General features: G+C 42.2%; 2 protein-coding genes across 2 annotated transcripts; one reads left to right on the plus strand and one right to left on the minus strand.

Annotated features, from left to right (window-relative positions):
• Positions 1–46827: 46827 nt before the first annotated feature.
• SLC25A53 (solute carrier family 25 member 53) lies at positions 46828–57530 on the minus strand. The gene is made up of 2 exons (XM_049644133.1): positions 57445–57530; positions 46828–49350 (listed from the first exon to the last, which is right to left on the minus strand). The coding sequence occupies exon 2, from the start codon at positions 49316–49318 to the stop codon at positions 48398–48400; it is 921 nt and encodes a 306-aa protein (XP_049500090.1). The 5' UTR covers positions 49319–49350; positions 57445–57530; the 3' UTR covers positions 46828–48397.
• Positions 57531–58773: 1243 nt separating this feature from the next.
• ZCCHC18 (zinc finger CCHC-type containing 18) lies at positions 58774–60966 on the plus strand. Its single transcript, XM_049644129.1, is given in 2 exon segments — positions 58774–59754; positions 59757–60966. Coding segments are annotated over 2 exon segments (1215 nt in total). The 5' UTR covers positions 58774–59324; the 3' UTR covers positions 60542–60966.
• The last annotated feature ends 11123 nt before the right edge of the window (positions 60967–72089 follow it).

Here is a 72089-nt window from a genome sequence, read left to right on the forward strand (position 1 = left end):
AGGCTCTGAGCTGTCAGCACAGAGCCCAATGCGGGACTTGAACTCATGAGCTGTGAGATCATGACCTGAGCTGAAGTCAGATGCTTAACTGACTGAGCTGCCAAGTGGCCCCGAGGATTTTTTTTAAAGAAGGATAGGCTGCCTTAGGAAACCCAGAAAATCTATGAAATCAACTGCAAGAAAATCACTTTAGGTGGTGCCTTGAGATAATCTTCCAGGTCTGAAAAAATTTTTTGGAAACTGAAGGCTCTTTTCAGACCTATGCACCTTTTCAGACTAAGAACTGTGGAGCAGTTGGAACAAAATGCATTTCTCTTAATCTTTTAATTTCTATCATGCTAATGAATGCTGTTTCAAAATGCCAGTGTTTTTCTATATGGCATGCACTTTTTTCCTACTGCAGCTATTCTTGCACACTAGTCTCCTGAGTATTGTAATATGTGAGAAGTCATTTTAGGAAATCTAAGCCACTAGGATACTTTTATTGTGTTTTGCATTTATAAAATCAGAAAGCAAATAGGATTGTTGGTGAAAAAGGTAAAAAATGGATCCTAATTAGGCCATGGGATGAAGACATGAGGTGTAAGTGTGACTGACACACCTGAAATCTAGGAGAGGAAGAAGAAAAATGAAGTTGGATGTTGAAGCCCAGAAGGAGGAATGCATACATTTGATTATAGGCTCAGTGGTGAATGGGAATCAAAGGGTCTGAATGAGCAATCATAATCTAATGATGCATTTTACTGAAAAGACAAACTAAAGAAACTAACTTTACTGTTGTAATAAATTATAAGCACAAAAATGGGGAAAATGGTATTAACGGTATTAATAGAACAAACATACCCAAACACATTTTTCAACATGTCACCTGTTAAGGAATTCATCTAAGTACATGACTGAGGATACAAACACAGTACAGAAGTAGCTAAATCAAAATGATAAAAAAAAGAATAATACCTATTTCAGTCTCCCTAGAAACTGAAGTTACTCTTATAACTAGTTCATATTTATCTGATTCTTTTCTTTTCCAGGCTATTATCCTTTGTTTTTGAAAGGTAGGCCTTCATGACCTGCAGTTATGCATCATTAGAATGATGGAAGCTTCCAATGAGAGTAGCCAAGGCTCACTCTCCTCTGAGCTAACGAACAACTTGCAGCCCCTTACCTGCATCCATTGACCTAAAATTTGAGGAGGTGGACTGAGATGAGCCCATAATAGACTTCCTGGTGTTCATCCTTGGAAATTGGAGAGTAAATTGGTGTGTTTCTTTGTCTGTTACTAGCTTTTTAAATTGTTACCTTTTGTTTGCTTTTAATTACAGTGATTTAAGGCTGTTTGCAGGACTAAGGCACACGTGTCTCCTATCTTCTCCATCAGATTAAGAGCACAATGGTATTGAATTAAAAGACATAAGGTGATTGGCACCTCCCCATCATTTTCCTGAAGCTGTCTGAATTTGAATTAATTGTTTTTTGTGTGTGTTTTCATTTGTTTCCATTTTTGTTTTTTGGTTTTGTTATGTTTTGTTTGTTTGTTTTTACCTCCAGTGCATGAGCCTGGGTACAAAACCCACCACATAAACCAGCAGGATGAAAACTCAGTTACCTAGACCTGGACAGATAAAATGGGGTTACTCCTAATTCTGGGCCCATCATAGCCCTCCTCCTCTTTGACCTTGACCTGTCACTCCTGGATAAGAGCAGAATGAGTGTTGGGAGGGGAGGAGAAAGCTTGAAAAAGTGGCCATTTACACTTTGTTATTATTATGAGGTACTTTCAAAACCAATCCAGGATCACAGGTGGATTTGAGTTGATCCATGAGGAGGACATTAGTAGAACAAAAGAGCACAAGGGCTCATCTCCACATGGTCATCAATGTAGTCTCTGCCACACTGTCTAGCAATCATCTGAGGGTTGTGACATGACCAGTCTTGTCCCTCACAGCCTCTGATGTAACCCATGATTCTTCTCCAACATAACATCCTGAAACCTGTCCATAATTTAACTACCTCTGTTTCCAAGATCTTACTACAAGAGGTACTGGTGGGCAGCCCTTGAGGGTCATAGCGAGGCAGGGACCAGAGGACTATGGGTGGACTTGATGCTTGACTAGGTATTTTTGTCATATAGATCTGGGAATTTTGTTTTAGCAATGAATAGTATGCCTAGTTATTGTGCTTGTTAGAATAATTGGACTGGCTTAGTGAATTCTATCTCTTCTAGGAACTCAGAGTTATTTCCCCAGTGGGATCTTCCCAGAAAAGTGAATGGCCTTACACAAGATCACATAGCAACTGGGCTATATGTGACACCAGGACCCTGGTTGATCTCTTGAATCTCACTCTTGTGTCTGGTCCATCAGATGTGTAAAAGGCCTTTGAATGTTTGAGCCCATCAGAGGTGCACAGGAACCATTCTTCTCTGGGTGAACCTGCTTGACAGGAAATACATAAATATAACATGAAATGCAGCATTGATTACTCCAACCTACCTCAATCTCCATTGTGTAATTAATTCAAATAGAAATTTGTAAGCAAGTGCTTGTCTTGAACAAACTCCAAAAGGTTGGGATGGCTTATGTATGGGGCTGCTTGTGCTTCCCCCTCCTCTCCCTAAAGTCTTTCTGTGGCCTCAAATCTGCCTTATTTATGACTCTTTGGATATGAACTTTTGTAGGCATATGGAGAGGGATCGATTACAATTAAGTGTCAGGTTTTAGGGGGTTCCTAAATGGCACTATGGCATTGCTTTGGATTGGAGGGATCCACTACATGGGCCAGGTCATTCTACTAGGGCAAAAAAAGTGGAAAACAATTCTAGAGTTTACCACTCTGGACCAGAGAACCAAAGACTTTGTTGTATGGACATACCCCATGTGCGACACCCAGCAGCATCTCAGGAAATGTGTGTTTTATGGCACTATATGTCAAGTTCAAGAAGGCTCCTCAGTCCACGACACCCTTGCCATTGAGAAGTCCTGTCTTTTTCCCCACGCTCTTGACTCTGGGCAGGTGTGTGATTGCTTTGGCTAATGAAACATGGTGGAAGTGATGCTATGCCAATTGTGGATCTAATCTTTAAGAGGAAAAGTGTCTTCTGCCTTGTTTGTTGAAAGCTGTGACCTGCCATATAGAAAGTTTGCTTATCCTGCTGGAAATACTGTATGGAGACACTCTGAGACTCTATAGAGTGGGACAGAGGCTCAGCTGAGCCATCCCTCTAACCAGTCCCTCCAGGGCTATAGGCATAAGAGCACAAGTTGACTCAAACCTTGCAGAGTAGCTGAGACATCATCTATCACTGAGTGACCCTAGTCTGGCTTACTGATTTATACCTTTAAAGGTCACTAACACTTTTTTTTTGGACACTATTTGGAAGAGATTAGTGAAAACGCTCCCATTCCAAAGAGACACAAATATTTGAAAAAAATATCATAAACATTATTTTAACTGCTTGGATGAGCTGGAAAAGAGCCAGAGATGAATAGACAACTGAGACCTTTGTATCAATCCCTGACACTTGATAAACAAGGGTCTCAGCAGAAAGTTGCCCTTTTTTACTACAGGGACAGGGAGATGACAAGGAAATTTGTATCTCTTGGCTCTGGGTCTGGATGAGGGGCAGGAAGTCTCCTTTGAGAATTTGAAATTACAATTCTGCCTTCATGTGGTTTTGGAGTTCCAACGAACACTATCAGTATGGCTCAGTGAATTCTAGCAGAATCCCAGACATGGGGTAAAAATGCAAGTCAGATCCTTTCTGGAGGAGCTCACCCTTAAGTGAGGCTTTAAGAATGTTGCCGCAGGGGCATCTGAGTGGCTCAGTTGGTTAAGTGTCCGACATCAGCTTAGGTCATGATCTCACGGTTCGTGAGTTTGAGCCCCACGTCAGACTCTGTGCTGACAGCTCGGAGCCTGGAGCCTGCTTCAGATTCTGTGTATCCCTCTCTCTCTGCCCCTCCCTGCTCTCACTCTATCTCTTTCTCTCTCTCAATAATAAATAAACATTACAAACAATTTAAAAAGAAGGTTCCCACAGACAAAGCCCTCTCTAACATGCTCATAATTTAAAACAAACAAACAAACAAACAAACAAACAAACTAAACGTGTACACTTCCAAAGACTTACTGCCAGGTGCATATTATTTACAAAGTGTTCAACATGTTTGAGTAAAGGAGTGGATATAAACAATCCTAAGGAAGCAGTAACCAAATCTCACAAATAGTCAAGTAAAATATCTGAAAGTGAAAAACAGAACCACTAGAAGAAAAGGTTCATGTCATTTTGAAAGAACTGATTAGACCCACCAGAATAGAGAATTAGTGAATGGGAAGAGACAGAAAAGGAATTATGGAGAATGCCTCCGAGAGAGACAAAGAGAAAGGAAAGATAAGAGAAAGGTAAAGAGACATAAGGCATGGACCAAAAATACATGAAAAGTACATCTCATGGGGGTTTCTGAAGGAGATACTGGGCAAATTGCAGAAGAATAATATCCAAAGAGGAAATAGCTGGTAATTTTCCAGAAGGGAGGAGAGCCATGGTTCCCTAGATTCAGTACACACACCTGGACACATCAGAGTAAAACTGAAGGGCAATGAAAACATCGGTCCATAAAACATGGGTATGTAAAAACAACAGTGACTCTGTGAAACAGTTCCAATAGCGGTGAAGGGTAAGGACCACTTAGAGGGGATCATATGGCCTCAAGTGCTTATTAACATTAGGAAGGCTTGACCATGTGTTTTATAAAAGAGTAGGCATACATGTACAAAAACAATTACACAGGAAGGGCATTATCTTACAAGGAGGCTGAGAATTGTCTATACTAAAACCACAATGAGATATATTTCCCAGCATCAGAGACACAAGGAATAAAAAGACTGATCACCCCAAATGTTGGTGAGGAGATACAGCAATGGGGACATCGTATGCATCGCTAATAGGAGTGCAAGGTGGTCTGATTTCTTTGGAGAACAATCTGGCAATGTTGATTAATGCGCAGAAGATGCATACACTTCCACTCCTAGACACCCAAACTAGAGGCCTGAGCACAGGGAGATGTGTATGAGAGTGTTCTTAGCAGCACTGCATTTATTGTATTTTTAATGTTTATTTAGTTTTAAGAGAGAGAGAGAGAGAGAGCATGCACACGAGTGGGGGAGGGGCAGGGAGAGAGGGAGACAGAATCTGAAGCAGGCTCCAGGCTCTGAGCTGTCAGCACAGAGCCTGACATAGGGCTCAAAGTCCGGAACCCTGAGATCATGACCTGAGCCAAAGTCGGACGCCCAACCAACTGAGCCACCCAGGTACCCCAGCCGCGTTGTATTTGTTAACCAAAAATTTAGAAACCATCTAATGGCCATCAACATTAAGATGGATGAGAAAGGTGTGATATATTCATACAGTGGAGTGTTATTCAGCAACACAAATAATCACTTATTTGATAAGAGCTATTGATATCTTTGTGGCTACATCTCACACACAGCAGTGAGAGAAAACAGCATGTTACAGAAGAGTACTTACATCATCGATATAACTTATATAGATTGGAAACATGCAGGACAATGCTATCAGTGTATGTTGTTCAGGAATTAATATCTCTGTAGTAGAAATTCATGGAAATGAGAAACATCAATTTAATGATAGGGGCTACTTCTGGGGGTCAAAGAGGGGTATGCGGGAGGGGTACATGCAGGTTCACTGGTATCTGTCATGTTTTATTCCTTAAGCTCGGTGGTAGGTAGGTGGATGCTCAGTTCTATTTTCCTTTCTATATTTTCATTTATCCAAAATATGTGTAAAGTTTTTCTAAATTGGAGTGATCATTGTCAACTCTGCTGTTTTTATTTCCCCACGTCCAGTTAGTCACACTTCCAGTTTTACTCCTCAAATGGTCCCGGAATCTCTCCTCTTCACTCCATCCCTGCTGCTTCTTACCAGGCCTTCATCACCATCACCTTGGTAGGTGGGAGGGGGGGTGTGGGGGGCGCAGATTAAGGCAACCACTTCCTGCTTCCAGTCCTGGCCCTTTCAAATCCAGCCTCTGTACTACTACCAGATGATGTAACTAAAACACAAACCCGACAGCCTGTCACTTCCCTGCTTAAAACCCTGTAAGTCTCCCCATTGTCTAGAGGACAAGGTACTAGTTCCTTAATATGACACACCAAGCCCTTCATGATCTGGTCCCTGTTTTTCCCCCCAATCTCATCTGACACCACTTCCAGCCTTGCATTTGAAGTTCCAGAGATGCCAAACTACTTGCAGTTCTTTCACAGGATGACCAATTCCTCCTGGTTTGCCTAGGGCCTTTCTGATCTCAGCACGGACAGTCCCACCTCATGGGAGCCCCTCAGTCATAGGCAACATGGGACTGACCTGGTATTAAACCTGAGAGTCCTGCATCCTAGGAAGCACCACAGTACCTGGCAGGCTGAGACAGTTGGTCGCCCTAGTTCCCCAGCCTCCAAGCTGCTTCGCAGGGGAATCAGCTCCTGCTGTTTCTGCAACTTGAGATGTCTCCTTTTCCTTTTGCCTCCTCACTCTGAAAACAGGACTCACAACAAACAACAAACAAAATATGATGTGAAACATGAAATACACTACAAAACCCACATACCTTACACCTTCCCTCTTCCAGAATGAGTTTCCTGACTAGCCCCTGGTCTGGGTCCGATGCCTCTCCCCTGGGCTCCCAAAAAAACCTGGGCACATCTCTGTCACAGCATTTAATATATTATAAATATTTGACCAAAGTATCTGCCCCCCTCTAGATTCTTACCAGTTTATGGGCTCTCAGCTTATTCATCTGGAATTCTCAGCACCTAGCGGTGCCTGACGTAGTATGTACACAGCAAATGTTTGTTGAATAGATAAATGCAGGCTGTGCTGTAAACCCTAACATGAGATTTTCTGACCCTTTTTGAGGATAGCATGGATAAAATATTGTGGAGAACTGAAAATTACTCGAAAGTGGCGATTCCATGTTTTCCTTTTCCCCCCACCTTAACAGTTTCCCCTTTTTACTATGTCACAGAGAACAACAGCAAACAGTAGTCCAAATTAAGCTGGACAATCGCTAGATGATTTCCCACAGATTTGACAGTTTTATTGCACTTCTGAGAGTGGATTTTCCCCCCTCCTGGGAATTTGGGGGGCACACAATACCCCCTTCATCTCTGAAACCCTATGAAGTACATACTGCTTATACCCCTGATAGACAAAGAATCAACCTGTGACTACAAAATTGAGTCAATTGCCATGCTTACACAGTTCAGGAAGCAGGTAAACCAGGATTAGACATCTGTTCCACCTAACACCCAGACTACCTTCTTGCTCCTTCCCTGAATAGGGTTGGGGGAAGTGGCAGGCGGAAGGGTCCTATGGATAGAAGCAGGTAGCGTAGTTGGATGCTGCTGTGGCAGGCCAGTTGAGGCAGGGGCAGAGCCTGGATATCCCGCGCTCCCTTGCTGAGGCTTCCCGAATCCTAATCCCTGGGACCCAGGGCAGGGGTAGAGCTGGAAGCCCTGGGGCTCAACCAGGGAAGGGTTTTTCCCTTTGACCTGAGTGAGGGCTCTGCAAAATCTGAAGGGACCAAAAGAGACAGCTCGTGGAGCCCTGAAGCGTTCACGTGTAGGAGGCCTAGCTCTACTGGATCCAGGTGAAGCCTCACTGAGCACAGTCCCATGACCCTGAAGTTCTCAGGCCTGGGGCTGGCGGTTTAGGCACTGTGTTTTGGCCTCCGATTACCAGCCTTCTAGTCTACTGTGTGAGGTCATAGCCATGGGTTCCCAGGTCAGTCTGAAGTCCTACCACATTTGAGGTCTGCTGAATTAAATAGCCAATCTCTTCCACTTTTTTCTGATGCCAGAGCAGAGCAGAGCTTACCTCCATACCTGATCATAGATCCCATGCTTCGTATTCTCCTGGAGTGAAATGCTCAACCTTGACTCCAAGGGAATGCAAAAGTTTCTAGGTTAATAAGCCTCTTCAAAAGAGACTCATTTGACATGTGTTTATTCACCTCCTCGCTGCTAGATTTTGGGATCTTGGAGCCAGCATGGAATTCTGTATGGTTTATCTTGACCCATCACTTCTCCCCACTTCTTTTTTTCTATCCAAGAGGTACCTTACCTAGGCTTGGGGACCCTCTGAATACTATATCTTTATTACCTATAGGTTTTTCTCAAGCAGGCCTCCCTCTACTAAGTAAAAGTAAAGGTGTACTCACTCCTATTCTGGTCTCTACTTCTGTCCATCCTCCCATCCACCCATTTACAGGCATTCATTGGAAACTTAATGTAGCATAGGAGCCAAAACTGGATTTGATTCCTGGCTAGGTTACTCGCTAGATATGTGAGCTTGGGTAGTAGATAACTCAATCACTCTAAGCCTCACTCTCTTCAACAGAAAGAATTATGCCTACCTGTCCTGGAAGGAAAATATGGGGGCAAAGGAAAAATACCACACATGTGTGTATAATATATACAGAAGTGTGCCTGCCACATAGAATCTTATAGAGTTCAATTTTTTTTATTTAAAGAATGTTTATTATGGCAATTTGTGTAGTGCTGAATACTAGAAGGTGAGAAAAGATAAGATGTGGCCCCTAACTTTTGTGACATTACAATTGAATAGAGAGCTAGCACAGGCACACTCCCAAATGACTACCAATAGAAGGCTGCATTTAGTCAAGACCAGGACGCATGTATTGTGGGGGGTTCAGCGAGTAAGAAGAGAAAGAGGCAGGGAACTCACCATAGGCCTATACCAGACACTGCACCTGGCATACTACATCTATTCTCTCATTTCAATCCTAATCATGGCTCTTATGTAGGGACACTATAAAGAATATACCCATTTTACAGGTGGAGGTCCTGAGGCTCAGGGAGGGAGAAGTGCCTGTAGGCTGGGATGGTCAGGCCATCTTCACAGAGGAGGTAGGATCTGAGCTAAGACTTGTAAGGTGAGTGGGATTTGGATAGAGAGAGGGTGAGAGGGTGAGGGTGAGTGCGAGAAAGGAAGAACAGCTTGCCATCAAAACCCTGATTCGGCAATGCCCAAAGTCAACAAGTTAACAAGGCATTTTCCAATTGCTCCCTAGCAACTTCCCATCACAACTCAGAGCAGCATTATCTCTGTAACTTTACTAAGTGAGGCTCAGGAAGGAAAAGCCATCCTCCCTTATCTCACCGTCAGCGTTAAGCAAACAGATGGGGCCAAGGTAGCCAGGAAAGCAAGTCCATACAGCTGTCTGGCACCAAATCTCACCCCCATCTTTCCAACTGCCTGAGGGCATAAATCTCTGAACTGAGACTAAGTATAGGCACCATTCATTGACCACTCTCTCTGCACTATCTCACTGAATCCTCACAACAATCTTGTAGACCCTATCGTCCAGAGGAAGAAACTGAAGTTCAAAGATGTAAAGTCACTTACCCATGACACCACAGAGTCACAGCTGCGGTTTGAACCCAGGTCTAATCTGACTCCAAAACGTGTGCCCTTAATCACTCTTGCTGTAGAGCCTAGTCCCACTAGCTCACAGCAGTTATAGGATCCAAATAGATGCTCTGACCGTGTTGTCTCTTTCCCTGTCAATGCAGCCTAGCGACACTATTTGTCCTCAGAAAACAAAGGCACCAGAACTTCGAAGAGAACAAATTATGGAAAAGGTGATGCACTCTCATTTTCCCACTAACCTTTGTGCTCTGCAAATCCCTAAGCCCCAAGAGATGTCCTCATTCTATCCCCAGACCTTTACCCTAGAAGGTTGTCCACATGTACTGATTTTGCCTGTTGTCCCAGCATAATTATGCTTTTACCCTCAAAACCATCTGCATTAGTTGGACAAGAAATTACATGGTCACGTCACCTATGAAGAAACAAAGAAGCCTCACACATCAGGTCCTTTTGCAGCCCTGACACACATGCTGGACAATGATCTGCTGGGTGAGGGTGGAGTCAGACCTTCTGGGAGGAGTAGCCAGCCTGTCCTTGAGGAGAAAACAAGGAATAAACAAGCTAGCAATGTGATTTTCAGGGGATTCCAAGTACAATCCAGCTTGTTGGGGCAGGAGTGGTCAAGGAAGACATGGAGGAATGCCCAGAATGTAGAACTTGTCTTACTTGGGGGCAGACAAGGTTGAGCACAACTGGCTCTCTCCAGCACAGCTGTGCCTCACACATGAGGGGCATGGAGAGTTGGACACCCAGACATAAACAGTTGGAGGAAAGCCTAATTTAGGGGTCAAGCCCACTCCACTGGCCCCTGGTTTGCCTTATATCACAGTACAGGTTCTTTCTGCAGATGGAGCCCAACTAAGCCTTGGGTCCAAACTGCTTCTGGGAAATTGAAGCCCCCAGGACACAGTCAGACTTTGGCGACAGTTGAAAAAAAGCAAGTGGCCAAAGGTGCAGAAGTCATGAGAAATCTGAGCTCTAGTCTGTTGCTGACTCTGCACAGGAATAAGCACAGCAAATGACCCAAATAGTGTCTAGGAAAAGACATCCAGGAGGAGGGGATTTACTTCCAGGAATGCTAGCAGGATTTACTATTGGAGAATCTATAAATATGACTCATGTGAATAAGCCAAAAGATAAAAAATAACATGTTAATCTCAATAGTTGCTAAAATGGCATGTGTGAGGGTTTTAGGTCTATTATGTTACCTAAAGCACTTAGAAAACCAAAGATGTTATTGTGAACACACAGACCTCAAGTGATAGTCCAATACCATGCTTGCTGATGAAATAAATGCCACTGCCATTTCTATTGAGTCAGGAAGGTGACAAGAAAGCTTTCTGTCAGCATTATGATTTGAAATCCTTTTTTTTTTTTTTTTTGGCTGTACCTATGAGTTGCAATTCAATATAAGTCTCCAGATAAACTAAAATTATTCACTAATTTCCTCAATTTTGCATTAGTCCAAGGAACTAAAGTCAACTGAGGATTCTATAAAGTACATTTAAGTTAGCAATAGGATTTGAAAGTCTTCATGAATGTTAGGTATTGAATTTTTTTGAAAAGCTTGACCACTGAAAAGAAGGCTATTTTCAGCTGATCTGATTGTTCCAGAGTGAGTAAATATTTAGAACGACTTCTGGTCTCAGCAAAAATTTAACACCTCTAAAAAGTAATAGGAAACTGACATTACAAATGCGTGTGAAAAGTATGTTTTCTAAATAAGTAGAGAGGAAATTGACATTGTTTCAGATGTCTGAAAATCTCCTTACTATCTGATCTAAAGAACTCAGATATATTCTTACATCTGCTTCTGCATTTTATCTGTTGCCCTATCATACATAATGAACTTCTGGACAATTCCACCATACACTAGTGAGAGGATGAAAGTGAAAAAGGTAAATATCATTACGAAAATATCCCCATAAGGTTGACTTAGAGAAATAGCTAACAGAAATGACCATTTAGGAAAGCCATGAAAATCAATATAGTTGAGGACAATTCCGAATTTCTTTGGAACAAATTGCACTACACACATATATTAAAGTCAAGTTGTGACGTCTGATAATGTTTCATTCATGGTGCAAATGAGCTAAAGATCAGCAGAATGGCACAGGTCCAGTAACTGACAGAAATGGCACTTTAGGCATGCAAATGAATTCAATATGGTTAACGTAAGCCAATGATTTTTCCTTGGAACACTTTGTACTAAAGACATGCAATAAAGTAGAGTTGATACATTTGGTAATGTTTCATGAATAGTAAAAGTGTTTCAGGGATCAGCAGAATGGCACAGGTCAAGCACTAGAGTAGATGGCACTTCATGGAGAGCTACAGGTCTTTTCTGGCCAAGCCAGGTGGCTCTGAAAAGTCTTTGGTTTGCGATGTGGTCACTTGGTCCTGCAGCAGCTCATTTGTGTCTGGTGTACCTGATGAAGGCCTTGGTGGCCTCAGAAACCGCGTGCTTGCCAATCTCCTGGGGCTGGAGCAGGCGCTTGGCTGTTTGGATCTCTCTGGAGGTGACGGTGTATAGAGCCAGAGGAGCAGCCTCTTGAGCAATGCACTCAAAGATGTCCTTATCGAACAAATCCATGATGCCCACTATCTCCTGTGAGAGGCTCAGGCCCTCATGAACCTGCTTCAGAACTCTGGGGAAGTAGGTGGCAAAACTGTCGGGGCGGTGGTGGCTGCAGCATGGCCGCGGCAACAGTGGCACCGTAGCTGCTCCTGCTTCTGCTTGGGGCTCTTCGGGTCGGCTGCCTCGGGCTCCTTCATGCACAGGTTTTCCCCAGAAGAAGTCTCACCACCAAGCACAGCCACGTGGGGAGCACCTTCCTGACAGCTCAGCAGGAAGGGTAGGCACTGGCTGGCGAAGATGGTCACTGTGCCAGGCTGTGTCACATGTGTTTGCACACCCTGGAGCTTGACTTCCTATCAACCAATCATAGTGGGAATCAGGTAACTTAAACTTCTTGTGGTGTCTGTTAGAAAAACACTCAAACATTCCCTTCGGAGGTGTATTTTACCTGCTGAATTTCAACACAAAATAGCAGGAGATCTTGGAAGAGTCTTGTCTTTATGGAAATCTTTTTTATCTCGTATCATTACTCTATTTCTGATAAGCAGTAAGTACCATTGGTTAAAGATGTGCTAGACATACAATGCTCTGGAATCAATGTGTTGTACTCTTAAAATCACAGCCAAGGTGAATGGAAGTGATAAAAATACATGAGCAGAGAGGGAAAAAAAATAATGAGTGACAGTCAATGAATTTTAATTGGAGCTAGTACTTCTTAAGTATCTTCACTTTCTATTCAATTACTTTTGAGGGACACTTTTTTGGCCGCTGTATTAGACCAACTGTTTTCCCTATTTTCTGCCTAAAAACAGTAGATTAAGAGGTTTCAAATAAGAATGGGAGGAATCTGATCTAGTCATATGTGATTGAGTAGAACACAATGCAGGGAAACCTGTCATTGTGTCATATGGAATGTGATAGTCCTTTTGCATCACCAGCCATCCCAGTAGGATTCTAGAACCCTTTAAAGTTCCTGTGGCCTCTGGGAAATCCTTGAAAGATGCCTCACAGAGCAAAACTTCATCTGCTTATATCAGCTGATTGCTGTCTACAGCATGAGAACTTTGAAAAGATGTCACCAAAATCATCTAAATTGAAGATAAGTTAGTCTGAGCTTCTTGTGAGAGTCTGACCTCCATAATTCAAGTTATTGCTGCCATAAGAATGATTCTGGGCAGTTTGGATCATTTTTCTAACCTAGAATCTTCTTTCCATTTTCCTGTCACTTGTATAGGCACTCTCTGATATAGCCACAAGAGTGCTCCTGCGACATCATTGACTATCTGTTACCTCCATTCTTATCAAATTCCTATGTAAGTCACAAAAAGGAACAGCAAAGCCACACTCTCCAATGGCTGAACACAAAGATAAAGGTGGGTACTCATAAAAATAACAAAGGTATTTAATATTTACCAAATTTTAAATTGTTTTTTTAACATTATGTCCCCCAAATACCTTTGATATTTGAAATGATGATAAAATAGAAGAGGTATTTCTAAATATAGAAATGTATATAAAATTACCTTCATACTCTAAGAAACAAATATTACCTTAGCACTCTAAGAAACAACAAGAGTAAGAGAAAAGGAATCACTAAAGGATAATATTTTAAATTTAATAGCCCAATCTTTCAAGAATTTTTGATGATATATGTAAACATATTTCTATATGTACGAATGTAAAACAGTTTAAAATTTGAACCAAATTACAAAGCCAAACAAAGGATGGAAATTGAATCAAACAAAAGAAAAATTGAAGAAACAGAGGTCATCAATGAGCTATAGTCCCAAATGGCCTGGTTTCCAGTGTGTATCTTGTCAGACCTTCAAGGATCAGGTATTTCTAGTACTAATAAAATAGTTCCAGATAATAAAGAAAAAATACCTATTGCTTACTTCAAGAAAATATGATGATAAATCCTAATGAAGAAAGTATGCTAAACAAATTTCTGAGAAGTCCCATTTATAAAGGAGGATATAAAAATTCTACCTCAAATATTATTAATAAATTGGTATCACATTACATAAAAGACTTTTTAAATAAAAGAAACAGCTTTGCTGCTGTAAATAAGAAATTACAAGCATCAAACTGGGGGAAACCTTATACATAAACCAAAATACCCAATACAGACGTTTTTCAACATGACCCTTATTATGAAGTTCATTTAAATAAGTAACCAAGGATCCAAACACAGTACAGAAACAGCTAAATCAAAAATTCATGGAATAGTACCTTTTTCAAGCTTCCTAGAACTGAAGTAACTAGTCTAACTAGCTCATATTTATCCAATTTTATTGTTTTCTGGTCTAGTCTTTTGTTTTTTAAATGGAAACTTCAGGGGGCACCTGGGTGGCTCAGTCCATTAAACTTCCGACTTAGGTTCAGGTCATGATCTCAGGGTTGGTGGGTTTGAGTCCTGCATTGGGCTCTGTGCTGACAGCTAAGAGCCTGGAGCCTTCTTTGGATTCTCTCTCTCTCTCTCTCTCTCTCTCTCTCTCTGTCCCTCCCCCGCTCACACTCTGTCTCTGTCTCTCAAAAACAAACATTTAAAAAGTAATTAATAAATAAGAAAGTAACTAACTAACTAAATAAATAAATAAAATGCAAAGCTTCAGGACCTGTAGTTATGACTCAAGGGATGATGGGAACATCCAATGAGAGTAGCCCAAGCCCCGCACTCCACTGGTTCAGCCAGTGAAGGACCTGCAGGCCCTGCACCATTGGCTCAAAGTGTGAAGCGGGTGATCAGGGTGAACTAGTAAGTGTTCCTGGGTATTCACCCTTGGAGACTGAGGAGGAAATAGGAAACAGGTGTGTTACATATTTCTTGTCCCTTGTTTGTTTAGGGCCCTAAATCTCTATCTCTACTATTAGCAGGCTTATTGGGAGCAAAAATATCTGTTCGGGTTAGACAGGCAAGTGAATCTAATAACTAGAAGCGTAGCCCCACATTATATATTTAAGAAATGCTATATAAAACTACTCTAGGTGAGCAATTGTTTTCCCATCTTATATCTGTATGAGTACTCAGCAGCTACATGTCTTTAGCCTACCACCATGTACCTCACATCATAGTTTAACACTTACACTGCTCAGAATGGAATCAATTTGTTAATGAAATTGAATAGTATGAGTTATTATCCAACCCCAGCTCACCTGTCAACATTCATTCTTTCTTTTAGGCCCTTCAACATAATCCTAATCTTATGCAAATGCAATCTAAATGATATGCTAATTCAGAGGTTTCGAATCTATCATGAATATATATTATCTTTCTCAAATTTGCACATAACAATGTTGAAAGGAGAGCAAATGTATTAGATGACAGAATCAAGATGGAGAGATCGGATGAGCAAACTTGAGCACATCAGCAACCAGGATGTTCCCCATTCATGTAAATTAGATCCAAAGCTTCAGGGAAATGTCATCAGAAGACTCAGAGGTATAGAGGAAAGCATACAACAGCTGACTTCAAATATTGGATGAGGGTCAACTACATTGTGTGGGTATCCAGCAAGAAGTCCTAGGACTATTGGATATAAGCTATAGGGAGGCAGGTTTGGGCACAATGTAAGCAGCCTGCCACAACAAGGAGCTGAATGACTTTGCCAGATAATTTTTTCAGGTAAGAGGTAAGGTATTGATGACCAGCATGATTACTTCAAGCTCTCAAATCCTCTGGATACATTAAGCCTTGTGATTGTGTTACCTCACTGCCATTTGACCCACCTACTGTCTTACTTATTGAAGCTTATGTTATTGCAGAGAAAACAGCTTCCACTTTCATATAAACCCAATGATTATTTAAGGATGTCAGCCCTTAGAAGGAAGTGGTAAGATAATACTTGAGGTTGCAAATAGGTACAGACAGCATAATCCCTTTTTGTAGGAAAAGTTATGAATATTAATAAACCACAATATGGATTGTCATACACTCAAATGCTAACACTTGTAATTGGTGGTATTATAAGTAATTGGTTCTTATAAATTTTAAGTGATGAAAGTAAGGGCAGGTATCAGGGCTTGCCTATTTATATGTATTCCTTATTGTATTCATTAGAGTTGCCATAACAAAATACCATAGACCAGATGGTTTAACAATATAAATTTACTTTCTCATGGTTCTGGAGGATAGAAGTCCCAGAACAAGGTCCTGCAGGGTCAATTTCTGGTGAGAACTCTCTTCCTGGCTTGCAGATGGAAGCCTTGATCCTCACAGGCAGGGAGAGAGAGATCAGTCTCTGGTGCTTCTTCCTCTTCTTTTAAAGCCACAGTTGTATCAGATTAGGGCACCACCCTCAGGACCTCAATTAACCTTAATTATCTCCTAAATACCCTATCTCCAGATCCAGTCACTGGGGTTAAGGCTTCAACATGTGAATTTTATTTTGGAGGTGGGGGAGAACAATTCAGTCCATAACACTTATGCTCACCATGAATACCAAAAATACTTGGTTCATAAGACAGTGAATTCTGTTCAGGACAAGAAGGAAACCAGAGGTTCAGTGCTGTGGCTCATCAGCAGGTATTAGATATCTGTTTCTGCTCAACAGTAAGATGTGATGTGCTTAGCATAGGGTATGCTAGCATGTGCCTCCTATCCCCTTCCCCCATCCATCCCCAGTTTGGGCATCTCCTTCCATTAAATTTAAAAGTACATTTGAGTAGGCAAGAGAGCCCAACTAAAATTCCAGCTCGTATTCACCTTAGATCATAATTTCAGACCCAGTTTTCATTTCTTCATTTCTGAGATAAGGGGGCTAGTCCACATGACCTTTTCTTCTCGAACTGTAGGATTCCAACTCTACAGCAAAAGCACCTAGCATCACTAAGTCAGGACCCACTGCACCTGGACAGAAGAGAGCCTATTCCATGTGAATGATCTGCCTAAGTGGCTTTCCTGCAATCATTTTGTTTGGCTGAAAAGAGTACCCTTGGTACTTCCGTTCCTTAGAAGACCACTAAGAATTAACCACAGGAGCCTTATCATATTGATTATATTTATTATTTTATTGCTACATTAGAAATGAAAATAAACTGTGAGAAGCTGTAAATGCATACCAATTCATGAAGATTATGGAGCAATGGAGGCAACTATTGTAGAAGGTTAAAAGTAGCTTATCCTAAAGGGGGTGAAAGGTCTTCACACACAAAGGTCATATATAGTGGGATTATTGACAGCATTTACCAGCTGGAGTTTAGGTACAAATGGAAAGGTTAAAAATGAACATAAGGGAACACTGACTACTCCTGACCTCTTAGCAAGGGAGTATGGGTGCAAAGACATCAGAAGGTGCTTAAAATCTCTACAAGCACGTAGATTACAAAAAAAAATCCCAAAACTGAGACACTTAGGCAATGTTTGAATCTGCTCTTGGGAGGAGATTCTCACTTTACAAAGTTTGAACACACTCTTTCTCCTGCTGGATAGCTGGGGGAAAAAAACAAATATAAAAAAACATTAGGAAGGTATTTTCCTAAGATTAAGTTCCGTTTCTTCCCCAAAAGCACTTTTCCAAGTCACTGAAGGTTGCCATACCTGCTTTCAGGTGTGTGTGTGTGTGTGTGTGTGTGTGTGTGTGTGTGTGTGTGTGTATACCACCTAAATGTGCAATAGAGCCTACATCAACTGTGGGTTTTTTTTTCCCATTTAAGAGGTAGATTTATGCTGTTGCCATTTTTGCATATTTGCACAGATTATTTTAAGACTAAAGGGGAAGTGAAGCATTTTATTAAGATTTATCTATCCCTATACAATTAGAATGTTATACCATTTCAGGGGCACCTGGGTGGCTCAGTCATTTAAGCGTCCAACTTTGGCTCAGGTCATGATCTCACGATTTGTGGTTTCAGGCCTCGCATCAGCTCTGTGCTGATAGCTCAGAGCCTGAAGCCTGCTTTGGATTCTGTGTCTCCCTCTCTCTGCTCCTCCCCAGCTCATGCTCTGTTTCTGTCTCTCAAAAATAAATAAATGTTTTTAAAAATTAAAAAAAAAGAAAATTATACCATTTCAGACAATTTTGACTAACTTTGGAACTTTCAAATGCTGACATGAAAAAATGTGCCCCTTGACTTGGAGTTTCTCCAGAAGGTTGTAAATCAGGAAGCCAAAATTGATCCACTGATCCCTGGAAGACTTGAGTATACCCAAGAACTAAACTCGTTCTCCCATCTCATCTTGTCATCAGGTAGAGAAAGACAAAGCCACAAAGTTTATATGGCTCTTTAGGGATGAGATCACAAACCCAATTGTTAGATGCATAAAAATGACAAATAACCAAAAATCAGACAAAACTAAGATGTTTCTAATACTGAATCTAATATTCTAAGATTGGTTATAATGTGGCCTTTAGTAATTTTTCAACAAAACAACCAGTTTTTTTATAAAAATTCTCCCATTACTATTAGGGTCTATTTTGTGAGAACTGTTTATATAAACCAGGGAAGAAGCAACTATTTGATATTTTTAGGAGTTGCATTAAATACATTGGTACTTTATTTTTTTAAGTTTATTTATTTGAGAGAGAGAGAGAGAGAGAGAGAGAATCCCAAGCAGGTTCCATACCAGCAGCGCTAAGCCCAATGTGGGGCTTGAACTCATAAACCGTAAGATCATGACCTGAGCCAAAACCAAGAGTTGGACACTTAACCAACTGAGCCACCCAGGTGCCCAATACATTGGTACTTTAATTATTGCTTACTTTGTGGCAAAATTTACTAGAAGAGTTTATGTACTGACCCTATCAACTTTTACCATTGTTTGTTTCAACTACAAAGCCCCCATGACTTGCTTTCCTTTGAAGGAAGAGTATTTTTTTCTTTAGTGTTAGTTTTCTTCAGTTTTGACCTGTCAAACTTCTCCACTTCAGATAAGTCTGGCTTATCACCCCTCTTGACCAAAAGAAAGACTGAAAAAAAGAAACACTTAACAAACCTATCCGGTAGAACTATTATCAGACTAAGGAATGACAGCCAAAATTCTCACATTTAATATTAATGTGTATTTTACCTGCAGATTTTCAACAGGAAATGAGCAGATCTTAGAAGAGTCGTGTTTTTATGAGAATACTTTTTATTCCACGTCATTACCCTCCTTCTGATCAGCAGTAAATGCCATTGAATCAAGATGCATAGAAACCAAGATGCTCTAGAAACTGGAGTCAATATATCTGAGTCTTAAAATCACAGCAAAGGTAAAATGGAGGTGATAAAACACTTGAGCAGATAGGGATAGAAGAAAAATTAAGGATTAAGTTTAACCAGCTGATGAATTTATCCAGGAGATAGCACTATTTGAGTGTCTTCACTTTCCAGTTAATTACTTTTGGGGGCACTTTTCTTAAGGGATAGGAACAGCACATAAAAAAAGGGTGTTATACGGGCGCCTGGGTGGCCCAGTCGGTTAAGTGTCCGACTTCGGCTCAGGTCATGATCTCGCGGTCCCTGAGTTCGAGCCCCGCGTCGGGCTCTGTGCTGATAGCTCAGAGCCTGGAGCCTGTTTCAGATTCTGTGTTTCCCTCTCTCTCTGACCCTCCCCCGTTCATGCTCTGTCTCTCTCTGTCTCAAAAATAAATAAAAACATTAAAAAAAAAAGGGTGTTATAAGTCGTACTAGTTTCTTACCATTTTATCTTCCCCAAGACAGTAAATTAAGGAGCCACAATAAAAGAGGGAAGGGATTCGATTTCATAATAGGTCCTTATGACACTGGTTTGTAAATGTAGGAAGGCACAGCTGATTAGGATCATACCAAGGCCTTCAGCAGAATGGGGTAAACAAATAGAATTGATTTTTATTTCACCATGTTTTCTCTGCAAAGGGAGAGGTTAGGAGATGAGATGCCCTGTGACCATTCTGGTTTTGTACGGTAAGAGACAACAGGAGACCCCAGCGACCTGAAAATAGAGCTCTCAAGCATGCGCCTGGCTCCACCCTGGTGGGGTAAGGCACGTCTAGTGCCCAGAGTAGAATGGAGAGGCCCCCAAGCAGCAAGAAGTCCTGAATATGCCTCCCTTCCGTCGACGTCACCCTAAAACCCTCCTTTGACAAGTGGTCAGACGCCAATCTCCAGAGGTAGGGAAATAGGGGCTAACAAATCATAAAGGGCTGGGCGCGTGGGGCATTTTGTCAGGAAAAGTTTTCTTACATTTTAAAATAACTATCATCCTTGTCAGGCGCGCAGCTTACCTTTTGGTCACAGGAGGAGAGAGCGCAAAGGGCCAGCCCCAGATGGCCCATTCCAGGGAGCTCCCAAACTCCTCCTCCTCTCGGGCTCGGCCTGCAGCCACAGCGGACCCGCCCCTCTCCCCTCCTGTGGCCTTGCAGCCATAGCGGTCGCCCCCTCGGGCCTTCCAAGGACCCACCTGGGGAGGACTTGGCAACGCGCAGAAGGCGGCTCCACGGAAGACAAAGGCGCGGACTTGCCAGGAGGCTAAGTTACAAAACGCCAGCTCCAACCTGGCCCCTCCAGTTACCGAAAGACCGACACCTCCCGCCGCGCAGCTGCTGCACCCTCCTGTCCCCATAGTCTTCTGGCTCCGGGGGGCCACACGTCCTCACCTAAAGGCTTGAAAACCGGTGAAAGACCTACAGCTAGACCAACGCCTCTCCGCACTCAGGACGAGGTTAGTGTTCCCGCGCGGAACCCTGAAATTATAAATCACGGAGCAGACCCCACCCCAGACCTTTCTGATTGGCTGGGAGATCCCAGGCCCGCCTCTTCGCCCTTCCCCCCACTTTCTTCTTTCAGCAAAGTGGCTGTCCCCCACGGTCTCCTCTCTACTCTGAACCTCGGCCCTGCAGCAGTGTCTTGGTGACGTTATACCCAAGCTGCCTTGCCAGACCCCGTCCAGGCCTTCTCCGATTCCGCAAGGAATAGCCTGCCTGCCTCTTCCGCCTCTCCTACTATGTTCGTGCTGAAGATTTCACTTTCCTTCCTTCCCTCCAAGTTTATTCACCCCTCCAAGAAAATTGGGGCCTCTACAGTAAGCAGACACTTACTTGGCTTTCAACGTCTGGAACTGGGAGATCCAAGCTGAAGGAGCTGTAATTAGGCTCTCTGGACTTTTTATAGCCATAGAGCCTAAGCACACTGTGATAACCAAATAATGGTTTGGTAGCAATGCTCAGTGATGTCTGTTCTAATCCTTGGCTAGGTCATGGAGGAGGGGTGCTCACTGAAAGGGTGGCAGTTCAGAGTCATTCACCCCCACAGCTGAACATTGCCGTGACAGCGGTACTTTCCTATGTAAAAAGTCACATGTTCAATTTTTTAAATCCCTGAACATGGTAGTAATCAGTTTAGGCTAATAACAAGAGGATCTACTGAGGCTATTCATCTTTATCTCCCCAATCCCTAGCACTTTGCTTGACCCACAGGAGACACTAAATAAGTACCTGTCTACAGGTTGAAGTAATACATCCATGATAGAACAGAAATTTTGGACAGCAGCACCACACAGTGCCCATGCTGGGGGAGAAGAGTGAGGATCCAGTAGTTACTTGAAATGACTAAATGCTCAAGGTCACTTTCTGGATACTCACCCAGAACCTTAGAACATTAAGGTAATATGGAGATAGGACTATGTCTTTAGCTTGCACTCTATATTTTCCATATGGCTCATGTATGGTGGTAGAGATCTACATAGATCAGCTACCACTCTTTCCACAAGGATTTCTCAAGCCCTCCCCATCTCTCTCCATTCATTCCTTTCGCTATGCTCTTGTAACACTAAACATTAATTTAAGAGTTTTGTATGCTTGTTGGAGAAAATTTTAAAGCAGAAAGCCACCCTCATTCAATAAATAATATTTGGGGCATCTGAGTGGCTCAGTCAGTTGAGTGCCCAACCCTTGATTTTGGCTCAGGTCATGATCTCATGATTCTTGAGATCGAACCCTGTGTCAGCCTCTGCACTGACAGTGTGGAACCTGCTTGGGATTCTCTCTCTGCACCCCCCTTCTCTCTCTCTCTCTCTCTCTCTCTCTCTCTCTCTCTCTCTGTCTCTCAAAATAAATACACTTAAAAATAATATTTATTGAGTACTTACAATATCCCAGACATTAAATATAATAAAAACCAGAGTTTCCATCACTCAGATTTGAATATTGTTAACATTTGGGTATATTTACTATCTCTTCTCTAAGAATAAAAACAGTAAAGAAAAATTGAGGTTCCCTTGACACTCACCCTATGTACATTCACCTTCCCACTTTCCTAGGGATATTCCTATACTGAATGTGAAGTGTAATTTCTAGATCATTTTTTTTTATCATTACAGATTTATGTAATCTCTGTTCCCAGGAACAGTATGGAACACTGGTCCAAAGTGCTCTAGGTATAAGACTGAACTTCCTATGTTAACTAAATTGGATTAAAAAAAAAAGAAAAAGACTGAACTTCCACATCACTTGGGGTAAACAGGAATTCCCAGATACCCCCCCACCCCTCTGTAGCTCAAACTTCAAAATCTATCTTGAATCTGTCTGCCTTGAATCCATCATAACTCATCTAGTAATGATGTTTATGCCCATTTGTGCTAGTCACCAAAAGAACTCCAGGATCCTCACAATACCCCTCAACTCCTGCATTTAACCTCCATAAGGTTTTGACCACATCCCCCCTTTAGTTCACTTCTCACATCCCTCTCCTAGTCCTAAAACACAAAGCACCATCAGTAATTTCTCTATATCTCCAACCTCTTCTCTGAATGTGCCCATCACTGTCTTCCTCTAACAAAAATCAATATCTTTTCTGTGGACTCTGTGTCCCATAAGGCCCACTCAACAGAAGCAGATGGTTTTTCTTTCCCACCACCATTGTACTACAGAGCCTGAAGTTCAGGTCTTCCTTGATCGTCCTTGCTCCTCATTACTACCTTTAGACTGTTCATCTCCCACATCCCTGAAAACCTCTAGTTTTTTACAGCTTGTCACCAATTAGCCTTTATTTTTGTTGTCATCTACCAAACTACATCCCCCTCCAATTTCTCAAAGGTTTTAGCTCTTAGAACACAGTCATTCTTGATGGTAGTACTCCCATCTTAATTCCTGGTGAGCTCAAGAATGATCATTCTGACACAGACTCCTTCAGTTCTTGAGAATTTCTCATTTGTGTCATTGTCCTTGACTCAACCTCAGCTACTTATTTGCATGGCCATACCTTAGGCTTTGTCATAGAAATTTTAGCAACCCCTCTGTAATCTCAATTTCAAACATCCCTCTCTATGACCATCACCTCCTCTTTTTCCATCTCACTCCCTTTGGTGTCCAGACCCCACTATCCTTCAACCTCACCAGAATCTCCAGTTCATTGGTCCTACCATATTTTCACCATCTCTTGCGCCCTTATTGTCTTATCTCCGCTTCTTCTATAGCTCAAATTTCATGCCCAGTCTTTATAGCCACTCATTTACATATACCCTCCACTCTTCTGCCCCTCTCTCACTTTGTATTGCTTCCCTGACAAAATCATAACTCTGGCTAAGTTCAAATACACTTCAATAAGCCTAACCCCACACAGGTAAACCTATCCAGAAGAAAGTACACAACCACATGACTAATTTCAGTTTAAATTCATGACCACAAATGTCAATCAGGCCCTTACAAAGCAATCACTCTATGGGTCTCCTGTCCCTTACTTCCAACACCACCTCCACATCTCAACACTTCTTGTGCTCCTTATTTTGCTAGAAAAGTAAGTCACCAGAAGAGAAATTCCACAAACCCCTATCACCATATTGCTTTGCTCACCAACACCTGCATCTGTATATATGGCCTTCCTGTGATATCATATATGATTTTAGTGGGTTGAATTATATCCCCCCAAATTCATATGTTGAAGTCCTAAACCCCAGTAGCTCAGAATGTGACTCAACTACCTCTTTAAAGAAGTAATTAAGGTGAAATGAGGTCATATGGGTGGGCCCTAATCCAATATGACTGGTATCTTTCTAAGAAGAGATTAGGACACAGATAACACAGACTGAAGACACCAGGACAAGTCCTGATAGCCAAGGAGAGAGGTTTCACCAGCAACCAACCCTGTAGATATCTTGATCTCAGATCTCTAGCCTCTGTAATTGTGAGAAAATTAATTTATGTTGTTTAAACTACTCAGTCTGTTGTCCTTTGTTTTGGCAGCCCTAGCAAACTAATATAATATTGCCAGATTTTCCTCTAAAGCCAACCTCTCTTTTCCCACTAGATTTCTTTCTCTCACACCAATTCAACAATACCACTACCATCTTTCACCCCTTTATTTCTAACACCATCAATGTTGTCCTCTATATTAGGCCATTTCTATCAGGATACAATCATGCTATTATTTCTTATCTTCACATATATACATTTTCATTATTATATATGCATTATATATATATATACACATTATCTTGAATTCACTCCCCCACCTGTTATCACCCCATTTCTTTGCCCCCTTTTGATTCAAATCTCTTTTACACATACATATTATATACATTTCCATGTAAAGTATTTAAAAGCATCATTTGAATCAATGTTCCTGGTGTAAGACTGCATTCCCCATTCTACCTAGATCAATCTGGTGTCAAGAGGGATCCTCAGATGACCATTCTTCCCTAGCCCACTACTCTCTCTGCCTGCTCTCCACCTCATTCACTCTGTCTCAGCTATTGCCTCTCTACTGTCCCTCAAAAAGGCATATTCGCTGTTGCTTAGGACCTTATGAATGTCTGTTCCATCTGTCAGGAATGTTCTGCCCCCAAATAGTCACTTGGACTACTCCATCACTCCTTTGTAATAGTTGTCTCTGTTAATTGTTATGAATTTTTCACCTTCTATTCTCATTTGAACACATTCCAATTGGGGTACACCTCCACCACTCTACTGAAGTTTATCTTATCAAGGTCATGAATAATGTCCACATTGTTCATCCCAAAGGTTGGTTCTTAGTACTCATCTTACTTGACATCAACAGCATTTGGCACAGTTGATGAGCCCCTCCTCCTTTGTTTATGGTCTTCACTTGGCTTCTAGGATCCCACAGTCTCCTGTTCTCCTCTAACCTCAGTGGCTTCTCCTTCTCAGTCTCCTTTACTTGCTCCTCCTCTTCTCTCAAACCTCTTAAAATGAGAGTGCCTCAAGGCAAGGTCCCTGTTCTTCTTTCCAACCTACTCACAATCCCTTGGTGGTCTTTTCCAGTCGAATTATGGTCCAGTTATTTCCATTATGATGGTGACAACTCCCAAATTAATGTCTACAGACCAGATCTGTATCCCAAACTACAGTCTAAAATATCCAGCTGCCTACTCAGCACCTCCACTCAGATGTCTAATAGACACCTCAAACTCAAAATTTCCCAGATTGAATTCCTAATATTTTCTCCAATGGCTGTCTCTATTTCAATTGATGGCAATTCCATCAGCCCATCTGCTCAGGTCAAAAATCTTGACATCATTTCAATTCCTCTCTTGCTCTCCCACTACACATACAATCCATCAGGAAATCATTTTGGTTGTACCTCAGAATACATCCAAAATCCAACCACTACTCATTATCTCAATTGGTACATATAAGGTCTAATCCACCATCATCTATCATCTGAATAACAGCAATAACCTTCTAGCAGGTCTCTCTGCTTTCATCCTTGATCCCCTATGGTGCATTCTCAGCACAACAATAAAGGTGACCATTTTTTAAATGTCTGTTTATTTAGTTTGAGAGAGATAAAGAGAGAGAGGGAGAGTATGAGTGGGGAAGGGCAGAGACAGAGAGGGAGAGAGAATCTCAAGCAGGCTCCATGCTGTCAGTGCAGAGCCCAAAGTGGGACTTGATCTCATGAACCATGAGATCATGACCTGAGCCAAAATCAAGAGTCGGTCACTTAACTGGCTGAGCCTCCCAGCCCCCCCTGAAGGGGATCATTTTAAAATATAAATCACATCATGGTACTTCTGTACTGAAAATCCTGCAAAGATACACAATTCCACTCAGAGTGAGAGCCAAAGTTAATACAAAAGTCCTACATTTTCTGGTTCTCCATTATACCTCTTTGTATTATATCTCTGACCTCTCTATCTGCTGGCTTAATCACTCACTCTGTTAAATCCGTGGTCTCCTTACTGTTCCTCAAACAAGCCAGGCTCACTGTTGCCGTAAGTCCTTTGCAATGTACCTCTGGAAAGAGTGCTCTTTTCCAAGATATGCATTTGATTAAACTTTCTAACCTCCTTCACACCTCAAATTTCACCATTTCAATGAGGCCTACCTGAACTATCCTATTTAATACTGCAACCGGTCCATCCCTGTTCTATTTGCCTTATCCTGCTTTGCTTTCATCACTAACACATTACACACCTTATTTACTTACTTTGTTTATTGTTTTATTTCAATCTCCCCCATTGATATGTAAAGTCCACGAAGGGAAAGATCTCTATTTTGTTCCCTAATCCCATGTGCCTAGCATTGTACACAAAATAAAGATTTGTTAAATGAATTATTTTCTGGTGTTTTTTTCCTTTTCCTGCCATGCTCAGAAAGACTGCTCATACCCTGAGATGATTAAAATATTTACTCATTTCTTCTAGTTCTTTTTTGCTTTTACTATTTACATTTAAATATTTGATACTTCTTGAATGTATACTACAAGTTGTTATATAAAAATCAGCTTAATTTTTTCCTCAAATGGTTATTCCATTGTCTTATAGCATTTATTTAATAGTTTCTTGTGTTGTTAATAGTTTTTTTTAATAATTTTTTTGTGTATCACACTGTGTATCTTTTCACCCAACATTATAATTATTTAGATTTACCCATGTTTAAGAATAAACTGAAGTAAGATATGTACAAACATTTTAACTGATATATAATATTCCATTTTATGAATATCCTATAGTTTATTTATATATTGCCATTCTTGTGGACACTTAAGTTGTTTCCTTTTTTTATTACAATGTTGCAACTGATATTATTGATACAGCCTCCTATTATTCTATAAATATGTCTCCTAGAAGTGAAATTACAAGGGGTGCCTGGGTGGCTCAGTCTGTTAAGCATCTGACTCTTGGTTTCAGCTCAGGTCATTATCTCATGGTTGGTGTGTTCGAGCCCCACATTGGGCTCTGCACTGAGAGCACAGAACCTGCTTGGGATTCTCTCTCTCTCTCTCTCTCTCTCTGCCCCTCCCCTTCTCTCTCTCTCTCAAAATAAATAAACTTTTAAAAGAAGAAGTGAAATTGCTAAATGAGAGAGTATGTGCATCTTCAACCTGACTAGATTGCCAAATAGCTTACTACAGTAACTGAACTTATTTACGTGCATATCAGCAGTGTAGAAGAGTTTCCACTTTCCCACATTCTTGCAAATAAGTATTTCAATTTCTTTTTACCAATCTAATGGGTGAAAATGAGCATCTCTCTGGTGTTTGAATACATTTCCCAGATTATTTTGAGAGGTGAGCATGTCTTTACAGGTTTTCTGGGCATATTTCCTCTTATATGAATTGCCTTCTGATATCTTTTACCCATTTTTCTTTTGTCTGTCTTCTAGTATTGCTTCTTATTCATGCTTTACATATTCTATAGCCTAATTATTGGTCTATAATATATCTTGTAAAATTTTTGTTCATTCATATATATATTTTTTGTTTTACAACAAGTGTGTGTAACTAGAATAACTCTGAGGGAAAAATTAGTTTTGGTACACATGCAACTCAACTGGTAGGAACCATGTATAAGAAAGTATACTATTAGGCAGGTTTTCAAAACATTTTATTTAAATATAATATACATACATAAAAATGGATATATCTTCAGTATACATCTTCATGAATGTTCACAAAATGAAGACACTCATATAACCAGCCTCCAAATCAAAACACAACCAGCCCCCCCAGAAACCTCTCTTGGGTCCCCTTTAAGTGACTATACCCAAGGATGTTAGCCACTCTCCTGACAGTATTGCCTCTTTTGTACTTAAAACAAATGAAGTCATCCTGTCTATACTTCTGTGTGTCTAGCTTCTTTTGCTCAACATCAGGTTTGCAAGATCCATCTATGTTGTCATGTGTATTTGTAGTTTGTTCTCTTTTAATGTACCACATTTCAATATATGAGTATAACACTAGTTATTCATTCTAATGTTAATGGACATTTGAGTTATTTTCCAGTTTAGGGCTATTACAAATAGTACTGTTACAAGCATACCTACTGATGCCTTTTAATGAACATACATATGCATCTTTCTTGAGCATATATCTAGAAGTGAAATTTCTGGTCATAGGACATACATATGTTCATTTTTTTTCTTTCATGTTTACTTATTTTGTGTGTGAGAGAGAGAGAGAAAGAGAGAGTGTGCAGGGGAGGGGCAAAGAGAGAGGGAGAGAGAGAATACCAGGCAGGTTCTATGCTCTCAGCACAGAGCCTGATGTAGGGCTTGATCTCATGAACCATGAGATCATGACCTGAGCAGAAATCAAGAGTTGGATGCTCAACTGACTGAGCCACCCAGGCACCACACAGGTTCAGCTTTAGTAGAAACAGTCAACTAATTTTCCAAAAAGTGTGGAACAATTGTTGCTTGTCTTTTGACTTTAACTTTATGTCTTTTATTATACAATTTTCATGAAATCCAATGTATCAATCTTTTTCTTCAAATTTTGTGTCTTGTTCAGAAAATTATTCTCTGGAATAGGACATTAAAATTTTTGTCTGTATTTTTAGTTGATTTTACATTTTTGGTTGTGTCACATCTAGACTTTATTCTGTATAAATCATAGATCTAGATTTTTTCCATAAGGAAGACCAATTGTCAATCATATTTATTAAATTACCCATCCTTTCTCCACACCTTTGCAGTGCTATATCTTTCATATACCAATTTACCATATGTGTATTTTCCAATTTTGTAATCAAGTTGTCAAGTTCCACCAAAAAATGAGCCATTTAATATTTTGATTGGAATATTATTGGATTTATGGATTAATTTCAGAAGAATTGCTACTTTACTGACATGAAGTCTTCCCATGCCTGAATGCAATAATTTTGGGAGAGACAATCCACCATGTGCCTTGAGCATCCCTACGTGTTCTTGCTGAATATACAAAAAATGCAAGTCCCTGATGACTCTTTATATGAGCCATTTATTAGGGTTGTTTGCAGTGAATAACACTGACGGATGAGTAAACATCTCCCCACGAAGAGTAGGCTTGCTTCTGCTTTCTACAAAAGCAAACTCATTGTTTCTCTCCTGTAATGCAATCCATTATATGTGCAGTCATCCATCATGTGTCCTTTACAAGTCCCTGGTGGGAATTTGGTTTGTATTGGGAACAGACACAAACCAATATGAAACTCTGGCTACTACTTTTGCTGTGAATAATAAAAATCTTTTGTCTCTCACACAAGGTTCTCATGTTTTATGCCAGAGTTCATAAACTATGGCAAGTTAATGTGTTAGCTTATATATAGGGTAAAGTCCCAGACCCTGTGCAGTTATTAACAACCATATTTCTCCACTTTTAGATATTTTAAATTTTTTCCTTTATTTTTTTATTAAAATTTATTTTAATGTTTTATTTATTTTTGAGACAGAGAGAGACAGAGCATGAGCAGGGGAGGGGCAGAGAGAGAGGGAGACACAGAATCTGAAGCAGGCTCCAGGCTCTGAGCTGTCAGCACAGAGCCTGATGCGGGGCTCAAACTCACAAACTGGAAGATCATGACCTGAGCCAAAGTCAGACGCCCAGCCAACTGAGCCACCTAGGTGCCCCTTAATTTTTTTCCTTTAGTATATAACTTTACACTTTTATGCATAATGGCTTGTCCATCTTTGTTAACTATGTTCCTAGCTGCCTTATATATTTGGGGGCTACCATAAATGAGTTATTTTTTCTATTGAATTTTCTAATTGATTTTGAATTCTGCATCCTTGTTACACATCAGTAGTGTGGCTACTCAAATGGAATAATATATTGTTTCCCTCAATAGACTTTTGACCTTAAGAGCAAAAACCATGCCTTATTCATGCCACTAGTCTTCCAATGAAACATTTATTGAACATCTACTATGTATCAATTGCTAAATAAGGAATGAAAGACATATAGCCATAAATTAAATAGGATGCCTGCTGTCAAGGAATTTACAAAATGTGAAGAAGACAGACACATCCACAAAATATTACCATTAAGAAAGTAATATTATGTATCATAGCAGAGATATAAACAAAGTACTGTGGAAGTAGGGGCAATTCACTGTTACTTGGAGGATTCTGGAAGTTCTCATACAATAAGTCGTGTTTGAGTTGGGCCTCAAAAGGTAATCAGGATCTAGACTGGCGAGATGGAAAACAGGGGAAGGGAGATGACTTCTCATACCATGCCTGGCATTCAAGGCCTTACACAATTTAGCCCCAAGCTACCTTTCTAAACACAGCTGTTAAGTTCTCCAAAAAGTAAAAATTAGCCTCTCATCCATTAATATCTTTGTGTTTATAATCTTTGTGTTCACACCATGTTGCTTTGCATTATAGCATGATGATTAAAAGCAAAAGATCTAGAATCAGACAAACTTGGATTCTGGCCCAGGCTCTACAACTTACTGGCTATGAGATTTGGGTGAAATAAAAATTAGTAATTGTTCTTATCTCATAGGACTGTGTGATAAGTTAGATAATTATTATAAAGCTTTGGTATAGTACCTGGCACAGAGCATGCACTCAATAAACATTTAACTATTATGAATGTTACCTCTATCCATTTCTGTGGAATTAATTCTCAAGTCACTTAAAACACACTTATTGTATATCTACTATGTGTAATAGGTAGCATTAGGTATCATGGAGAACAGAAAGATGAATAAGACCCTAACTCTGCCCCCATTGACCTGTCAAGCAGAAGATATAAAATATGTACACACAGAAATATCATGAGGCAAGGAAAGACTTGGATTTTCACTCTGACCTTCCATAGCATGAGGAAGGTAGACCACATGATCACCAAGATTATTTCCAAGTCTAACATCATGATTCTATTACTTCTATGATTGTAAGTGATACATCAAGGTTACTAACTACCAGGGAAGAGTGTAAAAGAGGTTAAACCAAATTCTACCTGGGAGAGTCAAGGATATGTGCATAGAGGAAATGGAATTGAGTTGTGTCATAATACATGGGTATCATTTGGTGAAGGAAGAAATGGGAGCAGTGGAATTGCAGGAAGAGGGGAAATAAGAACAAAGAAAAGTATAGAGTACACTCAGGGAATAGCCATCAGTCTTGAATCATTGGAACATCAGGATTCATAACGTTTAAGTAGGGAAAAATTAGGTAGAAACTGATGTCAGATCATGAAGAACCTGCAATATCATGTTAAGTGGTTTGGATTTTATCCTATAAGCTGTTTACCTTGGAAGGTGGTGAGAAGTCCTATTACAAAGAGTTGTGGCAGTTGTTTATGTATAAAATAATGAAGGGTTGGTGAGGAGGGAAGATGGCGGCGTAGGAGGACGCTGGGCTCACGGCGCGTCCTGCTGATCACTTAGATTCCACCTACACCTGCCTAAAAAACCCAGAAAACCGCCAGAGGATTAGCAGAACGGAGTCTCCGGAGTCAAGCGCAGACGAGAGGCCCACGGAAGAGGGAAGGGCGGCGAGGCGGTGCGCGCTCCACGGACTGGCGGGAGGGAGCCGGGGCAGAGGGGCGGCTCGCCAGCCAAGCAGAGCCCCCGAGTCTGGCTGGCAAAAGCAGAGGGGCCGGACGGACTGTGTTCCGACAGCAAGCGCGACTTAGCGTCTGGGAGGTCATAAGTTAACAGCTCTGCTCGGAAAGCGGGAAGGCTGGAGGACAAAGGGAGAGAGAGCTGCTGAGCCCCCGGACGGCAGAGCTCAGCTTGGCGGGGAACAAAGGCGCCAGCGCCATCTCCCCCGCCCATCCCCCAGCCAAAATCCCAAGGGGAACCAGTTCCTGCCAGGGAACTTGCTCGCTCTGTGCAAACACCCAACTCTGTGCTTCTGCGGTGCCAAACCTCCGGCAGCGGATCTGACTCCCTCCCGCTGCCACAGGGCCCCTCCTGAAGTGGATCACCTAAGGAGAAGCGAGCTAAGCCTGCCCCTCCTGCCCCCGTGCACCTTGCCTACCCACCCCAGCTAATATGCCAGATCCCCAGCACCACAAGCCTGGCAGTGTGCAAGTAGCCCAGATGGGCCACGCCACCCCACAGTGAATCCTGCCCCTAGGAGAGGGGAAGAGAAGGCACACACCAGTCTGACTGTGGCCCCAGCGGTGGGCTGGGGGCAGACATCGGGTCGGACTGCGGCCCCGCCCACCAACTCCAGTTATACACCACAGCACAGGGGAAGTGCCCTGCAGGTCCTCACCACTCCAGGGACTATCCAAAATGACCAAAAGGAAGAATTCCCCTCAGAAGAATCTCCAGGAAATAACAACAGCTAATGAACTGATCAAAAAGGATTTAAATAATATAACAGAAAGTGAATTTAGAATAATAGTCATAAAATTAATCACTGGGCTTGAAAACAGTATACAGGACAACAGAGAATCTCTTACTACAGAGATCAAGGGACTAAGGAACAGTCATGAGGAGCTGAAAAACGCTTTAAACGAAATGCAAAACAAAATGGAAACCACGACGGCTCGGATTGAAGAGGCAGAGGAGAGAATAGGTGAACTAGAAGATAAAGTTATGGAGAAAGAAGAAGCTGAAAGAAAGAGAGATAAAAAAATCCAGGAGTATGAGGGGAAAATTAGAGAACTAAGTGATACACTAAAAAGAAATAATATACGCATAATTGGTATCCCAGAGGAGGAAGAGAGAGGGAAAGGTGCTGAAGGGGTACTTGAAGAAATTATAGCTGAGAACTTCCCTGAACTGGGGAAGGAAAAAGGCATTGAAATCCAAGAGGCACAGAGAACTCCCTTCAGACGTAACTTGAATCGATCTTCTGCACGACATATCATAGTGAAACTGGCAAAATACAAGGATAAAGAGAAAATTCTGAAAGCAGCAAGGGATAAACGTGCCCTCACATATAAAGGGAGACCTATAAGACTCGTGACTGATCTCTCCTTTGAAACTTGGCAGGCCAGAAAGGCTTGGCACGATATCTTCAGTGTGCTAAACAGGAAAAATATGCAGCCGAGAATCCTTTATCCAGCAAGTCTGTCATTTAGAATAGAAGGAGAGATAAAGGTCTTCCCAAACAAACAAAAACTGAAGGAATTTGTCACCACGAAACCAGCCCTACAAGAGATCCTAAGGGGGATCCTGTGAGACAAAGTACCAGAGACATCGCTACAAGCATAAAACATACAGACATCACAATGACTCTAAACCCGTATCTTTCTATAATAACACTGAATGTAAATGGATTAAATGCGCCAACCAAAAGACATAGGGTATCAGAATGGACAAAAAAGCAAGACCCATCTATTTGCTGTCTACAAGAGACTCATTTTAGATCTGAGGACACCTTTAGATTGAGAGTGAGGGGATGGAGAACTATTTATCATGCTACTGGAAGCCAAAAGAAAGCTGGAGTAGCCATACTTATATCAGACAAACTAGACTTTAAATTAAAGGCTGCAACAAGAGATGAAGAAGGGCATTATATAATAATTACAGGGTCTATCCATCAGGAAGAGCTAACAATTATAAATGTCTATGCGCCGAATACCGGAGCCCCCAGATATATAAAACAATTACTCATAAACATAAGCAACCTTATTGATAAGAATGTGGTCATTGCAGGGGACTTTAACACCCCACTTACAGAAATGGATAGATCATCTAGACACACAGTCAATAAAGAAACAAGGGCCCTGAATGATACATTGGATCAGATGGACTTGACATTTATATTTAGAACTCTGCATCCCAAAGCAACAGAATATACTTTCTTCTCGAGTGCACATGGAACATTCTCCAAGATAGATCATATACTGGGTCACAAAACAGCCCTTCGTAAGTTTACAAGAATTGAAATTATACCATGCATACTTTCAGACCACAATGCTATGAAGCTTGAAATCAACCACAGGAAAAAGTCTGGAAAACCTCCAAAAGCATGGAGGTTAAAGAACACCCTACTAACGAATGAATGGGTCAACCAGGCAATTAGAGAAGAAATTAAAAAATATATGGAAACAAACGAAAATGAAAATACAACAATCCAAACGCTTTGGGACGCAGCGAAGGCAGTCCTGAGAGGAAAATACATTGCAATCCAGGCCTATCTCAAGAAACAAGAAAAATCCCAAATACAAAATCTAACAGCACACCTAAAGGAAATAGAAGCAGAACAGCAAAGGCAGCCGAAACCCAGCAGAAGAAGAGAAATAATAAAGATCAGAGCAGAAATAAACAATATAGAAACTAAAAAAACTGTAGAGCAGATCAACGAAACCAAGAGTTGGTTTTTTGAAAAAATAAACAAAATTGACAAACCTCTAGCCAGGCTTCTCAAAAAGAAAAGAGAGATGACCCAAATAGATAAAATCATGAATGAAAATGGAATTATGACAACCAATCCCTCAGAGATACAAACAATTAGCAGGGAATACTATGAAAAATTATATGCCAACAAATTGGACAACCTGGAAGAAATGGACAAATTCCTAAACACCCACACTCTTCCAAAACTCAATCAGGAGGAAATAGAAAGCTTGAACAGACCCAGAACCAGCGAAGAAATTGAATCGGTTATCAAAAATCTCCCAACAAATAAGAGTCCAGGACCAGATGGCTTCCCAGGGGAGTTCTACCAGACGTTTAAAGCAGAGATAATACCTATCCTTCTCAAGCTATTCCAAGAAATAGAAAGGGAAGGAAAACTTCCAGACTCATTCTATGAAGCCAGTATGACTTTTATTCCTAAACCAGACAGAGACCCAGTAAAAAAAGAGAACTACAGGCCAATATCTCTGATGAATATGGATACAAAAATTCTCAATAAGATACTAGCAAATCGAATTCAACAGCATATAAAAAGAATTATTCACCATGATCAAGTGGGATTCATTCCTGGGATGCAGGGCTGGTTCAACATTCGCAAATCGATCAACGTGATACATCACATTAACAACAAAAAAGAGAAGAAGCATATGATCCTGTCAATCGATGCAGAAAAGGCCTTTGACAAAATCCAGCACCCTTTCTTAATAAAAACCCTTGAGAAAGTCGGGATAGAAGGAACATACTTAAAGATCATAAAAGCCATTTATGAAAAGCCCACAGCTAACATCATCCTCAACGGGGAAAAACTGAGAGCTTTTTCCCTGAGATCAGGAACACGACAGGGATGCCCACTCTCACCGCTGTTGTTTAGCATAGTGCTGGAAGTTCTAGCATCAGCAATCAGACAACAAAAGGAAATCAAAGGCATCAAAATTGGCAAAGATGAAGTCAAGCTTTCGCTTTTTGCAGATGACATGATATTATACATGGAAAATCCGACAGACTCCACCAAAAGTCTGCTAGAACTGATACATGAATTCAGCAAAGTTGCAGGATACAAAATCAATGTACAGAAATCAGTTGCATTCTTATACACTAACAATGAAGCAACAGAAAGACAAATAAAGAAACTGATCCCATTCACAGTTGCACCAAGAAGCATAAAATACCTAGGAATAAATCTAACCAAAGCTGTAAAAGATCTGTATGCTGAAAACTATAGAAAGCTTATGCAGGTAATTGAAGAAGATATGAAGAAATGGAAAGACATTCCCTGCTCATGGATTGGAAGAATAAATATTGTCAAAATGTCAATACTACCCAAAGCTATCTACACATTCAATGCAATCCCAATCAAAATTGCACCAGCATTCTTCTCGAAACTAGAACAAGCAATCCTAAAATTCATATGGAACCACAAAAGGCCTCGAATAGCCAAAGTAATTTTGAAGAAGAAGACCAAAGCAGGAGGCATCACAATCCCAGACTTTAGCCTCTACTACAAAGCTGTAATCATCAAGACAGCATGGTATTGGCATAAAAACAGACACATAGACCAATGGAATAGAATAGAAACCCCAGAACTAGACCCACAAACGTATGGCCAACTCATCTTTGGCAAAGCAGGAAAGAACATCCAATGGAAAAAAGACAGTCTCTTTAACAAATGGTGCTGGGAGAACTGGACAGCAACATGCAGAAGGTTGAAACTAGACCACTTTCTCACACCATTCACAAAAATAAACTCAAAATGGATAAAGGACCTGAATGTGAGACAGGAAACCATCAAAACCTTAGAGGAGAAAGCAGGAAAAGACCTCTCTGACCTCAGCCGTAGCAATCTCTTACTCGGCACATCCCCAAAGGCAAGGGAATTAAAAGCAAAAGTGAATTACTGGGACCTTATGAAGATAAAAAGCTTCTGCACAGCAAAGGAAACAATCAACAAAACTAAAAGGCAACCAACGGAATGGGAAAAGATATTTGCAAATGACACATCGGACAAAGGGCTAGTATCCAAAATCTATAAAGAGCTCATCAAACTCCACACCCGAAAAACAAATAACCCAGTGAAGAAATGGGCAGAAAACATGAATAGACACTTCTCTAAAGAAGACATCCGGGTGGCCAACAGGCACATGAAAAGATGTTCAACGTCGCTCCTTATTAGGGAAATACAAATCAAAACCACACTCAGATACCACCTCACACCAGTCAGAGTGGCCAAAATGAAGAAATCAGGAGACTATAGATGCTGGAGAGGATGTGGAGAAACGGGAACCCTCTTGCACTGTTGGTGGGAATGCAAACTGGTGCAGCCACTCTGGAAAGCAGTGTGGAGGTTCCTCAGAAAATTAAAAATAGACCTACCCTATGACCCAGCAATAGCACTGCTAGGAATTTATCCAAGGGATACAGGAGTCCTGATGCATAGGGGCACTTGTACCCCAATGTTTATAGCAGCACTCTCAACAATAGCCAAATTATGGAAAGAGCCTAAATGTCCATCAACTGATGAATGGATAAAGAAATTGTGGTTTATATACACAATGGAATACTACGTGGCAATGAGAAAAAATGAAATATGGCCTTTTGTAGCAATGTGGATGGAACTGGAGAGTGTGATGCTAAGTGAAATAAGCCATACAGAGAAAGACAGATACCATATGGTTTCACTCTTATGTGGATCCTGAGAAACGTAACAGAAACCCATGGGGGAGGGGAAGGAGAGAAAAAAAAAAAAAGAGGTTAGAGTGGGAGAGAACCAAAGCATAAGAGACTGTTAAAAACTGAGAACAAACTGAGGGTTGATGGGGGGTGGGAGGGAGGGCAGGGTGGGTGATGGGTATTGAGGAGGGCACCTTTTGGGATGAGCACTGGGTGTTGAATGGAAACCAATTTGACAGTAAATTTCATATATTAAAAAATAAAAAAAATAAATAAAATAAAATAATGAAGGGTTGAACAAGGGCTGCAGGTCTAACAATAGAAAAAAAAGGGACAAAAATCGTTTGGCCTTTTCTGTATTCTACTTTGTATGTATTGTTGAATAATTCTTAATCAAATGTTTCTTAAGGACAATGACCATTCATTCATTTCACAAACATTTATTGAGCACCTATAATGTGTGAGACACTCTTCTGGGCACTTAAATACAGTGGTGACTGAGAAGGTCAAGATCTCTAGATGTCTGACTTATTTCACTTAACATAATACCCTCTCAGTCCATCCATGTCATTGCAAATGGCAAGATTTCATTTTTTTTATGGCTGAGTAATATTCCATTGTATATAACATAAACACACACACATATGTATATGTAGATGATGTAGATGTAGATGTAGATGTATATACACTACATCTCCTTTATCCATTTACCCATCAACAGACACTTAGATCCTTCCCATATCTTTCTATTATAAATAATGTTGCTGTAAACATATATTAGGACTTTTGGTGCTGATAGTATAAAAAAATGATGATACTACTGGAAGACTAGGGACAGGTTGGTAGAGAAAATAGTGAGTTTGATTTTTGGAATATTATCTTTGGGATGCCAATAATATACCTCTCAAAATGTCAAGTAGGCAGTCGCAAATAGATGTCTTGAGCTTTTTTGTGCTCCATCCCACAGTTCCTCTCCATTAGCATAGTAATTTGTTTAAGGTGTGTTTTTTTTTAAAACAACAAAATTTTGGCATCTTTATAGACAATGGTATATTAATCAATTCATACTATATTATATTAAATATGTCAATATGAGGGATCAACACATACAAACTGTTTATTAACACAAGATATATATTCTCTTTTAAAACAAAACAGGAGAGCATTACCTATAAGAAACCCATTATAATCCCATTCCTGAGAATTCTATCTACTGTTAGCAATTTTTAAAAAATTCAACAACTAATAAAAATCCAACAAAATGTATATTAGACACTTTGAAAAATGTAAAACTTTGATAAACATTAAAATTACAATCTCAACCGTTATTTTTGCTTACATTAAAACTCAAGTTACTTTTGCTACAATTAAAATCTCAAAAATAATTTTTGTAGAAAATAAAATCTCAGCATCTATTTTTGTAGATATTGATAAGAACAGTTAGGAAACTCTTGAAGAACAAGTATGAGGTAGGAAGATTTTCCCTACCAGGTGTCAAGACTTATTACAAAGATGCAGTAATTGGGGTGCCTGGATGGTTCTGTTAGTTAAGCGTCTGACTCTTGGTTTTGGCTCATGTCATGATCTTACAGCATGAGATCAAGTCTTGCATCAGGCTCTGCACTGACAGCGTGGAGCCTGCTTGGGATTCTCTCTCTCCCTCTCTCTGCTCCTCCCCACTGCCTCTCTCTTTCTCTCTCTCAAGATAAATAGAACTTTTGGGATGCCTGGGTGGCTCAGTCAGTTAAGTGTCTGACTTCGACTTAGGTCACGATCTCATGGTTTGTGAGTTTGAGCCCCGCATCAGGCTCTGTGCTGACGACTCAGAGCCCGGAGCCTGCTTTGGATTCTGTGTCTTCCTCTCTCTCTCTGCCCCTCCCCCCTCACACTCTGTCTCTCTTTCCTTCAAAAAGAAATAAACATTAAAAAAATTAAAAAATAAATAAATAGAACTTTTAAAAAATTAAAAAATAAAACCAAAGCTGCAGTAAGTAAGGCAATGTAATATTGGCACATGGTTAGAAAAATAGATCAATGGAATAGAATAGAGAGGCCACAAATAATCCCAAGAATATGTGAACACTTGATATTTGACAGAGTTGGCATTGTGAATGAGTGGGGAAAGGAGAGATTTTTTTAAAAATGATATTGGGGCAATTGAGTATTTATAAGGAAGAAATAAAATTGAACCTCTATTTTCACACCCTGCACAAAAAATAATTCCATGCATATTAAAAACCTAAGGGTAATGGCACTTGGGTGGCCCAGTTGGTTGAGCGCCAAACTTCGGCTCAGGTCATGATCTCACAGTTTGTGAGTTTGAGCCCCACCTTGGACTCTGTGCTGACAGCTCAGAACCTGGAACCTGCTTCAGATCCTGTGTCTCCCTTTCTTTGCCCCTACCCTTCTTGCTCTTTCTCTCAAAAATAAATAAACATAAAAAATTAAAAACCTAAGTGTAAAAGGAAAAAAATTAGAAATTTTAAATGTTAATATAGATGAAATATCTTCATATTCATATTCATATCAGAATATCTTCTGTTATTGGGGACAGAGAAGGATTTCTTTGAAAAGACACAAAGAAGTACTATGCATAAAGAAAACTTTGACTATATTATACTTAAGAACTCCTGCTTATTGAAAGATACCATCAAGAAAGTTATCAAAATATAAGAGACAAAGTGGGGAAAAATATATGCAACACATATAAAGGGCAAAGGACTAAAGTTAAGATATACAAATAACTCCTACAAATTAATTTGAAAAAGTACACTACCAAATAGAAAAAAAAGAATGTTAAATGTTTTGAATAAATTATTCACAAAATAATAAACCATAATGTCCAATAGGAAAATTAAATGATGCTCAACATCATTTATAATCAGGATAATAAAATTGTGAGAGTCCATTTTACACTTACTAGATTGGCTAAAATTAAAGTCTGATGCAACTGTTGGCCAGCAGGGAGAGCAACAGAAAATGTTAGACATTGCTAGTAAGGGTGTAAATTGGTACGTGCCATTAGGAAAAGTTAGGCACAATCTCCTAACGTTGAAGGTGCCCATACAGTATAAACCAGCAATTTCACTCTTAAGTAAATATCCTAGAGACACTTGTGTTTATGTACATTACCAAGAATATTCATGGTAGCACTGTTTTTTCAACAGTCAACAACTAGAAACAATCAGAATGTTTCTTAAAGTAATTATGGATAAATTGTGGTATATTCATACAATGGTATGTACAACAATAAAAGTGAAATAACCGGGTCACCTGTGTGGCCCAGTCGATTAAGCACCCAACTCTTGATCTCAGCTCAGGTCTAGAGCTCAGGGTCATGAGTTCAGTCTCTCATTGGGCTCCCTGCCTAGGGGCTCTGCCTTGGCATGAAGCCTATTTTTTAAAAAAGATGTGAAATAACCAAACAACAATAAGATACTACACACCTATTAGAATGACCAAAATTCAAAACACTGACAATACCAAATGTTGATGAAGATGTGGAGCAGCAGGAACTCTCATTCGTTGCTGGTAAGAATGTAAAATGGTACAGCCACTTTGGAAGACAGTTTGACAGTTTTTTATAATATTAAACATATGCTTACCATACAATCCACCAATTGTTCTCCTTGGTATTTATCCAAAGGAGATGAAATCTTATATCCACTCAAAAACCTGCACGTGGATGTTTATAACAGTTTTATTCATAGCTGGCAAAACTTGGAAGCAACCCAGATGCACTTCAGTAGATGAATGAATTAATAAACTGTGATGCATCCAGACAATCGAATATTATTGTCAAGCCACAAAAGCACATGGAGGAAACTTAAATGAATATTACTAAGTGAAAGAAGTCAATCTAGAGAGTCCCAAAGATGATGGTGTAGTAAAAGGACCCTAGGTTCCTCTTGTCCCATGAACACAACTAGATAACTATCAAATCATCCTAAATACCCCAGAAATCAGCCTGAAGACTGACAGAACAAAATCCACAACTAACAGGAGAGAAGAGGCAATATCAAATGCCAAGATGAAAGAATTTATCCCAAATGAAAGAACAAGATAAGACCATGGCCATATATCTAAGTGAAACAGATACAAGTAATATGTCAGATGGACAATTTAAAGCAACAATCATAAGGATACTCACTGGACTTGAGAAAAGAATAGAAGACATCAGTGAGACCTTTACAACATACAATAAGAGTTAAACTTACAACTTACAATAAGAGTTAAAAAAAAAGAATCATTCGGAGATGAAGAATGCAATAAATGAGAGTGGAAACAGATTTGATGCAATGAATAGCAGGCCAGAAAAAAGGAGAGGAATGAATTAGTGACCTAGAAGACAAAATAATGGAAAATAATGAAGCTGAGCAAAAGAGAGAAAGAATTATGCAACACAAGAATAGATTTTGGGAACTCAGTGACTACATCAAGTATAATAGCATTTGTATTATAGGAGTCCCAGAAGAAGAAGATAGAGAAAGGGGGGCAGAAAATTTATTTCAGTAAATAATAGCAGAAAACTTCTCTAATCTGGAGGGAAAAAACAGGCATCCAGACCCAGGAGGCACAGAAAACTCCCATCAAAATCAACAAAAGCAGATCAACACTAAAACATATTGTAATTACATTTGCAAAATATAGTGATAAAGAAAGAAAAAGCAGCAAGACAAAAGAAGTAACAAGGGAAAATCCATAAGGCTAGCTGGAGATTTCCCAACAGAAACTTGGCAGGCCAGAAGGAACTGGCATGATATATTCAAAGTGCTGAATCGGAAAATATGCAGCCAAGAATACTCTATTCAGCAAGGCTATCATTCAGTATAGAAGGAGAGAAAAAGAGTTTCCCAAACAAAAGCTAAAGGAATTCCTGACCACTAAACCAGCCCCGCAAGAAATATTAAAGGGAACTCTCTGAATGGAAAGGAGAGACCAAAAGTGACAAAGACAAGAAAGAATCAGAGAAAATCTCCAAACACAAGGACAAAACAAGTAATAAAATGGCAATAAATACATATCTATTAATAATTACTTTGAATGTAAATGGACTAAACTCTCCAATCAAAAGACACATAGGATGCCATGGGGAGACTGGATGTCTCAGTTGGTTAAGCATCTGACTCCATTTCGGCTCAAGTCATTATCTCATGGTCCATGAGATCCAGCCCCACATCAGAGCCCCTGCTTGGGTCCTTCTCTCTCCCTCTCTCTCTGCCCCTCCTCCACTGGCTATGAGTGCTCTCTCTCTCTCAAAATAAATAAATAAACCTTTTTTAAAAAAGACATAGGATGTCAGAATGGGTTAAAAAAAAAGAAACAAAACAAGACCCATCTTTATGCTGACTACAAGAAGCAAATTTTAGACCTACAGACACATGCAGATTGAAAGTGAGGGGATGGAGAAACATTAATACCCAAATTGATGTCAAAAGAAAGTTGGAGTAGCAGTGCTTATATAGGATAAAGTAGACTTTTTTGTTGTTGTATTGTTTTTATCCTGCTTTGGTATCAGGGTAGTATTGGCCTCATGGAATGATTTTGAATGTGCTCCCTTTATTCTATTACTTTTAAGATTTTGCTAAAAATTGTCATTAAATTTGTTTTAGTGTTTGGTAGAATTCACCAATGAAACCATGTGGTCTTGGGCTTTTCTGTGCTGGGAGATTTTTGATTCCTAATTCAACCATCATTCTTCTTATTGGTCTAAGACGATTTCCTATTCAGTCTTGGTTACTTGTGCGTGTTTAGGAATTATTTGGGTTTTTTCTAAGTTATCTGAATTATTAGTATATAATTGTTTATAGTAATCTGTTATCACACTATATATTTCTGTTATCTGTTGTACTCTTTTCCATTTCTCATTTCAGTTTTTGAGTCTTCTTTCTTTTTTTCTTAGTTAATGTAGTTAAAGCATTGCCAAATTTGTTTTGTTTGGAAAACTGGTCATTACTTTCAATGTTATGTTATTATTTACTCTAGTCTCTATTTTTTCCTGATTTTTCTTTGTCCAAACCCATAGAACATACGACACTAAGTATGAACCCTAAAGTAAACTATGGACTTTGGGTGATTATGATGTATTAATGTAGGTACATCAATTGCAACAAAGGTATCACTGTAGTGTGGGATGTTGATAATACTGGAGGCTATGTACGTGTGGGAGCAGGGAGTAGATGGGAACTCTCTGTACCTTCCCTTTGACTCTAAAACTGCTCTAAGAAACAAAGCATTTTTAAGTAAATTTATCACAATTTTTAAAAAAGAAATAACATTACAGTTACCTGCAACAACATGGATGAATCTCACAAATAATGTGGAGTGAAACAAGGTAGTCACAATTCCAAGTATATAAATTATATAAAGCTGAAATATCTGTGAAACAAAACTGTGTTTAGAGAATCTTATACAGAAGATAAACTTATAAAGAAAAGCAAAGAAATGATATCACAATAGTCACAGGTTACCTCTAGGATGGAGAGAAGAAGGCCATCAGTGGTGGGGGACTGGAGGCAGGAAAAATGAGGGGGTGGAAGTTATCAAGATGTTGTATTTCTTGTCTTGGGTGGTCATTACATGGGTAATTATAAATGTTCTTTTAACTGGAAGCTCTCTTCTGAATGCTTCTCTTTTCTTAATAAAATGGAAAGCAAGGTCAACACCTACGATTCAGGAGGGGTGAGGAAGTGTTGAAGATTTGAGGGGAAAAAAGGTGGTATGAAAGAAACAGAAATGGGAGAATATATGGAAATATAGTATTTATTTATTTATGAACACTTCTCACTTTTTTCCTGATTTATTATGCTGCTTTTTCTCTCATATGGAACATTATTTTATTATCTTTAATATACTATACTATATGCAGTTGTTACAAAAATGTAGTTAAATTATAATACTATATAATGTTTAAAAATAAATTTTAAGAGCAAAATGAAGTCTTAATAAACCATATAACAATAATAGTAATATATTAGTTCTTTTTTCACCTTGAGCTTTAGAAAACCTGATATAGTTTGTATTTAGACAAAGATATACAGGGCTCATATGGAGATTTTTTATTCTTTTTATTTCAACTTTTTATACTAAGCAACTTTAGCACTAAATTCTACATTTTATGAGTTTTAAACAAACATAGGTATTTATTACCTCCTGGTTTATCTCAAATCCAAAAGTCATTTTTTAAATGTCAGAGAATATAACCACATTTACATCACAAAACTAAATATGATATTTAAAATTCCTGGGGCACGGCTGGGTGGCTCAGTCAGTTAAGTGTCTGGCTTCTTTGGCCCAGGTCATGATCTCACAGTTCCTTAGTTCGAGCCTTGAATTGGCTCTCTGGTGTCAGCACAGAGCCCACTTCAGCCTCTATCCCCGTCTCTCTCTGCCCCTTCCCCACTACACGCTTTCTCTGTCTCTGTCTCAAAAATAATGATGAAAAAAATTTAAATTACTAGAAAACTATTACACTCTTAAACTTTGCTCAGAAGACTTAAAATGGAAAAAGATATGTAATTTTGCTTAGGTTCTTAAGTGAAGCAATTTGTAAAAATCAATTATTTAAATTATAACATGCTTTAGTTGTAAATTCATGTTAATATTAGAATTGCATAGCTTCAAGTATTAACACAATGTAAATCCAAAGTTTCTATAAAGGCAAATATAGTACACTTAAACAATTGCTACCAATGTAACTTTAAAATATGCCATGAACTTTCATTTTCTAATATTCTATAGCTATTCCTCAACATGGAGTTACATCCTGATCAACCCATCATAAGCTGAAAATATCTTATGTCAAAAATGTATTTAATACACCCTGCCTACTGAACATCATAGCCTAGCCTAGCCTACCTTAAACGTGAACACTCACATTAGCTTACAGCTAGAAAAAAATCATCTAACACAAAGCCTATTTTGTAATAAAATGTCGAATACCTCATGCAATTTGTTGAATACTGAACTGAAAGTTAGAAACATAATGGCTGTGTGGGTACAGAATGGTTGTCAGTGTATTAATTGCTTACCCTCGTGATCTTGTGGCTGACTAGGAGCCTCAACTCTTTGCTGCTGCCCAGCTTACACTAGTATCTACCACACATCACTAGTCAGGAAAAGATCAACATTCAAAATTCAAAGTGCAGTTTCTACCGAATACCTATTGCTTTCACACCATCATAAAGTCAAAAAATCCTAAGCTGAATCACTGTTAATTTGGGGATCGTCTATATAGTAACTGTGCCACTGTCATAGAGTTAAAACACAGTCTTTGAAAATTTGAATCTACAAATATTGAATCAAGAAATATTAAAATTGCAACTTTGGGTAGTTCAGGGAAAAATACTGTGTGTGTGTGTGTGTGTGTGTGTGTGTGTAGGTAGAGAATGAATGTTCAGTAAAGCAAATGGGCTAAAATGTTGACAGGGGAATTTGGATAAAGGGTATATGGGTGTTCTTTAAACTTGACTTACACTAGCAACTTTTCTATAAGTTTGAAATTACAGTTTCAAGAAGTTTGAAACTTCTAAATAAGTTAAAATGAATAAAGGGACATGAACTGACACAGTGACATAAGTGGAAATCGACATTGTACTTGGTAATAAATGCATCTCTTGGATTAAAACGTGGGGGAGTACAGTAGTTTATCTCCTTTTCAGCTTAAAAACCAAAGTTATAGGGGCGCCTGGGTGGATCAGTTGGTTGAGCGTCCAGCTCTTGGTTTCGGCTCGGGTCATGATCTCACAGTTTCATGGGTTCGAACCCCATGTCAGGCTCCATGCTGACGGTGTGGAGCCTGCTTGGGATTCTGTCTCCCTCTCTCTGTCCCTCCCCTACTTGTGTTGACTTGTCTCTCTCAAAATAAATAAGTAAACTTAAAAATTAAAAAAGAAATCTATAGGGGTGCCTGTGTGGCTCAGTCCATCTGACTTTGGCTCAGGTCATAATCTCATGGTCTATGAGCTGGAGCCCCACATCAGGTAAGCCCCATTTCTCTCTCTTCCTTCCTTTCTCTCTCTCTCTCTCTCTCTCTCTCTGCCCCTCGCTCACTTGTGCCCTATCTCAAAAAAAAGCTACAAGCTAAGTTACAAATTTTTAAGTAATATTTTGTTCCTTCTGAGAGTTAGAAGGAATACATAGATATAACTATGCTGAAATATAACTAGCTGCTGTTCTATTTTTCCTTTCCTTGTGCAGACCCCATGTTCCCTGCCCTTAAATCCACCAGCAGAGCACTGTCCTACCCCATCCAAATCTGCACGAGGATCAGATGTGGGAACTCATCTACAGCTCTTTTGGACCACCCATTTTCTGTTGACCTTGCTGGCAAATGCTCTCTGATCTCATACCGCCTACTGCTGTATCTTTAATTTCTATGATGTTAAGTGAGGAATTCTCACTGCTAGGATCTATAAGTAGGTCATTTTAAATGACAAATTCAGTTAGGTAAGGAGGTGCAAGTGGAGGTCACTATCATGATATTATCTCCAAGGGGAAAACTGCAACATATGTCATCTTGGAAATCTTCAAAATTCTGGAGTTGAAATGAATGGGATAGTTATGCAATGTGTTTCTGTTTGTGAAATTTTAGTTCCTGTGGTGTTGCTAATAGCAAACATGCCATCAATAACACAAACTCATCAAATGTTCTAGTTAATAGTCATTTATTATTATTATCAGCAGCAGCATTATCATTAGCACAAAACTAAATCCACTAATAAAAGAAAACAAAATCACACCTCAAAGGTATGTGTCTTGCTGACAGTGAGTCACTAACATCATTTTCATGTACAAGGGACAGCACCCTGAGGATAAAGATCATATCACAGCTTGACAATCAATTCAGTAATTCAGCCAACATTATTGAGCACCTAGGCACAATGGGAGATTTTAAAATGCATACAAGAATTCCTGCTTTCAAGGAGTTTTACAGTCTAGTAGGAGGTATTAAAGAACATCAAGAAGAACACAGGGCACCATGAGATCAGTGACATAATGGAATCAGTGCCATGTATGAAGTATTATTGGAAAGGGGCATCACTAGAGACTAATGTAACATTCAGTTATGGGAAATCAGAAGAGTCTCCACAGAGAAGCTGGCATGTGAGCTAGGCTTTGAGGAACTGGAAGGGTTTTGGCAGACTAGCATGTGGGGAACAGATACTGCAGGTGGAGAAATAGTGTGGGCCAAAGCACTGCCATGGGAAAGTTCATGGCATTTTGGGGGAGAGAACAATAGTCCAGTTTGGCTGGTTTTAAGGGATGCATGTAAGTGGTAGTGGTGTGATAAAATGCTGCAAGTTATATGGAGACCATATTTTGAATAGCTTTGAACTACAGGCTAAGATTTCTGATCTTTATGTCACTGTAACTGTATTTATCCACACAATAAAATATGCAATTATTTGTGAAGAGATATGGTCATTTCACTTCCAGATTTATTAGGGAAACTCAAGTGGTTTCTAGGCAGTGTTATTGCCCTGCTATCAAAAATATACTGGCAGATAATAACAAGCAATCTATAGTAAATTTTTCTCATGAACTAAATCTCTTCCCTCAAAGTCTATTCCTTCCATCTAGCGACATAAGTGACAATACTTCTTCCCACCCCTATATCCAGCCCCATCAGTTCTTATGACATCTGATCAGTTGAGGCAAGCCTAATTTAGGATTTCCAGCCACAAATGCCAGCCTGACTGAAAGAAGAACCTACAGCCCTGAGAAGTGAGAGTGATGGTGGCAGGGGTAGTCAACAATATCATGAAAATGCAGTCATCTGAGATGTTCTATGGAATCTGCATCCTAAGTCAAACATAGTTCTTTGAAATTGGAGTATCTGGTCCTCCACTAAGTTTAGTCCAAAGGACAACTGGAGGGGTCCCAGAACTCACAGTGCCTAACTAAAGTCATCTTTTAAAGTTTTACTCTTATTGTCAAGGAATTCTTTAAAGGAGTGACATTTCAACTGGGTCACAAGCTTTTTTAAGGGCCTCCTGGGTCTGAGGCTGTTGAAGCTGTGGATGGACTGGGGTGACTTTCTTTTTTCTGGCCAAGGAATCCTGTTGGGCTTTGTCTTTGCCCAACAGGCTGGTGGTTGACAATTTCTCCCATGTACTCGCAGTTCAAAGATGCTAAACAGTTGTTGCATTAGGTAACCAAGCCAAAGATATAAGCTATTTAGACCAACTGGGAAGGCTTAGGATAACAAAGTTGCCATGGCCACACTTTGTACAGTTAGTCAGTCTTTCAGCTCTTTCCTGGAATGATATCTCCTCTGCAGGAAGTCATGGATAGCAGTAGTGAGGCCCCATGTCACGCTGGACCTTAGGATGACCAGGGAGCCTCCACGGTAGATGAGGAACACCTTTCGGCCCCGAGTGTCCCACACGTCCTGGGCAGAGGCCCATAGGCTTGGCATTCTTTGCCAGCCAATATGGGACTGCATATTAGCCACCAGCACAATCAAAGGATACAGAACTAGGCAGGTGATTGTTCCATTGATACTCCCAGACACTAAGGCAGGAACCCAATGGGGCAGGCCTTGCTCTGCCAAGCCATCCTGGATGGGGTCTTTGAAGGAAAAATACAGAGCACTCCCCAGGCTGTTCCTGAGAAGGACAGGCCAGAAACCACGATAGTAGCCCAGTGACAGCCGCCCCCAAAGCCCATAAGAGTTGAATTCCTTGAGAATGCTGAAGGTGCTGGGGAAGCGAGCTTGCTTGCGACCATCCTGGAGCACATTTTGCACCCTTTCAAAGGGGCTCAGTGCCACAGCCTCCACCACACCAGACATGAGCCCTGCAGCCCAGCGGTGTCCCAGTGAGTGTGGCCCAATAGGGGAGAGAGAACACAGCAGGCTATCATAAGTCCCGAACAGTAGAGTCCCTTGCAATGTCTTGGAGAGAAGAGGTGGGTATATTCCCCGGTAGAAGTATTGAGGGCCTTCATGCAAAAGCTGTCGCACAGCCTCTGACACCACCATAGCATGTATCTGTTGACGGAACACAACCTTATAGATAGGGAAAGTCAGAAAAGTAGACATAAAGTTGGAAATGGCCCCAAGGGCATAGGCCTGGGAATGCCAGCTTTTCTTTCCTGGAGACTCTGCTCGTGTCCTGTGCTGAAGTTCCTTTCTAGGAGAGTGGTTCTGTTCTGCCATGCTGAAGACAACTGGGTGCAGATGGAAGAAAACTGGCAAGAGTGGGGAAAAAAAGAGGTTACTGACCACTTAAATCTGTTGGTGGCATTTTCATTACTTAGAAACAGAGTCCCAAGAAGCTTAGCTCTAAGGAAACAAGCAACACTTTGGGTGAGTTTCTGAGAAATATTTCTTAAGAAATCGTTCATCAGCCTCAAATTAAAACAAAGGAAGTGTTGGAGCACCTAGGTGGCTCAACCAGTTAAGCTTCCAACTCCTCTTCTATTTTTTTAAGTGTTGGTGAGAATGTAGAGAAATTGGAACTCTTTTTTTAATGTTTATTTATTTTTGAGAGAGAGAGAGAAAGCAGGGAAGGGTCGGGGGTGGGGTGGGGAACTGAGGATCCAAAGCAGGCTCCATCCTGTAAGCACCGAGCCCAGGCCTGCTGCTATGGGGCTCGAACTCACAGAACCAGGAGATCATGACCTGAGCCAAGGTCAGACATTCAACCGAATGAGCCACCCAGGTGCCCCAAGTGTCTGACTCTTGATTTCAGCTCAGGTCATGATCTCACAGTTCGTGAGATGCAGCCCCACCAGGCTCCACACTAACAGCACAGTGGAGACTGCTTAGGATTCTCTCTCTCCCTCTCTCTCTGTCCCTTCTCCTCTTGTGCTCTCTCTTTCTCTCTCAAAATAAGCATTAAAAAAAAAAAGCCAAGTTGTTTTCTTTTTTTCTGAAAAAAGTCACCTGTGCAGTGGTTTACCAATAAATCAAATATTCTAATATTCAAAGAAGGTTTGTGATTGAAGAAAATAAAATTGGGAAAACAGGACTCCAAAACATATTGCATTCAACTTTCACCACATGAAATTTTGCATTTGGTAAACTGCTACAATAAGTTGCTATTCTCTTTTCAAAAAGTGGTACTATCTCAAAGAAGCAGAAAGGCATTCAGAATTGTATTCCAATACTTTCTCTAAAAGCTGGTAGTAAATCTGGGGAGTGGGGAATCTCCCTCGTCTCTCTGCCTGCAGATTCCTAACACTGTTGTAACTGTTTCATTAGCATTGCCCTGCCCCACCCAACTGAGGAACAGAGAGAGTAGCTGTTCCTGGAAGGTCAGCACCAAAAATCTCTATACCTGGCAATTTCCAAGCCTATCCTTGCAGACCTGTAGCTATATAATAGAGCAGGGATTTTCAGCCTTGACACATGTGACATTTTTGACCAGACAATTCTTTGTTGTAGGTGTCTGTTTTGTGCATTATAGAACATTTAGCAGCATCCTGGCCTCCACTCACTGAATGCCAGCAGCACAAGGTGGGATCAACCCAGCAATAATATAGTTATCTCCAGACATTGCCATATGTCCCCTGGGAAGCAAAATCACCACTAGTTCAGAATCAATGTACTAGAGGAAAGACAGTACAAGGGCACCAAGCTACTGATCCCACCGCAGAAATGGCTGGGAGCTGATGGGGTAGATGAGAAGCAACTGGGGATCTAGGACACGTGAAGGAAACTCAGGACCAAGAAGAAATGAATGCTCAGCGTAGATCTGAGACCCTGAGGGGGGTTGTGAGGAAGGAAATATGGCTGAGAGGGCAGAGTGTGGCACGGTGGAAGGTAGTATGTGGAGGAGAAGAAGCATAGAGCTGTAGAGATTGGGGGGAGGAGAAGACAGGGAGAGGAGGAGAGGGCACCTTGACTGGGCAGGGGATTCACATCTAGACTGGTAGGAATGGCAGACTCTGGAGGTTTCACACAGAACCCTGGGCTGTGTGGTCCTGAGGGAAGAAGGGTATTGGGGCTCTAATTATGCTAGCAGTTAATGGCCCCTCAACAGGGACAAAGGGGTGCAAGCTCAAGCCTCTGGGGAGGGGTAGAAGCCAGGCACTGCAAGAAGCCCACTGCAGCCTTCCCCGGACTGCCATACCCAGACCCTGCCATGAAGTGCTTCTCCTTTCAGAATCATCCCCATCAGCTCCTCCCTAGCTTCTTGCTCCTGCTTCTTCCCTGACCCCTTAATCTGACCTTTCAACCCACCTCTCCTCTCCCCCAGCCACACACTCTCTCTCTATGGACGGGTGTGGAGGCTCAGCCTCCTGTGCTCTGCCAGCACCCCTCCCCTCCCCTTAGCACCCTGTGTTTGCCTTCAGCTTCACCTCCTTAACCCCATGGCCAGAAGGAGACTGGGAGGGCCCTTCTGCCTTGGACCCTCTAGCTGAGAACTGGCCAGGAGCAAAGGCTCATGAGGCTCACTTCTTGCATCCCTCTGGGACAATTCTGGGCCCCTGGTAGCCACCTCCATCTCTCTAGAGCCAAAAGGACGCCTCCCCCAACTCCAGGCCACCGGGAGCTCCATTCAGACCTCCAAAACCACAGGTACCCCCAACACCCCCCAAATATACTACCAAGGAACTTCTACCCCAAGTCTTACCTGCATCTAAATAAGGACAGTTAATGAGGGAAATGTTTGCACCACTTCTTACCCACATTTTCCTGAGTTACCCATAAACATGTGTTGACTGACTGCATAAGGCAGGCTGACATAGGGGAAAAACTGGGCTAGGATTTGGCAGACTAGCATTCTAAGTGCCAGTCTATTATTATCTTCCTGTATGACCTTTAGAAATTCATTGACATCTTGGAGTCTGATCCATCTCAGTTACAACAGAACTGATGGAATGGGGTGCCTGTGTGGCTCAGTCAGTTCAGCATCTGACTTTGGCTCAGGTCATGATTTCACAGCTCATGAGTTTAAGCCTCTCATTGGGTGAACACGAGCCCTGCTTCCGGTGAGCATGAGCCCCTCTTCTCTCTCCCTCTCTCTCTCTCTGCTCTTCATGGGATTGATTCTTTCTCTCTCTCCCTCTCTGCCCCTTGCTCACTTTCACCCTCACTCTCTTGAAAATAAAATAAAATAAAATAAAACAAAATAAAATAAAATAAAATAAAATAAAATAAAATAATAAAATACAATCAGCTGATGGGGTGAAATGCTCTCTAGGCATTCTCATATTGTGCATGACACTGGGGGCTGACATGGAGGAATTAGGGCCAATATTTGATAGCAGAATTGTGCTTTTCCATCCCCAATTCCTTCTGCCAATTTTGTCATTCATTTTCAGGAATTAAAGGTGAACAATAATTTAGAAACACCTTAGCTTAAATATCTAATTCATCATTTTATAAATTTAATTCTTCCTACTTTATAGGGGAGAAGGAGAATCCACATTTTTTCCCATGTATTCTCCAATTATGATGCCAGGCTTTGGGAGCAGACAGATCAGAAATTGAATTCTGGAGGTGCCTGGGGTGGCTCAGTCAGTTAAGCGTCGGACTTCAGCTCAGGTCATGATCTTGTGATGTATGAGTTCCAGCCTCGCCATCAGGCTCTCTGATGTCAGCACAGAGCCTGCTTCAGATTCTCTCTCTCTCTCTCTCTCTCTCTCTCTCTCTCTCTCTCTCTCCCTCCTCTCTCTCCCTACCCCACCTCTCTTTCTCTCTTAAAAATACACATTAGGGGCGCCTGGGTGGCTCAGTCGGTTAAGCGGCCGACTTCGGCTCAGGTCATGATCTCGCGGTCCGTGAGTTCGAGCCCCGCGTCAGGCTCTGTGCTGACAGCTCAGAGCCTGGGGCCTGTTTCAGATTCTGTGTCTTCCTCTCTCTGACCCTCCCTTGTTCATGCTCTGTCTCTCTCTGTCTCAAAAAAATAAATAAACATTAAACAAAAATTTTTAAAAAATACACATTAAAAAAAGAAACTGAATTCTGTATCTACCACTTAGTTATATGACCTTAGACAAGACACTATACTCAATCTGTTTCTTTAGCCATTAAATAGCAACAATAGACCTGCCTCAAAAGATTGTTGCAAAGATTAATAAAACAAAATGAGAGAAAGTGGTTAAGCATCCATATCATGGTGACCTCAATAAAATGTATTAAAAAAAAATAGAGAGATGCTTCCTGACTTCGCCATCTGTCTCCATAGAGCATATACTCCTGCAAGATCAGGTCAGCCAGAACCAGATAAAGAGGTATGGTGGAACAAATCCTGTGTTCACATATGAGGCAGAGAAGACCTTTCTTCTGTGAATGCAAAGATGTTCTATAAACTGTTCTAGCCCCTTGACATGAATTTCAAAGTACAGACCATAGAATGTGTCTGGAGTCAGTCTTGAGTAGTTATTCCCTATACCTCATGATGTGTCTCCTATGTTTAAAGCCTAATAAAGTGAGCCCAGGGGATTCCAGACTCCTCTGGTCAGTCGAGTCCAGGGGAATCACCCTGGACTGTGATCACCCCAGAATCCAGCCCCTCACTTATTTGTTCATGCAGGGTCTCCCTCAGCCAGTCTTTGTTCAGCTCACAAACGTGTACTGATTGTGTACTAAATCACTGTGGATAAATTACTGTGAAGCTAGAGGTGAATAGGACTTGGTACCTGCCTTCAAGGGCTCGGGAATATAGTCGGGGAGACAGGTCAACAATGAGCTAAACTATACTGGAAGGCAAAATTAAGGGTACACTAATCAAGGTAAGAGCAGAAAGACAAGAGCAATTTATTCTACCTGGGACAGGGAGCAGCGAAGAAATTTCTCTCATGAGGGGCATTTGACTTGATCCTTAACCAATGACCAGGATTTCATTAGGTGAAGGAGTGATGGCAGGCATTCTATGCTGAGGAAGAGGCCTAAGGCACAGAGGCCTAAAAATATGAATGGTGCACAGTTCTGGATGCAGGCCGTGGGAAGGAGATAGAGCTGTGGCTGACAGGAGTGGATTTAGAAAAAGGGTCATATTTGTTTTCCCCACTGAAAAGTGTTATAGCATAAAGACACAGGCTCTGGAGTCAAACAGATCTGGGTGTGAATTTCACCATGTCACTTCCTAGCTTTATGACCTTGGCCAAGTCTCTTCACTTCTCTGAGCTTCAGTATCCTTATCTTTAAAATTATCATCATGAAGCTTGCATGAGAGGAAGTATATAACACTCTTAACACAGTACTCAGTATATAAATTGCTCACTAAGTTATATTACTAGTTTCATTATAAAAAAAAGATCCCAGAAATAAAGATTAGATTACAACTACACTTCTTCTAAAAGCTGAAATCAGTCTAATGCACTGGGTCATCTGCAGAGTAGATTTTATTTTATTTTATTAATGTCTATTTCATTTATTTTGAGAGGGAGAGAGAGGGAGGGAGGGAGGGAAGGACAGGGAGAGACAGGGAGCAGAAGCAGGGAACAGGCAGAGAGAGAGGGAGAGAGAATCCCAAGCAAGCTCCACACAGCCAGCACAGAGCCAGATGGAGCCCACAAACAATGACATCATGACCTGATCCAAGCAAGAGTCAGATGCTTAACTGAGTGAGCTGAGCCACCCAGGTGCCCTTGCAGAGTGCATTTTAAATTGCTTGTTTGGGAGACAGCAAAGTTGTTCATGGGCTTTAAAGTGTGACAGCCCTGAGGGGGCTGAAGTCCCAGTAACTCCACTTACTAGTTGTGTGGCCTTATATAAGTTACTTAATTTCCCTGAAACTCAGGTTCCCTATCTGCAAAATGGGATAACAATCACTGTCTAATATGGCTGCTGAGAAGCTTAAATGTAAAGATAACAGATGGAAAGTTCCTGGCACAGAGGAGGCAGGCAGCCAGGGAAGCTATTACTGTTTCAGCTGAAAAGCTGTATCTCCCTAACCTTCAGACTTTTAAGGTTTCTTTGTTGAAATTGGAAAATGTGGTCTCATCAGAGCCATGAATTGGAACACACTCTCACACATGAGGCCAGAGATAAGGGATACTCTATATCCAACTGGAGCCAGTTTAGCAAATCCTCCTCCCAGCCTTGCTGGAAGAGACCTTAGCTTAGTTTTAAGGGCCCAATGTAGACACCTTTACATAATCCATTTCTTCTCACTTTTTTGGTCAGAGTTCTAGAATCTATTTCTCCTATATGATCCCATCCCCACCAGGTCCGCCTGCAGATCACCTAAGTTGGCAGTGAAGACAATTTAAACACAGAATCTGCTGTGACACAGGGTTGATGTCATGGTATTGGGGAGCAGAAGCAAAAGTCTCAAGAAGCCTAAGAGCTACTGCCAGCATCACTGCTGACTGGGTGAGGTCAGCCTTCTCTCTACCTCCCATACCCTCCAGCCTCCACAACCCCTTCCACACTGTTCCATCCACGAGAGAAAGGTCCCTCAGATAAAAGTCCTCATTTCCAAATTTGAGCTGTTTACTTCAAAGAACCCTAGGTATTGGGTTTTTAAATAAGAAGGCAGAAAGGAGCAGGTGAAATACCTTGACATGTTGAAGATGAACCCAACAATAGTCGTGGAAGGGCATTAGATTGTACATTTGCTTCCAAACATCAGGAGTCAAGAACAAGCCTCACAGGGGCCTCCTAGTCACAATTTACATAAGGAAAGTAAGACCTGCTCTCCAAGAATGAGAAGTCCTAGAATATAGAGAAGGTTTCCCGGCCACTGGCCTCACAGCCCATTCAAGCTGGTGGCCCTGCAGGATAGCCTTGCATGCCGTTTCCATGGAGTTATTCTTTCTCTGGGGCCAGTGATGCCAAATACAGCAAAGGAGAGGTCCCCTCAAGAGCTCACAGAAGGGCAACCTAGCAACCTGTCCTCAAGCCAGGAAATGAAAGAGCTGTATCAGCGGTAGAGAGCTGTGGATCAGCGGTTAGGTCAAACTGTTTCATTTCTCACACTTCTTCCTGAAGTACAAGTTGAAAGATGTTATGAAGAAAGATTATAGGGGAATGATTCTTAACCATTTCTGGGCCACAAACTTATCTTGAAAAATCTACAAAACTAAGAACTCAGAAAAATATACAGAGTCCAAATTCTTTGCAGACAATTTCATAAGAAACCCTGGGTAGGAACCTCTGCTCAGTGGGGTTACATTTCATGACAGATGTGCTGTGGCCAGATACATTGGCACCAGGCCATTTACTTATTACCCTCAGCATGATGTGGTGTCTTCAGCAGTGATTCATAAACTTCTCTACACCTCAGAATTAACCACAGCACTAAAAATATAAATCACACTCCCCACCCCTAGTCCTAGCAAATCTGAATCCCCCAGAGGTGGAGCTAAGGAATATGCCTTTCTAACAAGCTCTCCAAAATGATTCTGAGGCAACCAGTCTTGTACCCATACTTTGGTTAAAAGCATAGTTTCTGGTGTCAGAGAGATTTGGTCCAAATTTTGGCTTCACCTTGTAATTTCGGGCAAGTCATCTCACTTCTCTGAGCCTTGTTTCCTTTGAGCTCATAAGCTGTAGAAATAATGTTTTATTTTTTAAATAAACAAGCAGCTTATTGTAGTATAAAGTATAGTGTAGAATGAGAAAGAAAAGTGCCTTAGTTTCCTCTTTTCTATAGTGGGTACTGTAAAAGTTGCCTACCTCTTCCCCTACCCCACTCCCCCACCCCACTCTCTCCCCTCCCCCCTCACTGAACACTACTATCACACCAAGACTCCTGGTGGTTTGAGACCACCGATGTAAACATACTGTCTAGGCAGGTCAGCTAGGCAAATAGTTGGCATTAGAACAACAGACTTGGATGCAAAATCGGATGCTGAAATTTATTTGCTGTGTGATGCTAGGCAAGACGCCTGACCTCTCTGTTTCCCTATCTGTACAATGAAGATAATAGTCCTTGCTCACTAATTCTATATAGTTCCAAATGCGCCCTCACATCTCCACTTTGGCTTTTCTCCACCAACCCTCAAAGAGTAGAGAGTATTTACAGGGGGTAGCCTTTGAAATCAGACATGTTGACTTGGGTGTGAGCGCTTAGCTCTGCACTTCCTAACCATACTGGTTGAGTGCTGAAGATCTCTCTCTCTCTGTGTTAAACAGGCACACCACTACCTCCTTCACAGGGCTGCTGAGAATAAATGAGATGTCTGTGCCAGCACATTCGCACGCAGAAAGCGCTCAGTAAATGCTTTCTCCCCTTCCCCCCTATACAAAGGTGAGGAACTCTTATTGTTCACTTGATTTCTGTCCCACCTCGTGTTTAAGGCATCCGGTCTCAAAGCGCAGAGGGAGGAGAGTTGAGTTGGAGGGGAGAGGGAGAAAGAAACCAAGGGGGAAAGCAGCAAACTCACGGGTAAAATGCAAATCGGCCAGGTCCGTGCGTCCGAGCTGCACTTGACACCTCGCTGGCTCTGGCGCCCGTGTGCAGCAGCTCCTGCTGGTCGGCTCCCCACTTTTGCTAGCAATGGCCTCAGGGCCATAGACTGAAAGAGGCCGCCCCCGCGCCCCGCTGATTGGCCGCGCCACCCAGCTCATCTAGCTCTTTTGTGTCAATGGGCAGAGGCTAACCTTAGCTGCTGCTGCTGGGAGGACCCAGTGGGTGGGCAGGGGCGGCCGCGGCTGCCTTGGGAACCGTGCTGCCTAGGCTTAGCTACCACTTACTGGTCTGCCCTGCGGAGCAGCTCCGTTGGGCAGCACCGGTTCGCTCTGCGGTCGAAGAAGCATCCCCGTGCAAGCCCGCGGAGACTGGGAAGAGACATCCACAGCTGTCCAAGCCGAAGCATCCGCTGCCCACCAGCAGAGCACAGGTAAAAAAATAATAAAACGGGGGGGGGGGGGGGGGGGGGGGCGCGATTGCCCCGAGAGGAGAGAGGAAGGGGAAGCTCCACCAGTACTGGACGGCTCTCCACTTAGGGAATCAAGAACTGCGAGGCAGGGAAGGAGCACTCCCTTGGCCCCGCTAGCTAAGGGAGGAGGTGGGGTTTTGCTGGAAGCTGCCAAATGGGTAGGATTTGCCTGAATTGAAAGGGGGGGGGCATTTTCAAAGGGTGGTAAGGGCGGGACAAGGGGAAGAGAATCACAAACTGTTTGCTTTGAACTCCTTTTGCATATCCCCATCTTTTCCTGGGGAGGAATATGTGGGTGTGCATGTCCAACTCTTACTCCTTTTCTCCGTGCCAGGCCATCAAAGCCAAATCCGAACTTGAATTCTTTGCGGCTGATTGCAGAGCTGGCGGGCCAACGATTTCCCAGGGAAAAGTAATGGGAAGGTTTGCTTTGGCTTGTATTCAGAAGGTAGAAGAGGGAATTTTCTGTCTGAAGGTGGGAGATAGAATTTTCCGTCTGGCTACAGCGGAGGTGGGGGGGGGAGGGGGGAGAGGGAGTGGGATGAAGAATGAGGGATGAGGCTGCACTTGACTCCTCCTTCTCTGTCTGGCCCTCCCCGACCACGCAGTCTTGACGTCCTCAGGACTGGGATCTGCAAACCCCAGTGGACAGAAATCAGAGCTGGGATCTGCAACCCCCAGTGGACAGAGGTCGACCTACTCCGAAGGGGAGCTTTCTCAGGAAGGCACCTGTTGCAGAGGCTGGAAGTGAAATAAAGGCGTGCACTTGTTTCCTAGCTTATGTTTTATAATCTAAGAAATAAGGGGTGAGGGACTTTGAGAAGGGGCTGTGGTTGAGATCCGAGAACTGAGTTTAAGGGATATCTTTACATTTTTTTTTTTTGAGTATGATTGACACACAATTATTTTAATGGATATCTTATTTATTATCACAAATCTATGAGACTTAGACCTTTGCACTCTATTTTGAGAGCCCAGTAACAGCCCCACACACAATTTCACCTAGAATTCAAAGCAACAGTTGCCCTCCCTCCTGGAAGACTTACAGGAGTGATGGATGTAGCTCTGAAAAGTACCCTGCTAGAACAAAGACATCCAGTATCTCCAGAAAGTTATAATAGCCAGTCTCCTGCAGCATATTTTTAGGTCAGTTAGCAAATATACAATGTATTGCAAGGTGTTCATGGAAGTAGAGCGACTGCAGACCACTTCCCTGCAATCTACTACCTTACTGACCTTTTCTTCCCCCTTTTCTTTACAGTCCCTATTGAGATACAAGGAAAGCAGAGCCTGGGAACACTGCTTTGGGGATTCCTCATACAGATTAGGCTTTTCTGAAAAGCCTGAGTATCTTGTTATATTCAGATAGAAGATCATCCACCATCATGGCTAGCATCATTGCATGTGTGGGTAACAGCCAGAGGCAAAACACACCCTTGCCACCTTGGGCCCATTCAAATTTGAGGTCTCTGGGGAGGAGTCTTGGTCCTTTAAGTGTCAACATGGCAGAAAGAAATGTGAAATTGTTCTCAGGGAGAGTGGTGCCAGCCCAAGGGGAATAAACCTTTGAAAACTGACTGATCCAAGTCAATGGGGTCCTGCCCGATTGGAGTATGTCTGAGGAGGAAAAGCTCAAGTGCTTGATGAAAACCTTTAGGGGCCCTGCCAGGGAGGTCATGTGTTTGCTCCAGGCTGCCAACCCCAATCTAAGAGTGGCTGCTTTCTTGCAGGCAATGAAATTGGTGTTTGGGGAGTCTGAAAGCAGTGTCACTGTCCATGGTAAATTTTTTAACACTCTGTAGGCACAAGGGAGAAAGACTCCCTTTATGTGATTCTTTTAGAAGTGCAGCTTCAGAATGCTATTCACGCAGGGATCATAGCTCAGAAAGATGCAAACCAGACTCGCCTGCACCAGCTCCTTTTAGGAGCTGAGCTGAAAATGGACCTGCATTTTAAGCTGAAACATCTTCTTAGGATGTATGCAAATAATCAAGAGCATCTTCCTAATTTTTTGGAGTTAATCAAGATGATAAGGGAGGAAGGGTATTGGAATGACACTTTTATGAAACCGAAGAGACTCAAAAGGTCTGGGCTAATCTTGGAGAGGGCAGCAAGCCACATGACATTTCAGGGCCCTCAGCCAATAGCAATCAGCAATGATGACTGCAATGTGATAGAGGTAGATGATACTCTTGATGACTCAAATGAGGATGTGATCCTAGTTGAGTCTCAGGACCCTCCACTTACATCCATGGATGTCCCTCCTCTCAGAGTCAGGGCCAGATGTCTGGATCAAATAGTGGTTATTGATTCCTCCAGCAGTTCTGTGGCTCAATCTCCTTCTACCAGTGGGGGTTCTGGGTATAAGAATGATGGTCCTGGGGATATGCATAGAGCCGGGAAGTGAAAATACACATTCTTCTGTTCATATTGTGGTGAGGAGGGCCACTCAAAGGAAACCTGTGACAGTGAGAGCAACAAAGCTGAGTTGTTTGAGAATGTGATCATCATTCTGCAGGAGCTGACACATACAGAAAAGGAGAGGTCAAAAGAAGTCCCTAGCAGACACAATGACCTCTCTGGGCTTCTCGTAAGGTGCTAGACCCAGCCCTAAGTGAATCCTTTACTGTATTCAGATGGGAAAATGAGAGTGGGTAGACTTCTATCTGCATTAATTAATCCATTAATTGGCTTTATTTTGGACTGGAGAGGTCTTGGATACCACCAAAGTGGAGAGGATGGCCTGCCCTCTGTCCCTGCTAAGGGTCTGTTCTCTGCCTGTGTCCATTTCCTTGGTGACTTTATTCTTCTTATGAAAGAAGTGTTACTCTGTTAAACCTTCACAAAATGAAGGAATATACAAAAAATACAAATTACCTGAAACTCTCCATCCTTATATAAACATTGTCAGCCCTTTGATAAATGTCCTTCTAGATATTTCCCTATAACTGTGTACCCAGACCCAGATATGTATAGATAAAAGTGATCAAATGTAAGTGCTGTTCTATACTGTGTATTTTTCAGCAAACAAATATATGTTGTGGAGTTCTATGTCAATGAATATATACAAGCATCAAGTTCAATGTCTCTGTGTGTGATGTAACTTTTAGGAATATAGAAGAAAAAAAAAGAACCAAATATAGAAGCTCTAATGGGGGTGGGGTCATATTGTGAAATGGAGTTTTTTACCAGCCTCATTACAGATGAGGAAAAGGGAAGCTGAAATGGGCTGAATATCTCCCTAAAAGCCCCTTATCACAACTGACCTGGTCCTAGGTCAGGGTCAAATCTGCACCCACTAGTTAATATCCCAATGCTTTCTTCCCTAATGCATCCTGAGAAAAGTGATCATGGACAAGGGTTGGGAGAAAAATGGGAAATGGGTATCTCAGCGGTTCCATTCCTGTTCACTTTGGGAAGGAGTGCTCTCCCTCCCCTGGGTAGATTCCTTAGACTGCTGCTACTGCTTCTTCTGGACAATACCTGGTGGCACCAATAAGACTGTCCTTTGGGCTGACACTACCCTATGCTTCTTCCCTCAGTACTGAGAAAGCAGCTACTCATCAGAATTTAGTACCAGGAACCTCAGCACCTCCCAAGCTTCCCCTGGCTACATTGTAGAGGACAGCAGCCCAAGGACTCTAAGCTAACCTTGTTCTGATCCAACAAATGGGAATACCCAAGGAAGGATGTAAAGGAATCTGGGTGCCAGGGAATATGAAAATACATGGGAATTAGAAAGCCCACATACTCTTTTTATTTTTTAGTGTTTATTTATTTTGAGTGGGGAGGGGCAGAGAGAGAACCCCAAGCAGGCTCTATGCTGTCAGCTCAGAGCTTAACATGGGGCTTGATTTCATGTACCAAGAGAGGCAGATGCTTAACCTACTAAGCCACCCAGGCACCCCTCCATATACCCTTTTAGAACTGAGGACATCAATAGGAAAGAGAGATCACGGAAGGACCTTCCTGGACACCTTTTCCTGCCCCATCTCATGGCCTCACATTGGAGAGTGATAAAAATGACCCTCTGTGCATAAAGGTCTTCCTGTTCTTTGTAGGTATATCAGTTCCTATCCTTGTGAGCAAGACAAGTTTGATAGGGGATGTTTTAATTTAAATCAGGGGATAGAGTGGAATGAATAGACCTGAGGGGGTTTGTGAGGAAGGAAATTATGGCTGAGAGGGCAGAGTGTGGCACGGTGGAAGGTAGTATGTGGAGGAGAAGAAGCATAGAGCTGTAGAGATTGGGGGGAGGAGAAGACAGGGAGAGGAGGAGAGGGCACCTTGACTGGGCAGGGGATTCACATCTAGACTGGTAGGAATGGCAGACTCTGGAGGTTTCACACAGAACCCTGGGCTGTGTGGTCCTGAGGGAAGAAGGGTATTGGGGCTCTAATTATGCTAGCAGTTAATGGCCCCTCAACAGGGACAAAGGGGTGCAAGCTCAAGCCTCTGGGGAGGGGTAGAAGCCAGGCACTGCAAGAAGCCCACTGCAGCCTTCCCCGGACTGCCATACCCAGACCCTGCCATGAAGTGCTTCTCCTTTCAGAATCATCCCCATCAGCTCCTCCCTAGCTTCTTGCTCCTGCTTCTTCCCTGACCCCTTAATCTGACCTTTCAACCCACCTCTCCTCTCCCCCAGCCACACACTCTCTCTCTATGGACGGGTGTGGAGGCTCAGCCTCCTGTGCTCTGCCAGCACCCCTCCCCTCCCCTTAGCACCCTGTGTTTGCCTTCAGCTTCACCTCCTTAACCCCATGGCCAGAAGGAGACTGGGAGGGCCCTTCTGCCTTGGACCCTCTAGCTGAGAACTGGCCAGGAGCAAAGGCTCATGAGGCTCACTTCTTGCATCCTTCTGGGACAATTCTGGGCCCCTGGTAGCCACCTCCATCTCTCTAGCATCAAAAGAGACCCCTATCCCCTGAGTTCCACTCAGGCCCCCAAAGTCATAGGGGCCCACCAACATTCCCTGACTCCTGGTTTATAGTCTTTTATTCCTCCCTACTCTTCTCTAAATCTACCCTTGGAAGGGATCTGCCCATTTATCTATCCTAGATTAACATGTCCTTTCTTTTTCTGGTCACCTTTTCTCATTTTTACTCTATAAATGCTTGTTGAATAATTTACCCAAATAAACAGTTTATGCTGTCATAATTTCTTTCTGGGACCAGGTAGGGTAAAAAGAAAAATAAATACAACACCTACCACTGCCCTCCTTTTCACTGGCCTTAGCTTGGGAGTTCAGTACAACTACTTTGTAAAACTGTTCTGATTAATCCCCATTACTTCCTTCCCTCATCATCTTCTTTGTCCTGTAAACTTAAAATTGTCTGAGTTTTTATTTCACCAAAATGACACAAACCTGATCCTTTATTTTACTTTGTGTAGCATTTGCTTTTCCAGTATTCAGGACATATGTATCTTCCCTGAGGGACCTGGGAATTCAGATCAAACTAATGGGGTTAACCAAAATAAGGCTTTTAGAGAATTTTGTGCCTGGTAGCCTTTATTTGAGATTATTTTTCGCCTTCTCCCTTCACTCTCATGAATTGCTAAGAGATGAAATGTGTCTTTTGTCAGGAGAAACTAGCCTTTGCATGACCTTCTTGTGCATTATCCCTCTTCTTCTAGATACTATTTTCCCTTGCTTTCTATGACACCCCTGTCTCACAGTTTCCCTCAGATCTTTTCGGTGCCTACCTCTCAGTCTCTTTTGTTAAATTTTCTTTCTCTTCCTGATCCTTTCATAACAGCAATTGTTGGAGAAATGAAAAAAGTACTGCGCCAAAGATGGCCAACGGGACTAAAACAAGCTCTGGTCTCTAGCTTAGAGACCCTTCTTCTGGGTTCTTCTTGCCCTGTTTGCTGCGCACACGAAAACCCACCACAGATATGGAAGCTGACAACTATAAATTACCCTTCCCACTTGCATTTGGCACTAAGATCTTTGGAGAAACCGTCTCCTCTGAGCCCTCCGGTGTTAACTAAATCTCTGATCCACCAAGATCTCCGAGTGCTGCTTGGTTTTTCTGCCACCGTTCCAGCCTGGTTCCATAACATATTTGGTTCCCTGACTGAGAAACCCAACCGCTCTGGCCCATTGTTGCCACTGGTTTGGAAGAATGGCTAGGCTGTGAGGGAGCAAGCAGCAAGGAATCATAAAGGAGAAGGCGTGTCCTGACTGAATTTCAGCAGTCCCCTGTTTAGTCGCCTGGGGCTGGCCCTGTTCTGTCGTTCCTGCTGGACTCAAAGAGACCTGGTAGGTGAGGACCTGGACCTGAAGTGAGAACCGGTAAGGCTGGGGCACCAAAGTAGTCAGGCCCAACCAAAAGGGTGGAAGGGGGGGACCTGATCACTTCCCGGAGACCTTAGTGGTCTCACAGGTAGAAAATCTTACAGGAGGGAATGTAATAGACTCTGGTGTGTGTGTGTGTGTGTGTGTGTGTGTGTGTGTGAATGTGCAGCTTGGCCAGGCTTGCCACTTGAGTTCGAGTTTGTGGCTCCACGGACGGGCACCCTTAAGGTCCCAAAATTCTATGGAGTCTGAGTGGGATCTCCTGCATCTCAGTGAAAAGCATACGGTCCAGGGTGGCATCAGATTAGACTCCGATCACAAGTCACAAAGCTGAGTCTGCTACGGCCAAGTCTCACCTAAAGTTTCCCTTGGGAAGACGACCAATGGAGTATCTGATCGGTCCTGAGGGCATCTGAGGGGATACCCTCCCTTTGTCTGTTGGTCGTGTCTGTCACCAAACACGAGAAAGGAATTAATAATGGGATCAAAACAGAGTAAGCCTACAATTTTAGAGGTCACGCTCAAAAATTTTAAAAAGGGATTTTCAGGCAATTACAGGGTGAAAATGACACCCAGGAAGTTAAGGACCTTTTGTGAACTAGAATGGCCCATATTGAATGTAGGATGGCCCCCAGAACAGACATTAGATGCTCAAGTAGTGCAGCGGGTTTGGCTGATAATCAATGGGAACCCAGGTCACCCTGATAAATTTCCATACATCGACTCCTGACTTGAAATTGCCTGAAATCCTCCGTCTTAGGTGCGACTCACCCATAGCAAGCAGAGTCAGGCAAAGGGTTTAGCAGCTTTACCTGGAGATTCACCGAGGGAGCCAAAGAAGAAACTCACCACTCCCCTAGTGTTTGCAGGACACCTGGAGGAAGATCCCGTCTTTCTGCCACCTTATGACTCACCAGGCTCCCTCCCCCATGCCCCTGAGCTTGAAACTCCTCCCCCGTCTGTCTCTCCTCTGCTGCCACTGCTGCCCATCTCTCCTCACCTCCTGCATCCAGAGAACCCTCCCCGGGAGACAAGGGCCAGCAGCTAGACTGCACCTCAGACCCAGACCTAACGCTCTCCAAATGCCTGTAAGGGAGACAAGAGAGCCTGAAAGACAGAATGAGGATGGAACAGTCCAGCCAGCCTTTCCATGATGTATTATCAACCTTTCTCTACAACCAACCTCCTCAACTGGAAACACAACACTCCATCATACTCTGAAAAGCCACAAACAATGGTCAACTTGATGGAGTCCCTCTTCCAGACCCACCGACTGACTTGGGAAGATAGTCAACAGTTACTCTGTACTCTGTTTAATACAGAAGAGAGAAGAAGAATAAGAGAAACATGACAGTATCTAGAAGATCACACACCTCCGGGGATCAATGATCCTGCTGTCTGGCTCAAGCTGCTGTGCCTGAAGAACACCCAACATGGGATTTCACCACAGAAGGACAAGCCCACATCCGATGATACCAGGAAGCCCTACTTGGGGGAATCCAAGCTGGAGCCAAAAAGCCCATGAACATGACTAAAATATCATCAGAAGAAAATTCCAGAAGTTGGAGGGCTTTGCCAGGATGAATATCAATCATCTGATAGAGGTTGCCAGTAAAGTTTCATGAAAAGAGCAGTCGCAGCCAAAAGAGAAGCAGAGAGAAGACTAAAAAAGAAGGCCACCTTTCTCGCAGCAGCACTAAAAGAAACAGACTCTGTGAAGATGGGAAGACCCCAACCACCAAAAGGGGGGAAGACCAGAGCCCCTTAGCAAGGGACCAATGTGCATACTGCAAACAGAAGGGACCCTGGAAGAATGAATGTCCAAATTGGAAGGGCCTCTCAAAGCCCTGCTGATATCGGGAAGAACCTCGAAGCGAGAACCTCATTGGTCTGGCCGGGATAGAATCAGACTGAGGGGGACAGGGCTCTTTCTCTCTTGGCCCCCATTAAATGAAAGTAGGGGGCCAAACAATAAATTTCATTGTTGACACTGGAGCTGAACACTCAGTTGTTACTTCCCTGGTGGCGCCCTTCAGCCAAAAGATGGAAACCATACTTGGGGCTACTGGGACACAGTGATGCAGCCCTTCTGTCAAGCTCGACAATGTGAACCTGGGGGTCACAAGGTCCGGCATGAGTTCCTCTACTTACCTGACTGCCCAATTCCTCTCCTGGGCCAAGGATCTGCTCTCCAAACTTGGGGACCAGATAACTTTTGAACCCACTGGACACATTAGCCTCCAGTTAAACTCAAGGCAGAAGGATACCCTGGTCGTGGCGATTACCCTGTCAAGGGAAGAAGAATGGAGACTATTCAGCGCCCAGGCCCTACCCTGTAGCCCCTCAGAGTTCAGGCTTACATTCCCCTCTGTATGGGCTGAAGATAACCCACCTGGACTAGCTTGGAACTGGACCCCATCATTGTTGACCTGATCCTTGGAACCCAACCTTGGAGACAAAGGCAGTACTCCCTTCCACTCAAGGCTAGAATGGGTATACAAGAGCACCTGACCAAGCTCAGAGAAGCAGGTATTCTAACTGTGTACCAATCGGCTTGGAATACCCCACTCATGCCAGTCAAGAAGCCAGGAGGAGGATACCAACCAGTACAGGATTTGAGGGCCATTAACAAAGTGTTTCCTTACACCCAGTGGTTCTGAACCCATATACACTCCTCAGCCAAATTCCGGGGTCAGCCAGATGGTTTACATGCCTCGACTTAAAGGATGCTTTCTTCTGCCTCCGCCTGGCTCCTCAAAGTCAACAGCCATTGTTTGCCTTTGAATGGACTGAGCCCATTACAGGGCGCCAGATGCAGCTGACCTGGACACAACTTCCCCAAGGCTTCAAGAACTTGCCCACTCTTTTTGGGGAAGTACTAGCTGCTGACCTCATCGACTTTCTGAGGGAAACCACAGGGTGTGTCCTCCTCCAATATGTAGACGACCTCCTCCTTGCCAGCGACACCCAAGAAAACTGTATGAAAGGTACCAAGGCCCTCCTGCAGCTCCTATCCTACTCAGGGTACCAAGCCTCTTGGAAAAAGGCATAGATTTTTCAGCAGCACGTCTGATACTTAGGCTTCCTCCTCAAAAAAGGAAAAAGAGAACTAGGACCAGAAAGGAAAAATGTTATCACCACACTGCCACAGCTCCCCCCAAAAAATGGGGCTTGCATGAATTTTTAGGGGTCGCAGGGTTCTGTCGCATTTGGATTCCCAGATTCTCAGCCATAGTGAAGCCCTTCTATGACCTCTTGGGAGGGCCAGACTGGGAGTCCCTCGCATGAACTGAGGACGCAAGGGCTGCTTTCACAGAAATAAAGCTGGCTCTGGGACGAGCCCCAGCCCTGGGTTTGCCTGACATAGAAAGGCCCTTTAACCTCTTCGTACATTAAAGGACAAAATAGCCCTTGGAGTGCTCACTCAGAGCATGGGGCCTTGACAATGGCCAGTAGCCTACCTGTCAAAAAAAAAAAAACTTGATCCTGTGGCTGCAGGATGGCCACCGTGCCTCAGAGCACTAGCAGCCACAGTCTTGCTCATCAAGGAGGCAGACAAACTCACACTGGGACAAACACTTAATGTTAAGGTCCCACATGCAGTCATGTCCCTCATGAGCATCCAAGGATATCGTTTCCTCTCCAATTCTTGGCTGACACAATACCAAGGCCTTCTCTATGAAAACCCAAGGGTCACTCTCGAAACAGTAAGAACACTAAACCCGGCCACCTTCCTTCCCACGGAAGAAGGAGAACCTGACCATGACTGTTCCAAAGTAGTGGATGAAGTCCATGCCAGCTGCCTGGACCTCCAAGACCAGGCTATAACAAGTCCAGAGATCATCCTGTTCAGCGATGGGAGCATCTATTTATAAGAGGGCAGCCGAAGAGCAGAATATTCGGTAACCACAACAACCGAAGTTCTGTAAGCCAAGGCATTGCCAGAAGGATGGTTGGCAGAATGAGCTGAACTGTATGCCTTAACCTGAGCCCTCATCCTTAGCAAAGGTAAACGAGTTAACATCTATACTGATTCTCGGTATGCCTTCACTACTGTGCATGTACACAGGGCCATCTATAAAGAAAGAGGCCTCCTTACTGCTGCAGGGAAAACTATCAAAAAACAAGGAAGAAATACTAAAGCTTCTTGAGGCCATATGGCTGCCAGACAAGGTAGCTATCCTACACTGTAAGGGACATCAGAAAGGAGACGACCCCATAACTTAAAAAACTCATCTGTGAAAGGCCATATTTCATTCTTTCTCATTGCCATGTAGTACTCCATTGTGTATATAAACCACAATTTCTTTCTCCATTCATCAGTTGATGGACATTTAGGCTCTTTCCATAATTTGGCTATTGTTGAAAGTGCTGCTATAAACATTGGGGTACAGGTGCCCCTATGCATCAGCACTCCTGTATCCCTTGGGTAAATTCCTAGCAGTGCTATTGCTGGGCCATAGGGTAGCTCTATTTTTAATTTTTTGAGGAACCTCCACACTGTTTTCCAGAGCAGCTGCACCAGTTTGCATTCTATGCTAAGTGAAATAAGTCATACAGAGAAAGACAGATACCATATGTCTTCACTCTTATGTGGATCCTGAGTAACTTAACAGAAGACCATGGGGGAGGGGAAGGAAAAAAAAAAGAGGTTAGAGAGGGAGGAAGCCAAAACATAAGAGAGTCTTAAAAACTGAGAACAAACTGAGGGTTGATGGGGGGTGGGAGGGAAGGGAGGGTGGGTGATGGGTATTGAGGAGGGCACCTGTTGGGATGAACACTGGGTGTTGTATGGAAACCAATTTGACAATAAATTTCATATTTAAAAAAAATCGACTGGACGACAAAAGAGCCAGAGCAGCCATGGTGACCTAGGCGAAGCTCCTACCTAAACTATGACTCTTGCACCCCAGAGAGAAGCCTCCCCGCCCCTGTACACAAATGAGGAAAGAAGTTGGGCTTCGATAGAAGGGGGCACAGTAAGCAAAGAGGGGTGGTGGGTCATGCCAAATGGGCACATCTTTGTCCTGTCGTCTATGGGAAAACACCTAGTGAAGGAATATCACCAACTCACGCACCTAGGGAAAACTGCACTGGAGGCCCTTCTCAAAAAGAACTACTATATCAGCCAGCTACTGGAATTATGCCGAGCTGTCAGTGAACAATGTGTAACGTGTGCCAAAAACAATTATCCGTCTGCCCCACGCCCCACCCCCCGCACACAAAGGATGGGGGCCGCCCATTTCGAAGACATAGAGGTGGACTTTACTGACATACAACCAAATAAAGGATTCAGCCCTTAAAGTTTCAGGTATCACCCCATAGTTCCATCACTCCAGAGGTAAGAAGGCCAACTCAGAAGAACCCACCACCTGGCAAAGTGATCCAGATCCAGTCAACCTGCTTAAACTGACCCTCAAAAAGACACTGGCCCCTGAGACCTTCAGCCCTACTCCAGCTGAACCCCGAAAGCTGGCTGGCCTGCGCGGCAGAAGCTTGAAGAATCAATGCGTGAACCTAGCCCAGGGGTTTGGATGCAACTCTGCCAGCCCTTGCCCCTTACTGGTGTCATAGCCCTGATTTTACTTCATACTGTTGGGCTGATAGAGACTGCACCAACAAGCTGGACATGGGACAAAAGATACATGCCGGGTCTCACATACCTCCTCTGGATGGGAGGATTATTAAGTATCGCCTGTATACTATGATAACCTCTCTCACCCTCACAACTGCTGCTTACCCACTTTGCCCTCAGGATTATTATATGCCAATAAGGGGGTCAAGGGCATTCAACACCTTCACCTCCCTCCACAAAGATTGCTACAAGGGAAAAACACCCACTCCTGTCAGTCACCCGGTGCCCCAAGGGCTAAGTATTGGACCATAGAGATAATCCAAAATGTCAGGAACCCATGTCACAACAAGGGCCTCCAGAGAGGGAAGCGAGCTTGCTACAGTTACCTTCCTCAATGGGGGATCTCAGACGGAGGAGGGGTGCAAGACAGGGCCCTTCAAAAAGTTATAAAGGATACCCAGGATAGGTATACAAGCCATAAAGGTGACCACTCCCCTGGCAGCCTACCAGGGTTTGAACCTTTCAGCCCTCAATCAGATGCTTACCAATTCCCCACTCCAGCGTTAGGCCAACACTACTCTACAAGTCTTCCATAAAACAGATAATCACACCCAAACCTGCTGGATGTGTTTGCCCCTCAGCCCGAGGGCTTACTTAGCCACTCCCATCCCTTTGATCTGGGAAGCTCCTGAAAATCTCAAAACCAAAATTTCTGTCTTAATTGGACCCCTGGCCACTGGGATCCATCTCATAAATGCCAACAATCCAATCGGTACGGTTCCTGAAGGTATGAATGGTACCTCTCTATGCAGAAGAAATATAACCTTAAAGAGGAATACAACCTTGTGCTCAACCCCTGGGGTGTTCTATCTGTGTTCTAATTTGGCCTACCGATGCTTAGAGGCCAACTGGACTCAGACACGTTATTCTGTCTTCCTAACCCCAGAGATATCCGTATACACTGAAGATCAGTTCCTAACAGCCTTTAGCCCCAAGTCCTGGGCTAAACTGGCAGTCCTGCTACCTGTTCTGATAGGAGCAGGAATTGCAACAAGAATAGGAACTGGAATAGGGGGCACAGGTTCATCCGTAGCACTATACCATAGACTATCTCAAGAGCTAAATGAAGACATGGAACAGGTGGCAGATTCTCTGGTAACCTTACAAAGCCAAATAAACTCTCTGGCGGCAGTGACCCTCCAAAATAGGCGAGCCCTCGACCTCCCCACTTCAGAAAAAGGAAGGACATTAATCTTTCTGTGGGAGGAATGTTGTTATTTCGTAAACCAGTCAGGAATAGTTACAACTAAGGTTAAGGAACTCAGGGAAAGAATTCAATGTAGACCACAGGAAAGTATCAATCAATGGAAAGGATGGGATCTCATAGATTGGGTATTCTGGCTTCCTGCTCTGGCGGGGCCCCTTCTCTCCATAATTTTACTTGTATCCATCGGCCCTTGTATACTGAATGCTGTGGTACGTTTTGTTGAAAACACTGTTGCTCGCCAAACTAGAGCATGTATCTTAGCCTTTCGAAAGCACCAACCTGTAAAACTAAAAGGTGATGCCTACCAAAAGGTTTTTTTTAAGAGGCATCAAAGCGGGGTAATGTTGGAGAAATGAATAAAGTACTGCGCCAAAGATGGCCGACAGGACTAAAACAAGCTCTGGTCTCTAGCTTAGAGACCCCTCTTCTGGGTTTTTCTTGCCCTGTGTGCACACGAAAACCCACCACAGATATGGAAGCTGACAAGTATAAATTACCCTTCCCACTTACATTTGGCGCTCAGATCTTTGGAGAAATGGTCTCCTCTGAGCCCGCCAGTGTTAAATAAATCTCCGATCCACCAAGATCTCCGAGTGCCGCTTGCTTTTTCCACCAGCGTTCCAGCCTGGTTCTGTAACACAATAAATAAAACTACCACAACCGTGATTTATTGACAGATTATTAGGTGCCAGGCACCCTAATGCCAAGCCATTTATATGTACTAGCTCTTTAATCTTACAGTAATCCCATTAGATAGCTATTGCTATTGCTTTCCATTTCTAATTTACTATTGACATTAATTCAATTACTATTAATTGCCATCTATTTCAGATGAGGAAAGAGGCTGGAAAATTAGGAAACTACTGAGGGTCATGCAGCTAATTAGTGGTGGAGTCAGAGATGAGATGCCTGGCTGACTGACTCCAAAGCCAGTGCTCCTTACTCCTTAGTTCCCATACACAGCACTCTATGATGTAGGTGCTATGACTATCTGCACATGATGCATGAGA

This window comes from Panthera uncia, chromosome X (assembly GCF_023721935.1).
Source record: "Panthera uncia isolate 11264 chromosome X, Puncia_PCG_1.0, whole genome shotgun sequence".
Taxonomy (NCBI): domain Eukaryota; kingdom Metazoa; phylum Chordata; class Mammalia; order Carnivora; family Felidae; genus Panthera; species Panthera uncia.

Bases quoted from the DNA above. Each gene is read 5' to 3' on its own strand.
- SLC25A53 (XM_049644133.1), bottom strand. From the start codon at position 49,318: ATGGCAGAACAGAACCACTCTCCTAGAAAGGAACTTCAGCACAGGACA.